Source organism: Leuciscus leuciscus (genome assembly GCF_965113295.1).
Source record: "Leuciscus leuciscus genome assembly, chromosome: 7".
Classification (NCBI taxonomy): domain Eukaryota; kingdom Metazoa; phylum Chordata; class Actinopteri; order Cypriniformes; family Leuciscidae; genus Leuciscus; species Leuciscus leuciscus.
This window is the reverse complement of record NC_138731.1, coordinates 4,563,905-4,632,947: the sequence shown is the minus strand read 5'-3', so window position 1 is coordinate 4,632,947 and position 69,043 is coordinate 4,563,905. Positions and strand designations below refer to the sequence as shown.

Sequence of the window (69,043 nt, the reverse complement as noted above, 5' to 3'; positions counted from 1 at the left end):
GAGGTAAAAAATCTGGTATTTTGTTGTGTTTGTGGGTAGGATTTTATTATTGACTACTCTTTTCAAAGAGGAAGTCAGAACCATTGAAGTGATGAGTAAACAAGATGGATGAAGTGTGCTTTATTAACTCCTGACAGAAACCACAAATTGATGACGAAGATTAGGCATTTTTTCGCTATCGTTGGTCATTAAGATGGCTGTTGCTAACGTGCCTTCCTGAGTTTTTTCCTGTCTTGCCATGGTTAACCTGCTATGCCGTTAAGCACCTAGCTGTTGATCATTGAAATTTACCCATGAGTGATTGAAAAGCGACTTCGTGACACAAGCTAACATAGCGTTTACAGAAGGCATGGCGTTCAGCTACTGTCAAGCGCCTCACGAGACAGAATTCTGGTAATGTGGGACACTTTCTGAAAATGTACCTTCTGCATATTTTTTTATTATGATCCAAATGTCTTAACCCTCATATGATACTATTCTAAATAGCTTTAGAGCTCTATTATACTATACAGAATAAAAAAGAAAGAAACATTAAACACTGGATGGATGACTCTTCCTCAAACACACATTGACCCCAAACGTGGGCTAATGCTTCCTTTTCCCTCGAAAATAATGGGCGGTGGGAGTGTTCTCTTTCGATGCAAAAAAGATTTTCTTCCACCTGGCTGAAAATGCTCCAAATGATGCGGACCATCTGGGGGTGGAGTCTCCATTCCCATCGAGGCGGTCCGTTCTGGGATAGAATATCTGCTCTCGTGTTCATGGAGCTCGGCAAACGTATTGCTCTTACTGAGTGGAGATTGTCCTGTTCCCACAGGAGGTGGCAACGCACCAGTATGTTTGTAGATGTCCAATCCTCAGTCTTCTTGGGATCATTTTCATAACCATATCTGGCTTTGCAAATGTCCCGCCATCCAATCTTGTACCCTCCATCTTTATTGTGTTTTTTTTTGGCAGGCTTTGTTTCTTTGAATGAAATGTATAAAAACTGTTAGCCGCATGAAGCTTGTCCCTCCTCACTCCAATGATGTCTCAGTGACTTGAAGAGGGACTTGTCCACTGGTTGCAGACAGTGGGTGGTGTGGGAAGAATATCCCACCACATGTACCCTGTGTGACTGCATTAGCCTCAGGAATTTGATGTTGAATACATGGCTGGTGTGGCCGTCCAGCAGCAGCACATGTGGTCTGAGGTCATCCTTAGGGAGCATGTCCACGACCTGCATCCCCCAATCCAAAAATAGCTTAGTTGTTATCTAGCCGTTATCAGACACCTTCACCACTGTTGTTGGGGGGTAATGTTATAAAGCCACTTGGATTTGAAAATGACTAAGTGCTATTGCTGTGGGGTTAATCCCTGCTGCTCTTGCAGCAGAGAGGGCCTCCGGTTACCTTTGGCCGAGAACCGGATTTCGGCGCATAACATTTTTGAACCAGTACTGCTCTGTGCTTTTTGGCACATTCCATGCACATGCAATCATGCAAAGTTGAGGAGCCTGCCCTGCCTCCACCTGCTCCCTATACTCCATTATCACACCCTTCATCCTATTCTCACTCCATTGGCTCAACTTCTGTCCTGGCCTATTCTTCTTTTTTTCCTCATCTCCTTCCTCCCTGTCCTCTTTTCTGCCATTGGATTCTGAAATAGGGCCTACATGATTATTATCATCACTGCAATTATTCTGTCGATCTGAAATTGGCAAATTAATTATGCTAACTAGCTTTTTAATTTTTTTTATGCGAACTAGCTAGCTAGCGATTAGCATTAACATTACAAGCTTGCTCAATATAAACAGTTTAAGTTTATCTTTATTAACATATCTACCTAGCTAACTAAATTTATGAGGGACACAAGGGAACGGTTGAATGGTTGTCCCAGTTTGCCAGAAAATACCCTGTCCCAGTTTAACAATACCCTATTAGCAAACTGGGACAGTGTCAAAATCGCATAAAAAAACACTTTTACACATCCTATAACAAAATATATAACAATCATAACTGATCCATGATTTTATTTTTATTTTTTATAACCTCAACATTATTCACCTCAGAATGCTATGTCATTTTACTTACAATCACGGTTCACTGCAAGGTTGAATATGGTGTGCCACACCCCCGGAAGTGATGTCATAGCCACAAAACCATTTATTTATTTATTATCACATACATGCTTATGATGAGCTCAGTGTTGATTTAGATATTTTAGTAATTAAAACATATTTAAAGATATAAATTGAGAATCTTAAAGGAGTCATGAACTGGATTGTTTTATTATTTTATAATGTTGCCTGGGGTGCCCTTATAATGTTAGTATGATTTTTACATCAAAAATTGTCATAATTTATAAATAAAAGCCATTTTTCCAAGCCTGATTTCAGCCTCAGATTTGAACGCTCTGTTTTAAGGGGCGTGTCTGCTGTGAGACTGCAGTGCAAACGCCCACTGCTGTGATTAGCTGACATGCTTGCATATGAAATAGCTAGTAGTATTACATGAACGCTCTCGAAAACTTTTACTACGTTTTTACTACTACAGCTATCGAGATTAACAAATCGTGAAAAGTATCGTTTAAAGCATTATATTTAAATCTATTCCATCACATGAAAGGTTGCAGCATGATGAGCACTGACTGAGCAGATGACAGACAGTCTGTTGATCGCGTGAATAAAGATCTTATCATTGCAACGCAATTTTTGTAAAATGTTTAGCACAGACACCTAAGCCAGTGGGAAGGGTTGTAGGAACCGCGTCATTAAAAATGAATTTAACCCACTGGTCCCTGATAGCTTGGTCCGTTCTTGGGAGAGAAAAAAACATTTCCATGTTGATTCTGGCAGTCAACAACAGAGCAATTCACGTGTGCACCACGTTTCTGCATCTTTCACGGTCGAGTGCGTACTTCGAATCTGATCGCGCTCGACTGAATATGAGGGGGGAGAGGGGCAGGGCGGGCTTCCTGCAGCATAGGTCTGCGGTGTCCATATATGGTATATCCTGCGCCGACTTGACGTCAAGTCGGCGCAGAAATTAAAATCTCGTATTTGAGTGCCCGTGCACGTGGGCTGGTTTACGAACCCAGGGGTAAACAAACGCTTCACTTTTAAATATCGGCTTCCCGGCCAGTGTATAATCGTTAGGCAATCATAACATACATTGATTCTCGTGGAAAAGTGAAAATTACAGGTCATGACTCCTTTAAATGTCTTTTACCCATCTTGGTAAAACCCATCTCTTACCCATTGTCCCACTTTACCAGTATTCAACCTACGAGAGCTTGTTGTAGTTACTAATTACCTATTCAACAGTGTAATTAGATCACTGTACTAATTACTCTCTCTAGAAAGTATTTAATTACTTATTACTTTCTAAATCAACCGAAACTGATCTTACACTGGACAGAGGTGTTACCATAGTGTAAGATTAGAGGTGTTACCATAGTGTAAGATTGAAAATAATCAAAGATATTTGAAGTCCCCTCTTTCTTACCCAAAGGACCATTGGGAATTTCTAAAGACAAAGAGGTGCTGATAGGGCTCGAGACCTGTAGGCCAAGATATCTGGACATTGGCCCTGCGTCTCAATGTCCATACTATCCATCCTAAACAGTATGTGAGATTAAAATAAGTGTGTCCCAAAGCATATAATGTTGAAAAGAGTATGCCAGAAGTTCCCGGATGGTTTACTATTTCTGGTGGATTTTCGAATTGTGGATCCGTGCTCACTAAAACAGCTAATATTGCCCACAACCCAGGAACTACAAACTAAAACTACAAAACAAAAAACTACAAAACGTCTCCGGTTACTTTCGTAACCTCGGTTCCCTGAAAGGCAAGGAACGAGACATTACGGATGTCGTATATGGGAACTCCTCTCCTCCTTCACTTCCGCTGAAATCTTATAGGCTAACGCCAGCAGAGCTGGCCAATTGACGCAAAATATGCAAATACTGAAACACCGTTGCAGTAATAATGCAAGTGCAGCGTCAATTCCCTTCAGAATCGAACAAACGCTAAATCAATAGCGAACACGGCGGCGAGCGTAATGTCTCGTTCCTTGCCTTTCAGGGAACCGAGGTTACGAAAGTAACCAGAGACGTTCCCTATCAAGGCTACGGAACTTCGACATTACGGATGTTGTATATGGGAACTGTATAGAATCCCGCCGTGGCAGCATAACAAACCACTGACAACAGAACCCAATACCAAGACCTCTGACAGAACCCAAAACAGCACTCTGAACATGAGTTGATGGCTCAGCGGACAGGGCAGGCAGAGAAACAATCTGTGCTCTAAACGGGGTATTGAGCGACTTAGGGACATAACCCGACCTCGGTCTGAGCATCACATTACAGTTTCCCGGTCCAAAGCGAATACAATCTTCACTTACAGAGTAAGCCTGTAAATCCCCAATCCGCTTCGCCGAAGCGAGAGCGAGAAGCAGAGCCGTTTTAATCGAAAGCCCCTTAATGGCAATCGAAGCCAAGGGCTCGAAAGGCGGTCGTGACAAAGCCTCCAAGACCAAAGTTAAATCCCACGGCGGCACCGAAGGCGGCCGTGCAGGGCATAATCTCCTGGCTCCCCTGAGGAACCGGGTCACCGACGCATGTCTACCGATAGACTGCCCGTCAACAGAGGGATGAAACGCAGCGATAGCGGCCTCATATTCCTTCAGAGTGGATGGTAGGCTCCCTTCGTCCATCCTGTACTGAAGGAAGCGCAGAATATCCGACACAGAACAACTCCCTGGGTCGATGCCGACATCCTGACACCATTTTGAGAAAACTACCCACTTCAGGGCATACAGACGCCTGGTGGACAGGGCTTGCGCTTCCGCGACGGTTCTCAAGGCTCGCAAGTGTAGCGTATCCAGCCCGCTCAGCAACCCTGCAACGGCCACACATGGAGGCTGCCAGATCGATCCGCTCGCCTGAGACAGTAGGTCCTTCCTGAGCGGAATCTCCCATGGCCGCCCTGCCAGTAACTCCACCAAGTCCGCAAACCATGGCTGGTTCGGCCAGTTCGGGGCTACCAGAGTCACCGCCGCCTTCTCCTCCCTGATTTTGCACAACACCATGGGCAAAATTTTCACCGGAGGAAAAGCATAGGGGCAAACTTTCGGCCATCGCGCGGTCAGCGCGTCCCCCTCCCGGGGGGAACGAGACAGCGAGAAGAACATCCGACAATGCGTGTTCTCGCACGTTGCAAAGAGGTCGACCTCCGCTCTGCCGAAACGCTTCCATATCAGCTGTACCGTCCCGGGGTGAAGCCTCCATTCCCCTCGAGGAATCCCGCTCCTCAAGAGCATGTCCGCCCCGCGGTTCAGAACACCTGGGATGTGAGCCGCTCTCACCGAGAGGAAAAACCGGTCCGCCCACAGCAGAAGGGATTCCACCTGCTTGAATAGGGCTCTGGAATGTACACCGCCTTGGCGATTTATGTATGAGACCACAGATGTGTTGTCGGTCCGAATCAATACATGCCGCTGCTCCAGCTGAGACCGGAAGGCTTCGAGAGCTAGAGAGACCGCTTTTAGTTCCAAGCGATTTATGTGCCACTCTGTCTGCTTCTCTGACCACCGACCCGAAGCGGGCTTGCCCAAGCATACCGCTCCCCATCCGGTGGACGAAGCGTCCGTCAGGACCTCCACGCGCCGTGTCACAATGCCCAGAGGGACACCTGAGCTGAAAAGCTCCGGGTTCTTCCACGGAGCCAGAGCGCGGACACAGCCGCGGGTGACCATAATGCGCTTATGGCCGGAATACCACGCACTCGGGGGGGACGCGCGCTTTCAGCCAGTGTTGAAGCAGTCTCATATGCAGCAGCCCCAGATGACACACTGAAGAAGCCGCTGCCATCCGTCCCAATAGCCTCTGAAACTCCTTCAGTGGGACGAGCCTGCCAGGTCTGAAGAGACCGAGAGAAGAACTCCCCGCTCGCTCGGGGGAGAGGCGCGCTCTCATTCCCACCGAATCCAAGTGTACTCCCAGGAATGTGGTAGTCTGGCTCGGTGTGAGCACACTTTTCTGAACGTTCACCCTCAAACCGAGCATCTCTAAGTGTCGAAGGAGGGCTTCCACATGGCTGACCAGCATTTCTTTCGACTGAGCGAGAACCAGCCAGTCGTCCAGATAGTTCAAGACGCGCATCCCGCTCGACCTGAGGGGTGAAAGTGCCGCGTCCACACATTTCGAAAACGTTCGGGGAGCGAGGGCTAGTCCAAACGGAAGCACCGTGTATTGGTACACCGAATTCTCGAACGCAAACCTCAGGAATCGCCTGTGACGCTTTACTATTTGGATATGAAAGTACGCGTCCTTTAAATCCACTGAAGCGAACCAATCCCCGGGGCGAATTTGCGGCAGGATTCGCTTGTGAAGCGCTCTGTTGACAGGTCTCAAATCCAGTATGGGGTGGAGACCTCCTCCCTTCTTCGGTACTACAAAGTAGCGGCTGTAGAAACCGCTCTCCCGCTCGCTCGGGGAAACCGATTCTATCGCTCCCTTCTCGAGCAAGTTGCACACTTCCTGCCTCAGCACATGAGCGTTTTGGGGCAAAGTTAATGACTGGATTACGCCGCGGAAGCGGGGTGGTCTGCATTTGAACTGAAGTGTGTACCCATGCCAAATTACATTTAACACCCACGGCCAAATGCCCGGAATAGCTTCCCACGCTACCTGAAAATGACTCAGCGTGGCCCGATCTAAACCTGCGGTCATCGCCACTGTGGTCATCACCGCTATTTGTGGGCTGGGAATGGACACCTCGCGCCCACGAGGTGCCTTTATAGCTATCGACCGTGACTCTGCGCTGCTCGAGGGCAGGGCGGGTAACACAGTGTGTGGTGCAAGAGGGGAAAAGAGCTCTGTTTGTGAAAAGGTAGTTTGCTTTATTGAACATAGTGCACATGAAACAACATTCACAACACAATTGCACATGTCGCTCGTGGAACGCTGAGGGACTAAGTGCTGTAAAGCGCGGCGCTTGGGAGCGGGGCCAGCCTGGTGCTCTCCTCCCCTCTTGCCCGGGCGGTCAGGATGACTGTTTAGGCCTCGCTGGGGACGCGCCGGCCTTTCTGCGCGGGCTCCTCTGGGCCGTTCTCTTCTTACCCGCTCCCTGCCACTGGCCGCTCCGGCCTCTACGAACATCCGGCTCCGGGCGGGGTGCTGTCTGTCGTCTGGCCGCAGCTTGAGGTTGGCGGCCCGAGGCGGAAGACGAGCGAGAGCGAGGCTGCGGTGGAGGCGGCGGCGCCCTGCGAGGAATGACATGGCTCATTGCCTTTTTCTGGGTCTCGGAGTAGCGCTCGGTGACCGTCTCGACGGCGTCTCTGAACAGGCCTGCTGGGGAGATCGGTGCATTCATCGGTGCTTCCTGTCAGCCTCCTGCACGTCCGACAGGGTGAGCCACAGGTGTCTGTGGAGGACCACCAAGAACCCCATCGAACGGCCTATCGCCTGGGCCGAGCGCTTCGTGGCCAGGAGCACGAGGTCCGTGGCTGAACGAAGATCCCGGATGGCGTCAGCGTCGATAGAGGCGGCGCCATCCAGAGACTTCAGCAGCTTAGCCTGCAGCACTTGAAGAATGGCCATGGCGTGCAGCGCAGATACCGCCTCCCCCGCTGCACCGTAGGCCTTGTTAGCTTGGTGGGCCGTGAATCTGCAGGCTCTGGACAGCAGGCTGCGGTCCGAGCCCAGGGCGGGAGCCGACGGGCAGAGGTGCGTGGCGACGGTCTCCCCCGCCTCGTCCATGGGGGCAAACATGGCCTGGGTGGAAGTGAGGGTGCGCGCCGATTGCGGGGCCGCCCACGACTTCACTACGTGCTCATGCCCGTCAGGAAAGAACGGGGTTCCTCTTTTCAAAGCGGCCTGACGGCGGCTCGATTGGAAGAACCACGCGTCGAGTTTGCTCTTGGACTGCTCATCCGGAGCTTTCCAAGAGAGGTCCAGTTCCTCGACGGCCTTAGAGAGGATTCGAAAGAGCTCGTCCTGCAGGTCCGCCGGGGTCTCTTGCTCCGCAGCCGCCAGCTCTGGTGCGGCCTGCTCCGCACCCCAATCGTTCTCGGAGGCAGACAGAGACATGGAGTCCTCTTCCTCACTCGCCCCAAAGGACACGAAGTCAGCGACTTCGCGAGGGGGCGAAAGGTGGCGTCGGGGAAACTCACCGGGGGTCGAACCTCGACTCCGTGGTTGGGGGGGGGGGCCCACCAGCGGCTCGGTGGCGGCAGTGGGCCCGATCCCCGCTGCTGCGCGAGCTTCATCCCGCCTGGCCTTGATAGCCCGTAGGGACATGTCCGCGCAGTGTTCGCAGGACCCGCCATCCTTGAGGGCTGACTCGGCATGGGCCAGCCCCATGCACGCGACGCAAAACAGGTGCGTGTCCGGTGGCACGATGGGGCCCGAGCACAAGTTGCAAATGGTCGCCATCGGATGCAGAAGACAGAGTAAGTATCTTCGGCGCACCTTCGACGACGGCGAATATCCTTAATAAGTTGAAGTGGAGTATCAGCTTTCTAGCACACGATTTGAGCGTGAAGAGAGAGAGATTCTGAAGGGAATTGACGCTGCACTTGCATTATTACTGCAACAGTGTTTCAGTATTTGCATATTTTGCGTCAATTGGCCAGCTCTGCTGGCGTTAGCCTATAAGATTTAAGCGGAAGTGAAGGAGGAGAGGAGTTCCCATATACGACATCCGTAATGTCGAAGTTCCGTAGCCTTGATAGGGAACATGGCGGATATGCGCGACCGACGGTGAGAGGTTTAGATAAAGGTTTGAGTGACTTATCAAAGTTTAACCTGATACAAAAAAATAATATTGTTACCCGTGTTATATTTCATCTGCAATAACAATGTGGACTTTTATAAAGATCCGTTTGGCCATTAACTTTTAAATGCATCGTTAATAATGCATTAATATGAGGAGAAATGAAATGAAATGAAATGAAATGTGGAGGATTTTAACTGTGACAAGATGACTGACAGGTCAGTTTACTGAGACAGAATGCAACAGAGAGCAACATTTAAAGACGCAATTGTATGACGTGATAGTATGTCCCAAAGCTTATCTACTTTTTACTACACACTCAAAAGGATCTACTTTTTCTTCACAAAAAGAGTACATACTTTTAGGGCGTAGTATAAGTACGCAAACTGAGACGCAGCATGGGTGTCTTCTTATCGTCACACCTTTAGTACGATGGGGGGAGTTGTAATTATCTGATTGGTCAGTTTGAACATCTCACATTTGGGTTTCGGTCACATGGTCAAGGAAGGGATAAAAGAAGATTGTAACAGTTGCTTTCTCTTTTCTTTGTCTCTTACTCTCTACACTCTTTGTCTCTTACTCTCTACACTCTTTCTCTCTCTCTCTCCCTACCTCTAAGGTAACATTTTACATATATGCTGGGTACAAGTAATGGTGTAAGTTTTTATCATCTCATACATCTATTTGTAACTATTTTAAGTGTAACCATAACCATATTGTCATTAAATCCTTTCAATAGCAAATTATGTGCTAACTAGTTTTGATTTGGTATTGACTGTGAAGTGCTACCAATAGCAATTCAATATTGTCACTCTATAGCAACGCTCTGCCACATTTTAAGCTATCGTAATATTAAGCGCTTATTTCCATCGTTGGTATAAGTAGTAGTGGGTGGTAATAGACAAGAAATGTACAGTTTTATACCATCTTGCTGATACCGTTTCTTCAGTCATTCGGCAGTCTTGCAGCCTGAACCCCTGCAGGAGATCCACCCTTACAATAGCAAGCCAGATTTAATCTACTGCCGAGCAGGCTCAGTTTACAGAAAACATCTTCTGATGCACAACCTTGGACACATCATCAGTGTTGTTTCCAGGAGTCACTGGGTGTTTCGGGTCTTACAACAGACAGGGTGTCAATGTCGTTATTCCTTTGTTCTGTGTCGTTGTCCTTGAGTCCGTCCTGTTGGGGTGCTCATCCTCCCCCCCTCTTGGGCAACCCTGGGGGTATCTTTCTATTGTGGGTTTTGTAGCTTGCTATTGGGTTCTTCCTTACGGAAGAAGTGGTTTGGGCTGCCAACACTCTGCACCCCGGGTTGCCGTCTCTCCGGCCGTCATCTGTCTCTCCAGATGTCACCACACTCTTCGTGGTTGTCACTCAGTCTGTTCCTGGTTGTCACTGGTGCTCCCAGAGTATTTCAGTTTACAGAAAACATCTTCTGATGCACAACCTTGGACACATCATCAGTGTTGTTTCCAGGAGTCACTGGGTGTTACTGTTTCGGGTCTTACAACAGACACCCTCGTCCAGGCGACCCGACCAAGGCTGATCAGACCCCGGCCTGTGTCCAAGTGGCATTCTACTGCCCCCACTGCTCTCCCCTCTTTAACCAGAGCCATCTGGATGCTTTTTCTGCTGCCTCCACGTTGTTGCCTATGGCTCTTCTTCGGTTAGCACCTGTTATGCCCAGCGTACCGTAGGCCTTGCTCAGGGAGTAACTGGCAAATCCCCTACTGCCCACCTCTACTGGCATACACCTGGTCCTCCATCCGTTCCTCCGATAATCCTCCACCAGTTCTTGGTATTTCTCCCTCTTTCTCTCTTGAGCTTCCTCCATCCTCTCCTCCCAGGACACTGTCAGCTCTAACAAGATCAGATGTTTTGTGGCCTCAGAGACCAAGATGATGTCAGGTCTCACTTTGGACTGGGTGATGTGTGTTGGGATTTTCAGCTGCCTTTCCAGGTCGACTGTCATCACCCAGTCTCGGGCCGTGGAGAGCAAACCTACAGAACAGTTTTTCAATGTTTTCTCTGGCTTTTGTCCTTCCTTGATGAAGTGAATGGCATTGGCTGTAGCTTGGGTGTATCGGCTGTCCTTGATCCCCTTGCTGATCGCCTCAGCGATGGATTTGAGGACCTGGTCGTTACCGGCCCTCACCCAGTGCCTTGGAGCAGCTGCTCAGGATGTGTTCCAATGTCCCTGTTTTGGAACAAAGAGGGCATGCAGGTGTTTGAATTTTGCCCCATGTGCACAGGTTAGATGGACTTGGGAGGACATCATAGACCCCCTAAATCCATTTTAAATTCCCACCAAGTTACCTCCCCTTACAAGCAATGCAGCACACAGTAAAACACAGAACAACAGAGAAACCGTCACGTTCCTCTTAATTAACCCAGGCTTAACACTCACTCATAAACATAATTTTAAACTTATATCTGTGAACTAAGATTTTTAAGTAAATATTTCAAACTCTCTGTCAGAACATACAACAGTCAGAATTCAAATCCAGATTATTCCAGTTCATAGTTTATCATCTACATTATGAAAACATGCTTTGTCTTTATTAATCAAATATATGGACAACACAACACAAAAATGCACTTAGGTACAAATAAAAAAAAATTTACTGAAAAGATTTCTGCAATGAAAACAGAACTTTTGCTGTCTTTCCTTATTTGAGACCACATGACACATGACTGAATTTAAATGGCAACTAGAAGCGATATCGCAATAATATAAATTATTTTTATTTCTCTCTCTCTCTCTCTATCTCTCTCTCTCTCTCTCTATATATATATATATATATATTAGGGCTGTCAATCGATTACAATTTTTAATCGCGATTAATCGCATGATTGTCATGAGTTAACTCGCGATTAATCACATTTAATCGCACATTTTTTATTTGTTCTAAATGTACCTTAAATTAATACTTTTCAAGTTTGTAATACTCTAATCAACGTGGGCATGGATAAATATAGATGCTTTATGCAAATGTATGTTTATTATTGAAACCATAGTCAATATAGAGCATAAGGACGAGACATGTTTCAAAGGTCATAGATGTTTTTCAAAGAACTTGTTCATGTCTATTAGACACATGTAGAAAGAACAAAAAAAATGCCAGGTTACCATTACTTCTCTTTCTTTGCACTGAGCAATTTACTAACACAAACATGTTTAGATTTTGCATGACAGGGCAGCTCTTCTGAAAATGCTAAATGTACATTTATTATTTATTATTACATTGTAGTTTGTCTCTCTCTGTGCCCATTTTGATTAAGCTAAATTCTCAATAAAACTGTTTTCATTGGTATATTTTACTGTTTCTGTTGTCAAACAACGGAATGAATTTGAAATGGTGACTGAAACACGACCCATTAAGACATAACCAGCTCTCCCTTCCAAGATGTTAAGTTAATCTGCACAACAATTCTGATAATCGAGCCGTCGTCTGGTGAAATCAAATTCACATAAGATAAAGACAATATCTGTGCTCTGATTTCGGCTATAATTGTAAAATTAGTGAAGCAACATAATATCTGTGCTTAACTGAATTAAAGCGCTGCTCCTCCGCGCGAGACGCAGAGAGAGAGAGAGAGAGAGAGAGAGAGAGAGAGAGAGAGAGAGAGAGAGAGAGAGAGCGAGCGAGCGAGCTAGAGAGAGCTAGAGAGAGCGAGAGGTGCGCGCGCGTGCTGAGAGAGCAGTACCGGTAGATTCTCAGAAACTAAATAAGGTTTGGGCGCTTTGTTGAAGGGAAAAAATCGCTAAAGGGGTCTGCAATGTCGCTAAGTTGGCAACACTGTGTATCTCCATTTCTCCAACTAGAGGTTGGGCCACGGGTCAAACAGAAAATACGCGCTGCGTTAATCGCGCGTTAAAAAAATTTGTACCGTTAATATGATTTTGCGTTAACGCATTATTAACGCGTTAACTTTGACAGCCCTAATATATATATATATATACACTCACCTAAAGGATTATTAGGAACACCATACTAATACTGTGTTTGACCCCCTTTCGCCTTCAGAACTGCCTTAATTATACGTGGCATTGATTCAACAAGGTGCTGAAATCATTCTTTAGAAATGTTGGCCCATATTGATAGGATAGCATCTTGTAGTTGATGGAGATTTGTGGGATGCACATCCAGGGCATGAAGCTCCCGTTCCACCACATCCCAAAGATGCTCTATTGGGTTGAGATCTGGTGACTGTGGGGGCCATTTTAGTACAGTGAACTCATTGTCATGTTCAAGAAACCAATTTGAAATGATTCGAGCTTTGTGACATGGTGCATTATCCTGCTGGAAGTAGCCATCAGAGGATGGGTACATGGTGGTCATAAAGGGATGGACATGGTCAGAAACAATGCTCAGGTAGGCCGTGGCATTTAAATGATGCCCAATTGGCACTAAGGGGCCTAAAGTGTGCCAAGAAAACATCCCCCACACCATTACACCACCACCACCAGCCTGCACAGTGGTAACAAGGCATGATGGATCCATGTTCTCATTCTGTTTACGCCAAATTCTGACTCTACCATCTGAATGTCTCAACAGAAATCGAGACTCATCAGACCAGGCAACATTTTTCCAGTCTTCAGCTGTCCAATTTTGGTGAGCTCGTGCAAATTGTAGCCTCTTTTTCCTATTTGTAGTGGAGATGAGTGGTACCCGGTGGGGTCTTCTGCTGTTGTAGCCCATCCGCCTCAAGGTTGTGCGTGTTGTGGCTTCACAAATGCTTTGCTGCATACCTCGGTTGTAACGAGTGGTTATTTCAGTCAAAGTTGCTCTTCTATCAGCTTGAATCAGTCGGCCCATTCTCCTCTGACCTCTAGCATCAACAAGGCATTTTCGCCCACAGGACTGCCGCATACTGGATGTTTTTCCCTTTTCACACCATTCTTTGTTAACCCTAGAAATGGTTGTGCGTGAAAATCCCAGTAACTGAGCAGATTGTGAAATACTCAGACCGGCCCGTCTGGCACCAACAACCATGCCACGCTCAAAATTGCTTAAATCACCTTTCTTTCCCATTCTGACATTCAGTTTGGAGTTCAGGAGATTGTCTTGACCAGGACCACACCCCTAAATGCATTGAAGCAACTGCCATGTGATTGGTTGATTAGATAATTGCATTAATGAGAAATTGAACAGGTGTTCCTAATAATCCTTTAGGTGAGTGTGTGTAAATATATATATATATATATATATATATAGTGTTTTCTATTTTTCAAAAAAAAAAAAAATTTCCCCCAATTTTTCAAAGAATGAAAGGCTTATTACAACTGATATTATCAGCCTAAAAGTGTAAATGAACTACATAATTTTGTGAGCTTTAGAGAAGTCAACTCAGCAACAACGTTTTATACTGTGTTGATACAATAAGCATTTACATGTTGAACAGACCTAAAGAAGCTACTGTACATTAAGCTACTGATATGACTGGAGTCTTCATCTCATGAGAGATCACATCATTTATTTTAATCATTTAACTTTTTTTGCTTTAGTAAACAAGTTCACTTTTAATAAGAACTTTTGGTAACACTTTATATTACGACCCGCAAACAACTGCGTAAGTAAACCGAAATTACGGTGTACGTTTCTGTAATTATAGTGTACTTCCGTGTAGGTACAAGGGAACAATATGTTAAGTTTTGAGTAATAAAGGGATAACAAGCAGATATACAACCTGCAAAGAACTTCGTAAGTAAACCGAAATTACGGTGTATGTTTCTGTAATTATAGTGTACCTCCGTGTAGGTATAAGGGAACAATATGTTACGTTTTGAGTAATAAAGGGATAACAAGCAGATATACAACCTGCAAAGAACTTCGTAAGTAAACCGAAATTACGGTGTATGTTTCTGTAATTATAGTGTACTTCCGTGTAGGTATAGGAACAATATGTTACGTTTTGGGTGATAAAGGGGTACAACCAGATATACAAGAAAATTATTTATAATGTAATTATTTTAAAAATGGTACCTATATTCTGTTAATATATTCCAGGCAAAAATTGTACGTCTGTTGTATATAAAAGTTTTTTATCACATTTCTGGCAAAAAAAAATTTCTTGTGCAATGTAGTTACAGGGTAATTTTGACATCTGTGGGTTGTAAATTAAACTTTGTTGTTTGAGTATACTGTAGAAAAGACAATGTTTTATTAAGATGAAAAAGTGTTTTGAATTTTTTTTGTAAAATAAAAGTCAGAAATTAAATGGGATCCTTTATTGTATATTTACTGCACTTACCCTGTAACTACACAGAACAAGGGGGTAACAAGCACCACTTTAATTTACAGCCCGCAGGAGTTACACTTACCCTGTAACTACACAGAACAAGGGGGTAACAAGCACTACTTTAATTTACAGCCCCCAGGAGTTACACTTATCCTGTAAATACACAGTTGAAACGGGTAACAAACACTACTTACTATGTAACAATACGAAACAACACTATTTGCACAGTAATTACAGAGAAAGGTACTTTTATTAAAAACAAAAAAACAAACAAAAAAAACTTTTAATTACACAGTATATTTGCCCTGACATTTAAGTGTCATTGCAATACTTACTTGGCTTAACGTCAAGTAGTTTAGTAAAAAAAAAAGCCAATAAATACCATTGCCAATGTTTTTCGAAATCAGCTGTTTATAAAATTGTTTCAGATTAAATTTTTATCATACTGTGCTTACATACAGCCATATATATACAGCAGGGGCGTAGAATTTAGTAGGGACGCTAGGGACGTGTCCCTACCAATATCCAGTGACACTGATATATCCTTAGCAATAATTTCGATCAAAACTTAAAATATATTTATATTGATGTCCCCGTCCCTACCAATTTCAAAATCAAACCTACGCCACTGATATACAGTATATATATAAGTTTAATTTAAAACCCACAGATGTCAAAATTACCCTGTAACTACATTGCATAAGAACATATTTTGCCAGAAATGTGATAAAAACTTTTATATACAACAGACGTACAATTTTTGCCTGGAATATATTAACAGAATAGGTACCTGTTAGTTTTCAAATAATTACATTATAAATAATTTGCTTGTATATCTGGTTGTACCCCTTTATTACCCAAAACTTAACATATTGTTCCCTTATACCTACACGGAAGTACACTATAATTACAGAAACGTACACCGTAATTTCGGTTTACTTACGCAGTTGTTTGCGGGTCGTAATATAAAGTGTTACCGAACTTTTTAGGGGCGAAATGGTTAATCTGGGGTAAGTTATGAAACTGAGGGGTGGTTTATTTAATGCAAAAAAACTAAATAAAATAATTCAAAAATCTTTGCATACAATAAAGTTTAAAATTGTAAATATTTTAAATAAAATGTTTGTTTACTGTATTTCACTCAGTTTAAAAAGATGTAATAACATTTATGATGTTTGTTCATATTTTCAGATTAAAAAAAATCAATACTGTAAAGGCTGAAGATCATTAAAGGGCATTTCAAAAAGTTGCCATGTTTTAATGTGACCTTCATATAACAAAAAGACTTAATAAAATAGTTTCAATTTAAAAAAGTGGATGAAGTTGAAGAAACACCCATGTTCCACATTTCTTTCATCATCAGTTGAATGGACTGACATACTGAATTAGGAAACACCTTTATGTATTTTTTTACCTAAACCTGCAGTTTATGGATTGACTTATTTTTAAATGGCGTCCTCACAGATCCACTGAAAAACACGATTACATGGATAATCAGCCAATCCTGGCTCATGATTTACAGCACAATCTTCATCCATTCTGCCGTAATTTCCGCTATTTGGCTCTCCAGACGCCCAGAGCCTGAAATTAGAGATCAGCATTTGCTTTCTGTGTGATATGATACTGACTATGAGGATCATTTATTCGACAATAATCAGTTGAATTCGGTGATTTCTCACCCAGAGTTCGGTGTGCTGCCATCAATCCATTTCCATCTGCCCTCCACATCACGGTCAGTCAGACCAGTCCAGACGATAACATTAGCAGATATTTTCTTAACAAAACCCTGAGAAAGTGAAACAATAACACATTTAGTTATTAAAGAGAATTAACAATTTTCTTCCTATAAACTGTCATCCAGTCAGAAAATGAGTTTACTCACTTGTTCTTCTCTGTTGTTTATGGTGATCAGATCGGCTCCTCTCTCTGTACAGTATCTTCTGCTCTCAGTCCAGCTCTTCTTCTCAGAGGAAATGAAGTAAAGACTGGATTTATAGTAAATCCATCCATCTGTAAACACAACCAGTTTAGGTTTAAGCACTTTATTCCCATCACACTGATCAAAAAAAAAATTAAATCAAATCACAAGAATTTATACAAAAAAAAAATTAAATCAATTTCTTGTGATTTGATTTAATATTGACTCATTTGGATAAATATTAGGTACACAAGATAGGCGTTAATTTTTCTCCCAAAAAAAAAAAAAAAAAAAAATTTAATTAATTAATTCTCACCTACTGCTGTAAACATACAGAGAGCCCTATCAGCTGGTAGTATTATTTAAGGTTAAAAATAACTCAAATGAAATATAATGCATTTTTTTATTACAATTTTACTAAAAGTAAAATAAAATATGTCAAGTAAAAATATAATAAATATGTAATATAGTACACATGTTTAGCAAAATACTCTCTATAGCTCTTTTTTTCTAGCCAACTAACGTGCTATAGCCACTGATCTATATATAATGATCATTGGCTATAGCCTATAGTATGGTCATTAAATGGCTTTCCTGAGGTAAATGTAATGTGACATAATTGTTCTCCAGCTGTTTTATTGACCCCTTTCCGTGGATGAAAAACACTGATTGATCTATATCATGTATTAGGAATATACATTTCGATAAGTTGTACTGTATCTTTCGACAGTGTTCGTGTTTATTTACTATAAAAAATCTCTGAAGTCATTCCCCTGAAAAGAATTGAACTACAACACTATTAGCTAGTAGAGATGACCGGGTCACGTGCACTAGGGATCTGTCACGTCACATTTACAAGCGGCAAAACGGTATTTGTTGTTTGAATTTCGTAATAAAATTGACAGAATCTGAGAGCTGAGATTTTTAAAAAAATATCATAAGTAACTGCTCTGTCTAGTCTGTCGGTCTCCGTGTCCTCTTTGCTTCGCGATTTTTCTGTGCGTGAGAAAATGGATGTGTGGCGTGAGAACGTGTGAGAAGTGTCAATCGCGCGAGTCTCGCGGTGAATGCGTGAGAGTTGGCTGCTCTGAATGCATCCTGTAAAAACGAAACAACCAAGTTTAGTTTTTAATATACTTTGTTTACCCTTTACACGAACTGACAGTTCATTTTTCTCCTTATTTAACTGGTCTCTGTGTTTAATCAGGTCAAGGTTACTTGATGATAATCCATCTCTCTCTTTTGTCAATTGCGTGTTCCTGGTAAGTAGCTCATCTCTCTCTTCAGTGAGGTTGGAGATCTTGGTTAGGAGCAGGTGTGTCTCTTCAGTGTAGTTAGTGCTCTTTGTCTTGATGTGGACACACAGCACTATGACCACAGTCAGCAGAAGAACACACAGCAGAGCCAAACACACGAGAACTGCTCTGGAGCTTCTGTTCCTCACAGTATCACTTCCTGAACACCACAGATATGAAGATCAACGCTAATTGCTCGTATTACTCAAATGTGTGTGTTATAATGAAATGAATCTCAGTACCTGTGTCTTGAGGTGTTTGGGAGTTCTTTGTTTCTGTCCTGACATCAGAACCGTTTATAGGATCCACATTGGCATAAATATTCATCTCTTCTTCATCCTCTCTGTCCATGCCATCTTTCCTGGGAATGTTCATATTGCCGTAAGACATATTCAGTCTGCTGAAGTAAATGTGAGATTATTAGAAGTTGTTTCTTCAAGTGGATTGCACTGATCTGAACTTCTGCTTTTGAGCTTTACTTTCAGCAGACACAACCACTGTGGTCAAGGTCATGTGATATCCAGATGGGGGGCTAAAAAAAAAATCTTTGCTAACTATTGACAAAAATGTTAGTTTTTTTCTCTCTCTCTAAAAACTATTTATTTGTACTTGTGCATTTATGTCTTGTGTTTAGATGTATGTATATGACATTGTCCATATACTTCATTAACATGGACAAAGCCTGTTATCATACTGATGTTAATAGACCTACACGACAACTAGAACTCGTTTCACCATATAATTAGAGATCAACTGAAATCATTTGAATCTTGACTGTTTTACGTTCATTTTGATATATTTACTTTAACAAGTACTTATAAATATATCTACAACATTCTGTTTATGGGTGTGATTTTAAAGGAACACGCCGACTTTTTGGGACTTTAGCTTATTCACCGTATCGCCCAGAGTTAGATAAGTCCATACATACCCTTCTCATCTCCGTGCGTGCCGTAACTCTGTCTGACGCACCCACCGCTAGCCTAGCTTAGCACAAAGACTGGAGGTAAATGGCTCCAGCTAGCATACTGCTCCCAATAAGTGACAAAATAACGCCAACATTTGTCACGGGGTGACTAAGCTCAAGGGGGTGGAACCATAACGTAGACAGCGAGTGTCCCTTGGGGGAATGGTTTTTGGGGATGAACACAGTCAGCAACAAGATGGCCGATCTTCCGGGTTTTAGAAAACAAACCAGTTACGAGTAATTTGTAACGAGAAAATGGGAACAGGTGTACGGGTTAATTGACGTGGGCTTGTGATTGGTGACTAGACTGGTTGGAGTACTTTAAATACCCCAGGAAACAGCAGTATGAAAAGAATGGTGATACGGAGGATTGAGGATCAGCTGGAGTGAGGACGTCGGAGAGCGGGCAAGTTGCGAAACTACGTGTTTGGACCACCTTGAGTTGAGAGATGAAGGCGTAAGGACATATGGCTAAAAGTGGAGCTTAGGAATTGGATCGGTAGCGACCGACTCTGTGGACGTGAGGAGACTGAAGATACGCACCCTCGACAGATAAGTGCTTTCTGTGTTTATTGAGGAGACTGTTTAGCTACGCTGGGAAACTAATAGTTCTGTGAACGCGACTCTACACATGGCTGGTCCTCTTCGCCTTGTTTGCTGACTCCCTCGACTGGTAAATAAGTTATCCTTGTGTGACGGCGGACTGGCATCTCTTATGCGAGCTGGTTATTTCATGACACGATAAGGTAGCTGTATGACCCCCCCACTGTGTGAGGAATTGCTTCATACTTTGTTTACACTGTGTGTTGTTGCATGGCGCTTGTTTGTAGTGGTCATATGCTGTGCACGTTTGGTTGGAGTATCCACCTCGTATGAACACTTTGAGTGCAGTTTCATTCACGAATATACTTAACTTGGGTAATTTCTCTCACGGTACAGGAGCGTGAGACACGTTGGCTCAGACTTTTATTGAAGTCAGCATTGCCTAATAGCTGTTCTTGCTATTCCTCCGTCAGCGGATTTATACCAGAAAAGGGAGTATTGCTGTTGCACCAAATTAACATATAACCTGTCCACTGCTGCCTTGTACCAACAGAGCCTAGAGAACTGCTGCTGTATCCAGCTGACTTTTCCCCTCATCACTGTGATGCTTTAATCTGTCTGTCATGTTAAATTGACCTGCAACTTGTGCATTGCTGTCCTGTATCAGTGGAGCCCAGATAACTTCTGTTGCATTAAGCCAACCTTCCTCATTGATAGTGCACCCCAGCCGTCTGGTGAGTCTGTCTGATATACTAAAGTGATTCGCACCCTGTACATTGCTGCCTTGTATCAACAGGACCTAGAGAGGTGCTGCTGCATCCCGCTGACCTCTGTGATGCTCCAACTGTTCAGTGAATCCACCTGACACACTAAATTGACCTGTAATTTGTGCATTGCTGCCCTGTATCAGTGAAGCCCGGAGAACTCCTGTTGCATTAAGCCAACCTTCCTCATTGATAGTGCACCCCAGCCGTCTAGTGAGTCTGTCTGATATACTAAAGTGATTCGCACCCTGTACATTGCTGCCTTGTATCAACAGTACCTAGAGAGCTGCTGCTGCATCCCGCTGACCTCCTTCTACACTGTGATGCTCCAACTGTTCAGTGAATCCGCCTGACACACTAAATTGACCTGCAAGTTGTGCATTGCTGCCCTGTATCAGTGAAGCTCGGAGAACTCCTGTTGCATTAAGCCAACCTTTCTCATTGCTATTACACCCCAGCCGTCTGGTGAGTCTGTCTGTTGTACCAAAGTGATTCGCACTCTGTGCATTGTTGCCTTGTACTAACAGAGCTTGGAGAGCCATTGTTGTATCAAGCTAAGCTGCCCCATCGCTGTTACGCTCCAACCGCCTGAGCCTGGAGAGCCGTCGTTGTATCAAGCTAACTAAACTGCTCCGTCGCTGTTACGCTCCAACCGCCTGGTGAGTCCGTCGCTGCACCAAATTGACATATATCCTGTGCAGTGTTGTCCTGTGCTCGCAGAGCCTGGAGAGCCGTTGTTGTATTAAAGGAGAACTCCGGTGAATTTTTAAGTTAATCTTGATCGTTTTACCTTTGTGAGTACTGTCTATAGAAAAAAAACCGAACCGGATCGGTGCTTGCAACGCGGAGCTGTTACAGTTAATGCCCAGAGCTCCCATTCAGCTAAAACGGCAGTTTTGGGGGCATCGACCTAAAGAGTGTCTTTGTGCCTCTTAACAGACACAAAATGCAATTAAAATGTCTGTCCAACATGAACAGGGCCCTTACATGACAACAAGATGCGTTTAGCAACTTAGCCATTGTTTAAACTCACCTAAATAGTGTTTTAGACGGCTAGCTGTAGTCTCGCGCTGAAGTCCCGCCTTTTTACAACCCTTTTAGACTTTTCTTGCAAAGTGATTTAATAAAGGAAATCCCATTGTTTTAAACGATCTCCTTCTTTTCCTGGTCTTTGTCGGGTGGGATACGTGGTGCTCCCTTGGGGGGAGAGAAGAGTCAGTGGCGGAAATATATATATTCAGAGCCGTTCCTGACCTCCCTGGGGCCCTAAGCAAAGTTCTGTTAAGGGGCCCTCCTACCTGACCCGTGAGCCATGGAAACCATTTGCCATTGCCACACAGTCACACCTGACACCCCAGTGCTCCCACTCCTTTAACTAGTACTAATGAAAATGTAATTCCTGATATCAGAAATAGACATTGTTACTAGAAAAAGTACATTCTTAATATCAAGAATTCACATTTTAAATAGTACTAATCAATGGCATTCAAAGACCTCCTCAGGGGCGGAAGGACCAAAAAGGGCAGTTTTTTTATAAAAACATTTATTTATTAAGTAAATCACCTGTATTTAAAGCAGTTACCCGTCTGTCTGTTGTGTTTTTAAATATTTTAATGACTTCCTCACAATTAATTGGAATATCTCGCTCGATGGAGAGCAGCAGTAGGTCAGAGAGCCTCTCTTCATTACCAATGAAAAGACGTTGATACAATTAGAATGCATAACACATCAAACAAAAATAGGGAAATGATGATAATATTACTAAATATCATTTACTTTACCAAACAAAACAGTGAGAATCAAGGAGGTAATTATGAGGAATTCATGTTTAGTTATGTTGATGTTATACATTTTATGTATGTATTCATGAAAGTGTTCCCTATCATGAAATCATTAACACTTTACAATAAGGTTTCATTAGTTAAATTTGTTAACATGAACTGCACTCTACAGCATTTATTAATCTTAGTTAATATTAATTTCAGCATTTACTAAAACATTATTCAAATCAAAAGTTGTATTTGTTAACATTAGTTAATGCACTGACTGTGACATAACATGAACAAACATAACAGGTGTATTATTATTAACTAAGATTAAAAAATAGGCCTACAGTAGCCTAACAAATGTTTTGCTCATGGTTAGTTCATGTTAGTTAATATGAATAATAAACAAATTAACCTTACTGTAAAGTGTACTATGGAATCAAAGATATAAATTCCTTACAATTTAGAGTTGGACGTGGACTTAAAATTTCCTTTCACTAGATGTATTTCCCCAAGCTAATAACACTTGCTATGGCCTTGGATAAAAACAAATGACATTGTCTGTCAGAAAGAGAGTCGTAAATCCAAATGCAAGCAAGCAGTTTATTGAAGACAGGTTGAAACAGGGATTATACTCTAAACACCACGTATAGCAGGCGGGCGATCAGGATACAAATTCACAGGAGAGGGTGAGTGATATGAATAAATCCAGCGCAGATGCCAAACTGGAACTGGATGAAGAGAACTCCAAACAATCTCCAGAAGTCTGGAAACACAGACGAGATTGAGGAAATAACTCCGTAAGGAAACTCAGGCACCGGAACTGGGTAAGAGAGCACAAACAAGAGTGACGAACCAACACCAAGCAATAATCACTCCCGCTAGATATAGGCAGCTAACAACAGAAGTAACTAGCTGCAGCTGCAGGCTGATTAAGTGATCAGCTGGTTACTAAGCAACAAACAAGCACTACACACTCAGACCCCACACCCACAACAACCAACACATACACAAAATGAACACACGGATCGATGAACCGTGACATTGTCAGACTCAGAATGCGGCTGAAATTGAGTTATACTTTTATAATTGTTAAGCATAACTCACATGCTGCCGCAACTTTTACAGTAGCATGGTAGGATAAATGTAACTTTACCTGCTGCTCGTGTAGTTTGAAGACTCTCCGCCTACCACTTCACCTCTGCCAAATGCTTCCGGCAAAAAAAAAATTGTTATATAATATTTTTTGCATTATTATTGCATATAATACAATATTTATTGTATTATTAGTGGCAATGGTGTATAAGTGTATTGTTATTTATTATAATATTTATAATAATTATTATTATTATTTACATTTATCAGAGAGGAGCACAATACATTTTGAGACAAAAAGGGCAGGGGCTTGAGCCCTCATTCACATCCTGTGAATGAATAAAAGCTAAAATGGCTTGCCATAGCATGTCACTGTGTTTTAAATGAAAAAAGCAATACTTGATGGTTATTATTTACTGAGGGATTTTCATCCATATTGACCAGTATGTCCAGCCAATCAACATTTTACATGCAATAGCCTATAAATCAATAGTCATGTCAGTACATTGCTTTCCATCTTGCTTTACTGCAGAGTTGTAACTAAACTGACTTGGGGACTCGATAATCATTGTCTTGTTTTAAAAGTGTATAATGAGGAGTGCTAGCCTGGCAAGCCAGAACTACATCAAGGGGCATGTTCAAGTTCAAAACGGTGCGCAACGTTTTGCTACGGTTTCCGGGTTGAACGTCATGTTTCCTGGAAACGGCGTGCACCGGTGTGCAACGGGGTTTGAGATGCGTTTTCTCTTGTTTGGTGGGTGTGTCAGAACTGCAGTCCAATCAGCAGCAACATGTATTTAAAGCACGCGGTATTAAAGTGAACTCGCACAATGGCTTCAAGGAAAATAATGTACAAATGTGTTCGTTGCAGCGCGGTATACGCAACAACTGAGGACATTAGAAGACATGTTTGTCGTAAGTTTTATTGTAAAAATATAGGATATCAACATAATGATGTAGTTTTTTATATTTTTAGCTTCATTGCAAGTGTATGACATTTGGTATAGAAATAAACAATGGTAATTATAAAGTGCTTTTCCTAAAAATGAGAAAGAAAATACAGGGTATTAAAACAGTATGAACTACAAATAAAGTCAGTATGTGAGGCTAAATAGATGTGTTTTAGTCTGAATTAGGTAAGATGTGTGCTTCCATTTCAGCTTCAGCAATCCCTTTGGGACAGGCTAGTGCATCAAATGGGTCTAGTCAACTTCCACCGGGCCCACACATTCCCGCTGCACCACAGAAGTTAGCTCCTGCACCACAGAAGTTAGCTCCTGCACCACAGAAGTTAGCTCCTGCACCACAGAAGATGGCTCCTGCACTACAGATGATGGCTCCTGCACCACAGAAGTTAGCTCCTGCACCACAGATGATAGCTCCTGCACCACAGAAGATGGCTCCTGCACCACAGATGATAGCTCCTGCACCACAGATGATAGCTCCTGCACCACAGATGATGGCTCCTGCACCACTGCATTTGCCTCCAGATCCTACACCACTTAATTTGTCTGTTGCTGGACCATCACCTTCCTGTGCTCCAAAGTGGGCATCAGTGTCAGACCACCAACATGTGCCAAAAGGTACATAAAGTTCATTACTTGCACAACTTTTCCAATGATATATTGTCTGTGACTTATCTATTTAAATGTGTGCTTTAGATTCAAAGCCATGGACACACAATGCAACATTGCTTTTAATTTCTCTGGCAAAGCAAATGGCTGAAGATTTTCAATCTCCTGTATTAAAGAAAGTAGAAGTGTGGAAAAAGGTAGCTGCACAAATGCAGGCAAAAGGCTATGACTTTGGAGCAGAGGCATGTGACAATAAGTTCAGGCAGTTAAAACACAGGTTTGTTTTGATACTGGCATTTGCATTATTTTGGGAGTTTGGCCACTTGAAGACATTTGCTATGTCTGGGTTTCTCTTAATAGATACAAAACAATAGTGGACAGTAAGAAGAAGACTGGGAGTGGTGCCAGCAGCTGGGTCTTTTTCTCATCAATGGAGGACCTTCTGGCTGATGATCCCAGTGTGGAGCCGGTCCTGGTCATGTCATCTTTTGCGGGTGATTATCTTTTCCATGTTAATTTTTTTTGTGCCACATTAACCAGAATTAGCACACCAGATTCAAAGAAAATCTTATTCATTATTTACTAAAAATAGTATTATGTAAACATTATTGGATGTTAATTGTAGGTTTTTAATTAAATCACTCTGTGATGGTCTCACATTAGCATCCATTTTGGATACATAGTAGCTCCAATGTTCTTGTACTTTTGTTAATGTACTTTTACTCCATAACTTGGTAGGGTTGCTAACAACTTTATTTAAAGGATGTCTATTGTGTGGCTCAGGTAATTAGAAGCTGGGTTAACTGGATGTTTAAAGAAGCTTTGTTGGTACACTGTTAGACTTTGCCGTAATTTTACAGTAACTTACCGCAAAAAAGCCCAGTAAAATACCATTTATATTATTTACGGTAAACTATTGTAATATGCACTGCATTGTGGGTATTTTGTATGAATTTTACAGTAACTTACTGTATATGGTCATTTACAGTACTTTACTGTTTACGCAAAAGCAGTAGTGCTACTGTAAATGAAGAAGACAGATTTCTAAACATACAATTAAGTTGTAATCATTGCCTTTGTCATTGTGTCCACAACTTGTAATACTCATAGAGCTATATGCATATTGTATTAATGTTTTAGGCCTATTAAAATGGCATATGATAATGTTTTTTCCCGTCTTGTTCTGCAGATGAAAATCATGAAATCATTCTCATTTCACACACTGGATGTTAATTTTAATAGTAGCACTTTCTCCAATAAAAAAAAAAATAAAAAAAAAATAAAAATAATAATAATCCACAACTGCCCATACAGGCAAATGAGGCAATTTTTGTTTTATTTTTATGCCAGGTAAAAGAGCACAGGTGTGGTGATATTTAAATAATAATAATAATAATAATAATAATAATAACTTTGCTTAGACCTCACACATTTTAAATTGTTGCTCACGTGCAAAGCCCGCGCAACAACCTGGCAGAATGTAAACTGATGTTTGTGTGACGTGTCGAGTGCGCGCAAAACTGACGTCTCTCAGAGTGGATCGCTATACCTAGACGCCAGCTGTGAGTTTTTCTGAGGTAAGTAGCTGCTACTTTTTACTTAACAAATTTATTTTATAAGTTACTTTTACAACGTAAACCATTACCAATATCAATTAAATATAGCTTAATGTATGACGAAAGTAAATTATACAATCTAATAGGCTATACTAACAGGACAGTCTGAAGGAACTTAGTTTTCCTCAAAAACTGCCGCTTTCATATCCCATTATGTCATACAGTTGACTGACTGCCTTTTCCAGATGTAGCAGCTACCCAATCTAGTATTTACACAAACAATGGTTTTCCGTATTTTTTACGACCAGTTATGGCATATTTTACTCGTCATTTAAATGAATGCCGTTAAATGTGTGTGACGTTAGGCTATTTAAAGTAACGTTGGCGCGTATTCTCAAACGCACTCTCTCGCGGTCTCTCTCCCCCAGTCCACCGCAAGCAAGAGCACCCTCTGAAATAATGTATTGGCGTAACAGATTTGGCAAACGCTCCAGTGCATATTAGTGCTTATTTGTGTTCACTCTCTGGAGAATGGCAAATTAATCTTACAACGCGTTTTGCAGCGGTGAGCATCAATGTAGCCATTCACAGACATAACGTTAGTTGTCTGGTCTCTTGAACACAATGAGTCAATGACCTATCAAAGGTGTTCAAGTTAGTCAGAATCTACTCACCGCTCATAAAATAGTAACTCTTTTAAAGCAATGTAAAGGCAGACCAATAGATTAATTGAAAAAAAATATTAATTGAAAAACATTTTAGATATTCTATGCTAATTATTGGTAAAACTGATTCTCTTCTCCCTTTTTTCAGTGTTGATTGTCATCTGATTGTGTAAGTGATCCCAGATCTGTGATTTAACATGTTCATATAGCCTAGTCATTAGCCAATAATCATTGATGACAAATAATGTTTCTTCTTTTTCTTTTCCCTGTGTCAACAGAAGCTAACTACAGCCCAAAGGCTCTTTTAAGAGCCACAGCACTGAGGATCTTTGGCTTTGTAAGTATATGTTTTGACTAACTATCAGAGGCATTACGTGATTTACATATTGTAATGCATAACTTGCAGGGCTCTACACTTACATTTCTTTTTAGGAGCACTTAGGTAATTAAAAAAAAAAAAATAATTTAACCTTAATAAAATTTTTATAAAAAATAAAGTAAAACCCTGCCCTCTATTTAATATTCCGTTTCACATGGAAATACTTCACGAAAAGTCGTTTGCAACTTCCGGTTCACTGGGACTTTAATGAGGCTCAGAAGGGGCATGAATGCATTTAAATTCATGATAACAATGTTTTAAATTGTTTTAATGTTTTAAATAGAAGGTTTTGAATATAGAAATATTAAATGATTTAAATAACTGAAAAAATACTTTAAAAATTAAACTAAAACCGCCAGTAGGGGACGGTAAGTCACTGTCTTTGTCACTGAATCATTCATTCAGTCAGTTCGTTCAAACGGCGGATTTATTCAGGAACAAAGCAAGCGAATGTCTTTTTGAATGGGCCATTGAATCATTGACTCACTAGATTCGTTTGAAAACGCAGATTCATTCATAAACGAAACACCGCTGTGTAGTAGTGGGAAGTTTGGATAATTTTACTGACTCGGATCTTTGAGTCTCGTTCAGCAAAATGAACGAATCTTTTTTCGAGTCATTTCGTTAATTTCAGAATAATATAAATAAAATGGCATGTAAAATATCCCAACACATCTAGAACTTACGAAAATGTTGATTACATTTGTAAAAAGAATAAAAATAAACTATAGGGTATTATAGCCAAAGCCAAATTATAAGAAACCAAAATGTTTTATTAATTGATTAGTTGTTTGGGCTTAAGTTCAGGCTATTGCAGTGTGACTCTGTTAGTTCACCTCACCTCCTGATCCAAGACGTTCTTTCCTTTGCAACTTCATATTTATCACGTTTGTTCTCCTCCTCTCGTGTCTCGAGACGTTAGTTGTCTGCTCGTCAGTGTCTGACTCTGATCTGTCTGCTGGGCTGTGCCGTGTGTGATTCAGCAGTGACGGAAACAGAAACGATTAGTTCATCTTTCGAGTCTCGAGTCTCGGGTTCGGGTTCGGGTCTGAGTCTTTCGTTCTTCCTGTCAGTCCCAAATTAGAGGCTATGCTGTCAGTACCGGAAAGAGAAATGATTCGTTCATCTCTCGAGTCTTCGGGTTCGAGTCGTTCGTTCTTCAAGCCACAAACCAATAGCACTATGCAGAAACAGAAATTATTAGTTCATTTTTTTTCGAGTCTTCGGGTTTGAGTCCTTCGTTCTTTTGTCACGTGACCGCTGGTATCTCGCATCAAATACAACATTATATTCGTATTATTGACTGCGTCTGAATGTATATTGTTTTATATTTAGGAATTAAAATACAAAATATACAATAAACATTATCTGAAAAATAAAAGTTCCATCTATATATATTATAGAAAATAATCTTCATGACAGAAATTCACAAATATAGCGTATATACATTTGAGAACAGAAACGCATCACTCTACGCGCTTGTTTGTAAAAAGGTTGTGAATTAGTATTCAATACGGTGACAAGTCACGTGACAAAAGAACGAAGGACTCAAACCCGAAGACTCGAGAGATGAACTAATCATTTCTCTTTCCTATACAGACAGCATAGCCTCTATGGGACTGACAGGAGGAACGAAAGACTCGACCCGAACCCGAAGACTCGAGAGATGAACTAATCATTTCTGTTGTTTCCAGTACAGATTCAGATCCCATATGTTGCGTAATGCGCATGCGCGGTCAACACAAAATGTTACATTGTGTCTGTACTTTGTTATAATGAGAGGATTTACGAGCTTGCATAACTCAGCACTGAACAAACCCCAGCGTTTTTAGCGGTGGATTTGAACTTAAACGCCTCTGATTGGCCATTGTGCTCAAGAAATCAACAGATTAGTCTGATTTGCTACATTGCTCACCGCTGCAAAAACACGTTCCCTCTCCACAAAAATAAGCAATTTGGTTTGTTTGCAAAATCTGTTTGGCCAATATGCTGTTATTAGTTATACTAACTAGAACCAGGCCTGATCGGGTCAGCCGACTGGTGCTCCTAAATACTTTTTCACAGTCGCACACAGTAATTTTCAGTCGCAGATGTTTTAAAAGTGAAACAATATAAGACTGAAATGGTTGCACTGTAGAGCCCTGACTTGGCATCTAATTGTTATCTTGTTGTGATTGTTTTATAGTCTCATGTGGGATATGCCACTGCATAACATGACAAAGTAATTATAAATGATTAATTGCATGCACTTAAAAATATGTATTCATTATTTTTTATACAGATCATATGCAGCCAGAAAGAGAGAGAGAGAGAGAGAGAGAGAGAGAGAGAGAGAGAGAGAGAGAGAGAGAGAGAGAGAGAGAGAGAGAGAGAGAGAGAGAGAGAGAGACCTGAACAAGTATGTACAAGTGCAAGTTTTGCAGTTTGTGTTTTTCACATTTAAGAACATTCTGCAGTCATGTAAAAATACACCAACACACATCAAACCATAGGTTTGCTTGTGGAGATGAGCAATGTCCTGCTTCCTTTAAAACATTTGTGACATTTAGATCCCACATGCACAGGAAGCACAGGCGTTGTAAGCCATATAATAAAAAAACTCAGTTCAGAGGTACTCTTGATTGCAAAGTTGATGGATGTCCATTTGTGGCAGATAATTTCTCATCTTTGTGTACTCATTTGAGAATGCACATCAAAGATGGAAAGAAAGTGTACTGCCCCTACGATAACTGCTGCAAATATTTCAGAGTCAGATCATCCTTTTCTGCACATATTTCAAGGAAACATACACAGGTTGCCACTGCTCAGATGTCAAGTCCCTCAGAAGTGATCCGTGGTACTCCTGAGTTCAACCTTTGTCTTTCAACAATAGCTGATTATGAAGAGGAGGAATGTGTTGTGCATGAATCATTTTTACATGATTTGGCACAGTTCTATCTGAAAATGCATGCAAAAATGCAGTTGCCAGCTAGCACTACACAGTGCATTATTGAAGGGTTTCAGCATATTCATACCTCTAGTTTTGCAAACTTCTTTGACAAGTTGAAAGAGAAACTTTTAGAACTGAATATTCCACAAACTAAGATAGATCAAATTCGTCATAGTCTCAGTAAAGAGGATCTCTTCACTCTATACAATGAAGGACCACTGAGATCAGACAAAACAAGAAAAACATTCTACAAGCAGCATTTTGATTACACTGAGCCAATACCAATTTATCTGGGAACTGATACTGCTGGCAAGGAGCGCTTTTGCCAGTATGTGCCTATCAAGGAGACATTGCAAACCCTCTTCAGACAATCCAGTGTTAAAGTACAGTGCAGCCAAGCAAGATGTCACAACAGAGATGACATGGTTTTGGAGGATGTATTGGATGGAAAACATGTAAAAGAAAATTCTCTCTTAAAAAGCACTTCTTCATTGTCTCTCATTCTTTACCAGGATGCATTTGAAGTTGCAAATCCACTTGGCTCAGGAAAAAAAAAACACAAGATCTTAGCAGTGTACATGAGTCTTGGTGAGTTAGAGCCACAAAACCGCTCCCTAGTAGATCCGATGCAGTTGGTCCTGCTCTGCAGAGAGAATGACTTGAAGACTTTTGGAATTGAAAAGGTGTTTTCAAGTATTATCACAGACCTTAAAGATTTGGAAGATGCAGGAATTGATACAGATGATGGCAATAGAAAAGCATCTGTAATTTCCATTTGTGGTGATAATCTTGGCTCCCACTGTATTGGAGGCTTCTGTGAAAACTTTAGTAGCAGTATACATTTTTGCAGATACTGCTTGATTAACAGAAGTGATTTTCAGAAGACCCCTCTGAAGTTAGGCCCCAAAAGAACAGTTGAAGTGCACAAAGAGATTGTGAAACAGCTTTCCACCACTGGTCAAGATGTAGTACAGGGAGTCAAGTTTAACTCGCCTTTCAATTCATTGAAACATTTTCATGTTTGTACTGGGCTACCTCCATGTTTGGGCCATGATCTTTTTGAAGGAGTCGTTTCCTATGACTTGGCATTGTATATTGATCATCTGGTGAAACAAGAAAAACAGTTCACATATGCTCAACTAAATAGATGCATCACACAATTTAAATACTTAGGAAGTGATGGTCTCAACAAACCTTGTGAGGTTAAGGCTGATGGCAAAAGGCTTTGTGGCTCTGCAGCACAGAACTGGTGTCTGTTGCGAATGTTGCCATTGTTAGTTGGCAATAGGATACATAATCCAATGGATAGTCAAGTCTGGCAGTTGTGTCTTCAACTAAAGGAGATGGTCGAACTCATTTGTGCTCCCAAAATTCACCATAATCAGATTGCTTACCTGAAGACAATCACAGAAGATTATGTCCAATTGAGATGCAGCCTCTTTCCTAACCATCCACTGAAGCCAAAACATCACTATTTACTCCATTACAGTGACCTAATTCTGCACTTTGGCCCTCTTATTCGTTTGTGGACCCTCAGATTTGAGAGTAAACATTCATATTTTAAGGAATGTGCTAGAAAACTCCACAACTTTATTCATCTATGCAAAACTCTGGCAGAAAGGCATCAGTTACTTCAAGCCTACCTTTGCAGTGGCTCAGTGTTTCCCCCTACAGTTCAAGCTGTTGGTGAAATCAATGAATATGATGAGCAGCTTTATTGTGGTCGTATTCAAGAGGCTGTAAGGGCAGCTGGCTTTTCAAAAGAAACCATGTCTGAAGTGTCAGCAGTGGTGTACAAAGGCACAAAGTACAGAAAAGGGTTTGTTGTTGCGTTGAACGCCAAAGATCAGGACTTCATTTTTGGAAAAATATCAATGATTTTCATCAGTCATACACAAGTGCACTTTGTGGTTGACATGCTTCAGTCAGTGCTTTTGATTGATCTTGGACTTCATTGCCTTGGAAATTCAGAAGAAAGATTCATGTGTGTCCATGCTGACAGTTTGTGCGATTACTACCCTCTTCCAGTATATCAAGCTTCAGGACTAAATGTTGTCTCCCTGCATCATGCAATATGCTTTGTCTAAATCACTACAGATATGGATACTGAAAGCTTTCGATGTGAAATTAAAAAGACATTACCTGAACTGGAGGATGAGACGTTGAGGACACTTGTTGCACACCTGATAGAGGTTATTGGTGTCAGAAAAAGAGAAGACCTTATATTTGTTGGATCCGATGACATTACTCTTTTTCTGACTCCAATACAGAGCCGAAAACTCATCCAAGCTTTCAAAAATGGTGAGTGCATATTATCAATCCTATTCACAGCAGAATGTCTTTAAATAGATAGTAAACACCCCCCCCCCAAAAAAGTCTGTCATCATTTAAGTCACGTCACTTACTCACCCTGAAGTTGTTCAAAACATATATCAATGTTTTTTTGTTAGTTTTTTTCATCCTCTGGAAGCAAACTGTTTGGTTGCCCACATTTTTCAAAATATAATAATTTTATGTTCAACAGAAAAAAAAAATCATATACATTTGGAATAACTTGAGGGCGATGGCAGAATTATTTTTTTGGGGGGGGGTTTTGTGGGTGTACTACTGTCTTTTTAAGTAGTTCACCCCAAAATTAAAAATTGTGTCCACACCATCAGCACCAGGACCTTCAGCTCCACCCACTCATACCCAGTCACCAGAATATTAATGCCCCTCACCTGTCACACCCTCAACAAGCATGGATGACATGGATGACCCACCTTCCTATGCCTACCTTCATTGTCCTCTTCCAGAGATTAATTTCCTCGGACCAGTTTTCTTCATTGTGCTTGTCCTCAACTCTGCAAGCAGAAAGACTCATCAGTCAAGTGTGACTTTCATTTGAACGGCTTATGTTCATCACTCATCTGTCTGAAGATCTTCCAGATCACCACCAACCTTTTAATAAAGAACTGTTACGTTTACCTCTGTGTCTCCTGAAAATTCTTCATCTGGCTTCTCACTTGGAAACATACTACTTACCCACAAAATCCCGATCCTTTGACTAAAACAGTCCATATTCCCCAACATTCACTTCTTCCTCCTTCCACTCCTTCGGCGGTAGTGCAGCATTCAGTCCCATGGCCCAATCATCAACCTTTTCTGGAGCGGCAGAGGATTGCAGAAGATTTCTCCTAGAATGTTTGCTTTGTTGTTTTCTAACCTCCATCGCCAAACTCCTGAGTCCTCCATCGTCAAACTCCTGCGACCTCCATCGCCAAACTCATGAGTCCTCCATCGTCAAACTCCTGCAACCTCCATCGCCAAACTCCTGCGACCTCCATCGTCAAACTCCTGCGACCTCCATCGTCAAACTCCTGCGACCTCCATCGCCAAACTCCTGCGACCTCCATCGCCAAACTCCTGCGACCTCCATCTCCAAACTCCTGAGTCCTCCATCGTCAAACTCCTGCGACCTCCATCGCCAAACTCCTGAGTCCTCCATCGTCAAACTCCTGCGACCTCCATCGCCAAACTCCTGAGTCCTCCATCGTCAAACTCCTGCGACCTCCATCGTCAAACTCCTGAGTCCTCCATCGTCAAACCCCTGCGACCTCCATCGCCAAACTCCTGAGTCCTCCATCGCCAAACTCCTGCGACCTCCATCGCCAAATTCCTGCGACCTCCATCGCCAAACTCCTGCGACCTCCATCGCCAAATTCCGGAGTCCTCCATCTCCAAACTCCTGATTCCTCCATCGGCAAACTCCTGCGACCTCCATCGCCAAACTCCTGAGTCCTCCATCGTCAAACTCCTGAGCCCTCCATCGCCAAACTCCTGCGACCTCCATCGTCAAACTCCTGAGTCCTCCATCGTCAAACTCCAGCAACCTCCATCGCCAAACTCCAGCAACCTCCATCGCCAAACTCCTGCGACCTCCATCGCCAAACTCCTGCGACCTCCATCGCCAAACTCCTGAGTCCTCCATCGTCAAACTCCTGCGACCTCCATCGCCAAACTCCTGAGTCCTCCATCGTCAAACTCCTGCGACCTCCATCGCCAAACTCCTGAGTCCTCCATCGCCAAACTCCTGCGACCTCCATCGCCAAACTCCAGAGTCCTCCATCGTCAAACCCCTGCGACCTCCATCGCCAAACTCCTGAGTCCTCCATCGCCAAACTCCTGAGTCCTCCATCGCCAAACTCCTGCGACCTCCATCGCCAAACTCCAGAGTCCTCCATCGTCAAGCCCCTGCGACCTCCATCGCCAAACTCCTGAGTCCTCCATCGCCAAACTCCTGAGTCCTCCATCGCCAAATTCCTGCGACCTCCATCGCCAAATTCCTGAGTCCTCCATCTCCAAACTCCTAATTCCTCCATCGGCAAACTCCTGCGACCTCCATCGCCAAACTCCTGAGTCCTCCATCGTCAAACTCCTGAGCCCTCCATCGCCAAACTCCTGCGACCTCCATCGTCAAACTCCTGAGTCCTCCATCGTCAAACTCCAGCAACCTCCATCGCCAAACTCCAGCAACCTCCATCGCCAAACTCCTGCGACCTCCATCGCCAAACTCCTGCGACCTCCATCGCCAAACTCCTGAGTCCTCCATCGTCAAACTCCTGCGACCTCCATCGCCAAACTCCTGAGTCCTCCATCGTCAAACTCCTGCGACCTCCATCGCCAAACTCCTGAGTCCTCCATCGCCAAACTCCTGCGACCTCCATCGCCAAACTCCAGAGTCCTCCATCGTCAAACCCCTGCGACCTCCATCGCCAAACTCCTGAGTCCTCCATCGCCAAACTCCTGAGTCCTCCATCGCCAAACTCCTGCGACCTCCATCGCCAAACTCCAGAGTCCTCCATCGTCAAGCCCCTGCGACCTCCATCGCCAAACTCCTGAGTCCTCCATCGCCAAACTCCTGAGTCCTCCATCGCCAAATTCCTGCGACCTCCATCGCCAAATTCCTGAGTCCTCCATCTCCAAACTCCTAATTCCTCCATCGGCAAACTCCTGCGACCTCCATCGGCAAACTCCTGAGTCCTCCATCGTCAAACTCCTGAGCCCTCCATCGCCAAACTCCTGCGACCTCCATCGTCAAACTCCTGAGTCCTCCATCGCCAAACTCCTGAGTCCTCCATCGCCAAACTCCTGCGACCTCCATCGCCAAACTCCTGAGTCCTCCATCGTCAAACTCCTGCGACCTCCATCGCCAAACTCCTGAGTCCTCCATCGCCAAACTCCTGCGACCTCCATCGCCAAACTCCTGCGACCTCCATCGCCAAACTCCTGCGACCTCCATCGTCAAACTCCAGCGACCCCCATCGCCAAACTCCTGAGTCGTCCATCGCCAAACTCCTGCGACCTCCATCGCCAAACTCCTGAGTCCTCCATCGTCAAACTCCTGAGTCCTCCATCGTCAAACTCCTGAGTCCTCCATCGCCAAACTCCAGCGACCTCCATCGCCAAACTCCTGCGACCTCCATCGCCAAACTCCTGCGACCTCCATCGCCAAACTCCTGAGTCCTCCATCGTCAAACTCCTGCGACCTCCATCGCCAAACTCCTGAGTCCTCCATCGTCAAACTCCTGCGACCTCCATCGCCAAACTCCTGAGTCCTCCATCGTCAAACTCCTGCGACCTCCATCGCCAAACTCCTGAGTCCTCCATCGTCAAACTCCTGCGACCTCCATCGCCAAACTCCTGAGTCCTCCATCGCCAAACTCCTGCGACCTCCATCGCCAAACTCCTGCGACCTCCATCGTCAAACTCCTGCGACCTCCATCGCCGAACTCCTGCGATCTCCATCGCCAAACTCCTGCAACCTCCATCGCCAAACTCCTGAGTCCTCCATCGCCAAACTCCTGCGACCTCCATCGTCGAACTCCTGCAACCTCCATCGCCAAACTCCTGCGACCTCCATCGCCAAACTCCTGCGACCTCCATCGCCAAACTCCTGAGTCCTCCATCGTCAAACTCCTGCGACCTCCATCGCCAAACTCCTGCGACCTCCATCGCCAAACTCCTGAGTCCTCCATCGTCAAACTCCTGCGACCTCCATCGCCAAACTCCTGCGACCTCCATCGCCAAACTCCTGCGACCTCCATCGCCAAACTCCTGAGTCCTCCATCGCCAAACTCCTGAGTCCTCCATCGTCAAACTCCTGAGTCCTCCATCGCCAAACTCCTGCGACCTCCATCGCCAAACTCCTGAGTCCTCCATCGCCAAACTCCTGAGTCCTCCATCATCAAACTCCTGTGACCTCCATCTCCAAACTCCTGAGTCCTCCATCGCCAAACTCCTGCAACCTCCATCGCCAAACTCCTGAGTCCTCCATCGCCAAACTCCTGCGACCTCCATCGTCGAACTCCTGCGACCTCCATCGCCGAACTCCTGCGATCTCCTTTGTCGAACTCCCTCTCATGTTAACAAAACCCTATATATTTACCTGAATATTACTTGTGTCTTCCAACATATATTCAGTGTGGAATCCTCCCATTCATCTGCAACAGAGAAAACCAGCCACATCATCTCATCACTTGAAGTATCAGTAATCTCTCAATACTCAATACTCAATCTCTCAATACTACTTGCATAGAGTTTACATTTTGGGGTGAACTAATCCTTTAATTAAAGCCTATTTGAATTGACTTCATTTTAAGGGGTATGATTACCACAAGCATTGTGTACTTTATAAAGTAATCAAATAAGGACTGCCTGATGCCAGTGGGAAAGACACTAGGTCCAGTTGATGGAACTGGCAGTGTTAGTGTTGAGCCCTGCTGCAATTTATTAATGTGTGAATATTGTATCTGTGTATGTGAAATTCATGTGGAACTCTTTCATACTCTTTGTAGAAGCAAATGGGCAAGTGGCCTCAACTTCTTCAGAGGGTCAGGAACCTCATGTTTCACTCCCTGTACTTATACTGCCAGATGGATTTTCACCCAGTGCCACACAAATTTCCCCACTCCCTTCTGAACGACAAACTTCCTCAAACTAAAACAAGTCCTGGATCAGCAGCTTCCAAGTTCCATGGGACAAAATGCCAGCACGACTGTTACAGGCAATGGAAAAAGGTTGCTTGGCTCACCCAGAGGACAGAAGGGTACTGATTAGAGTTGTTGTTGAAGCAATGCAAGCACACTGCAAAAACCCCAGTAAAGCAATCTGTACAGAAGTGGCCAGATTAATTGTATGCAAGTACCCTGGGACTTTTGCTGATAAGACTGGAGAAGGTGAGCTGCTGGGGTGTGGTTATTATTCACTGTTCAGACAGCTTAAAACCAGAGTTGAGCACATAAATAGAGACAATGTCAGTAATCGAATCCGACAGCCTAGGAAAAGGTCCAGTGATGGCAGCAGTGGTAATGATGCTGCCATAAAAAGAAGCAGAACAGATGTGGATAGTTATGGGTGTACAAAATGGCAACCCACTAATCTTCCACAAGGAGAACCAGCAGAATCATTGGAAGACAAGAGAAAGATCTTGGTAACCATCTTCAAGTCAGAAGGACCTACAGCTGTTGAGACAATGGACGTAGAGAGGAATATGGAAGTGACCTATATTTATCAGAGGCACATGATAAATACTTGGCCCCCTCCCAGTCTGTGTGAAGTTGAGGAGCAATGGCCGTTTCTCTTCACTAAAAGAGGTCTCTGCAGTCATTTTCATATGCTCACTGATATTGATATTGACACACGCCTCCATGAAGCTTTCCTCACCAAGGGCAGGAGGATTGTGAACTTTTTCCTAAATCAAAGACTAAAATGGAGCCAGGACATCCAGGCTTTGCTACGAGAGATGGAGCATGAAAGCATGAACAACCATCATGTCTCTATCGCTGCCATTCTTCTTTTAATGAAATACTTTCAAGAGAAAGAGGACCACATCTTCATCTTGACAGATGTAAAAGTTCTTTCTTTACATTTTTTACACCATCACTCTAAGTTGAAATCTTTTATTTTTCTTAAATAGAAATTATTTGCAATATCTGAGAATCTTTTCTTTTTTTTCTTTCAGCCAACCTCGACCAAGATGTCGATTGAGCAGGAGATGACATTGCCTACCACACCGCGGGTGATCATGCTAGGTATGAGACATAATTGTTGAGAATTCTATTACAAGAAACAATTTAGCTGAAGATGCCTTTGTTTTAGGGAGTAGTCTGCTGTTTGCAACCCACTGGATGGTCAGCATTGAGGGGAAGGTCTTCTATGAAGCTAACCAACTTCATAACTTTGCCAGTGCTTTCGCTGTCTTTTTCGGCTCCTTTTATGTGTTCAATCTGGAGTATCAGGAGTCAGCATGCACTACGCTGGAGATGATACAGAGGTGAGTAATTCACCACAAAAAACTTAAAGGATTAGTTAACCCAAAATGTCACACCCCATGTCATTCCAAACCTGTATGACTTTCTTTTGTGTAATACAAAAAGAAGATATTTTGAAGAATGTTGTTATATATATGTTGATATATATATATATATATATATATATATATATATATATATATATATATATATTAGGGGTGTAACGGTTCACAAAATTCACGGTTCGGTTCAATACGATACACTTGTGTCACGGTTCGGTACGGTTCGGTTCGGTACGTTTTCCATAGGCTACAGCAAAAATAAATAAATGCCAGAGAAAGTTCCTTGAATTATTTTATTTATTTTTTATTATTTTATTTAATGAAACTATAACATCATAAAGTATGATTTTTTTTTTTTTTTTTTTTTTGCTTTTTTTACTGAGCAATAATGGAGCTATACTTGACTCTTCTTATGAGTATATAAAACAAAACAGCTCCTAGGACAAAATGAAATGTAATATTGTAGTAGTAGGCTAGTTAAACAAAGGTTTATTTTAGTTCAGATTAACATTTGAGGGCAGCAATTGTATTCATAATGTCAAAATAAAACAGACGTAATGTTACTTGAAAGCATTATAGCCCACTATTCCTGACAAACTTCCATACCTTGCAGTTAGTGTTACTACAGCAAATCCATTCCACGGTGAATGTTGCTGATCTGTGGACACCGGCCAGTTCATTCATGGCACGATGTTTCTTCCTGGTTTCCACGTCAGCGCTGTTTGATCCGTTAATAACAGAGAAATGTGCATGTTTCTCACTAGATCTCGCAGCGATGTTATTACTTCAGTGGCGAATTCAAAAAGCATTTGAAATTCAAATGCTTTCTTTACTGGTCTGGATCTCTTAGCGCTGTGTGGTGTTGCTTGATCAGGCTCGCGCATAGGGCTCGCGAGTCCCGCTTCACAGGTCAAAACTGATAAACGGTCCACACAAACACAATAAGAGTAGCTCAGTTTCGTTCCTTACATTGCATTTGCCAGTTGATGTTGTGGTCGCGCCAGCCTCTATGAGCGCGCTTGCCATCCGCGACGCGCCTTCATTTGAAATAACGAAATTTTGGTCGGCAGAAAAAATGGTCCAACGAACCGTTCGGTACGTAATGCGTACCGAAAACCGAACCGAAAGCCTCGTACCGAACGGTTCGATATGAATACGCGTATCGTTACACCCCTAATATATATATATATATATATATATAAATAAAATACCATGGTCTGTCTTAGGGCTGGGCAAAATTTTCAGTTTCTGTGGTAGTGTGAGCATATCAGTGAACACCCCTGACCACTCGGTGAGTTTCACGTCTTTGTAAACGAAAGTTTAATGCATTTTAGGAAGGACTGTTCCAGTGCACCTATGCAGCCATTGTGGAGGTGGGGGGGTGCTACCACAGAAGCCGAAAAATTCTCGGGACAGCAGCATGTGTCCAAATTTCAATCTTAACCGTTCTATTTCATCAGAAACGATCTGAAAACAGGGCTTTAAGTGTAAAATACCGAACTTGTCCTTTAATGACTGTTTGCTTGTTTTTAAATATCTTTGAAATTTATATTAGTTAGTAGTTTTAGTTGTGGTATCGAAATTGTAATCGAGAATTTCACTGGTATCTAAAATTTTGGTGTCATAACCTTGTTAATTACAATACAAACTTTTTTGTTATCAAAAACAATAACTATTCCATTAATGTATTACCTGAATAAAATGTTACGCACTACTTTATCTCTGTGTATGATTTAAAGTGGGCAGAATGCTGGATCTAACGTAACTGGCGAAAGTAACCGTCAATTTGTCCCTTCCGGTCAAATATTGTGAACTTACTGCAGCAACAACAGTTTTAAGTTGTCAGTGCTGGCAAATGACCATGGTATAAGCGGGATTATCCATGGCTAGCTGTGCATTAAATGATTTCGGGTCATTTCGTTTTGGGTGGTTCTTTGCCTCCATGTCATGCTTTAAAATCGATTAATGCAAAAGGCCGCTTTTAAAGATGACTACTGTATGTGTTAATATGAACATTTAAGACCTGTGTTTGTTTTTAGATTCTTTGTCAGGATCAATCCTGAAGAGGGCACAAAGTGCACTGCAAAATTCGGTACAAGCCGAAAGACAGGTGGAACTGTGCAGAGAAAAGTTGCAGCCATCAATTCCCGGGTAGCAACATTCCTGCAGAGGCTCACGGAATTTGAATGGAAGACTGCAAATTAGGTAAGTTTCTAATGCAGGGCTGGACTGGGACAAAAATTTGGCCCAGACAGGCCACCACAATCAGTCAAACACCAGTACACAATCTTTGCAGTTCCATTAAATATTTGTCCCTACTGTACTCAGGGTGTCCGTGGATCCTTTAAAAGTCTTAATGTCTTAAAGGGTTAGTTCACCCAAAAATGAAAATTCTGTGATCATTTACTCTCCCTCAAGTTGTTCCAAACCTGTATGACTTTCTTTCTTCTGCCGAACACAAAAGAAGATATTTTGAAGAAAGTCGGTAACCAAATGTCTGATGGACCCCATTGACTTCCATAGTAGGAAAAAAAAAATACTATGGAAGTCAATGGGGACCAGCAACTGTTTAATTACCAACCTTCTTTAAAATATCTTCTTTTGTGTTCAGCAGAAGAAAGAAAGTCATACAGGTTTGGAACAACTTGAGGGAGAGTAAATGATCACAGAATTTTCATTTTTGGGTGAACTATCCCTTTAAATTTGTTAATGAAAAGATAAGGCCTTAATCAGCGTTAAAATGTCTTAAATCCAGGTTTCAAAGGTCTTAAAATGCAACCACAGAGAAGATTAACATTTTATTTGCACTTGTTGCTTTCTGAAATGTTAAATCCATGTCAATGCATTGCATGTTATGACTGCTTAAAGTTACTGATGCATTTGAGCGATAAAGAAATGTGGGTAAATGAGAAAAAGGCAAAATGCCAAAATGTGTGTAACTTATTAAAATTGCAATAAACCATGCAAGATATCTGAATTTAGCACTCGCATACTGACAGGCAGCACTTTGTGCACACTCACTCGAAGAGTGAGCACACAGTCTGTCAGCACTCGAGCACCCATTTCAGTTCTGTGCTTTTACCAATCAAATACACACACTTATGTGTCAAAATGCATGACTTGACTAGTATTCACGTAAGCCCAGAAATTGAATAGTCCACAGTAGGTCATGTCTTAAGTGAACATAAATAATAGGGAAAAAATTGGATGCATGTCAGTAATTATATTGGATCTGTGCATTCAGTCTTAAAGTGACAGTAGCCTATATACAGTATACTGATGCTGTTTGCCATTGCAATCAAACAACAAAAGACAAAGAGAATCACTCACTGCTCTTGACCCGATAGCTTTACTATTCCCCCAAACCTCTACAAAGCTGAGTAGTAAGTGCTCTGGACAAGTGGACTTGTTGATTCGACTGGCACTCTTGGGATAATAGGTGGCAGTGGACTACTAAATCTCCATAAGTAGAAGTACAAGTAATATTTAAAGAAAAAGCTCTGTTAAGAAATTAAATCGAGGTAAAAAGATAACTGTGAACTACACACCAATAGAAAAGCAAATAATATAACCTTTTAAATAGAAAGGTGGAGACAGAGGGAGAAAGGTGAGAATGATAATTAGGTGAAAGGATCACAGTTCTGCTATTTTTAATATAGGAAAATGTAAAGCGATAGTTGTATAGTGTACACTTACTTATTGTCTATTATGTGCATTTAAAAAACTCGACAATCTTCTCAAATTTTTATGAGAATCGTGTAATTCCTTTGCCAAAAAGAAGAGAAAGGTTTAAAGAGATTCGCCCAGAAATAAAAATTCTGTAATTTACTCACTCTTATGTTGTTCCAAACCTGAATGAATTTATTTATTCTGTTGAACATAAAAGATGATATTTTGAACAATGTTGGAAACCAAATAGTCATTTGACTTCCATAGTATGAAAAAATTAAATTCTATGGAAGTCAATGGGGACCTGTGCATTTCTTAGAGACAAAACATGTACAATTCATATCACATGTGCAGTGCTACCAAATCTGGGGCTGGTGCTACAATCTGTAGAAATTGCTGTGTGAGTGTGTTACTCCAAGGATGTAATTGTTTTGTTTTGTTTTCTCTATTTATTTATTTTCCCCTTTCTCCCTGTTTCTCTCTCTACTTCCCATATGCAGAAAGGAATTGATGCCACCTGACACCAGTGATCTGCTGTGATTGGAGGAGAGGGAGCTTTGAACTGTTTTGAAGTGTATTTTTATTGTGAATTTTTATTTATTTAATTTTTTTTGTTTTGTTTTGTAACTTAGTTTCGTTTTACTTATTAGAGGATTTGTTTAAAATAAAATATTTTGTTTGACACAAAGCACAAAAGCATAATAAACAATATGCTGATGTACATGGACTCAAGTCACTTTTTTGGGGAATTTGTTAAATTCAATACCATTAATGTAAAATATAAATATTAAAATATTGTAAAATAAATTGTTATAAATATTGTAATAAATAAATAAAATGACTGTAATATACTGTAAAATGAAATTGCAGTAAGGGAATCATACTGTAAAATTAAATCGCGGTAAGGGCATCTTACTGTAAAATGAAATTGCGGTAAGGGCATCTTACTGTAAAATTAAATTGCGGTAAGGGCATCTTACTGTAAAATGAAATTGCGGTAAGGGCATCTTACTGTAAAATTAAATTGCGGTAAGGGCATCTTACCGTAAAACACATTTACAGGTAAGCTACTGTAAAGGGGAACTTACAGTAACTTACTGGCAATAGTGCTGCCAGTAAGTTACCGCAAAAATACGATAAAAAGTCTAACAGTGTACATGACTCAAATTTAGAGGAGATGTCCATGTGAAAAGCAAAAAATTAATTTGTTAGAGGCAAGTGATGTTTGCTGCCTTCATCACCATTTTAAGCCCACGAAATGAATTTTTTTTTTTTTTTTTTTCACATAGAGGCTTCTTCAGGATCATCAACTTCACAATCATCAACTTCGCAATCATCAAATTCACAACCCAAGGCATCAGCAGAATGTAGCAAAAGGAGAAGGCGCAAGTCTGAAGCACCTGAGTGGTTTGAACAGTATGTCAGTGAGCAAAGACGGCAGATGTCAGAAGTCATTAGCCTGCAAAAACAAGCAGTGGAAGTGGCAAGTGAACGTAACAACATCTTAAAAGATTTTGTTTCTGCTTTGACGAAGAAATAGCAATTTATGTTTTCTCCTTTTGCTACATTCTGCTGATGGTTAGGTTCTATTTTGTTTAATTACATGATGTACAGTATACTGTATATGCTGAGAGAAATAAATGCAATATTGATCACCTCACCTTTGTGCCTTTTTATTAATTATTTGACTTCCATTCTGTTATGAAACAAAAACTTTGGAAAACTTAGGTGTACACAATAAGAATGAGTTTAACAGAAACTTTAATCATCCCCCACCAAAAATAAAGCAAGTTCATCCCTTTTTCTTTGACCTGAAGTATTTTCAGGGTATCCTGCTTCACAATCATTGTCATTGTTGCCATCCACTTCTTCACAATCCTCCATTTGGTGGCCTTCCTCCCCCAAGAGGAAATTGTGTAAAACACACGCAGCTGTGATGACCACTGGGACTTTTTTAAGGTCTCCCATGGGCAAGTATTTTAGTCGTCTCCATTTCCCCTTTAGAAGGCCAAATGCCCTTTCTATCACAACTCTGGTGGAGCTGTGAACCGTGTTAAAGTTTTTTTGTCTTTGGGACAAGTGCCCATTATCTCTGTATGGTGTAATGAGAGATGTGCTGAGTGGGTATGCAGAGTCTACAGGTGGTAGTCACTTCTCATCACATCCTGGAGATAGTTATTTAATGGGCAGTTTCGAAACACTCTAGCATCGTGCACAGACCCTGGCCAACCAGTGTACACATCCAGGAACCTCATCTGTGATGTACACACTGCTTGGAGTTGAATACTTGCATGTCCTTTCCTGTTTATGTAACTGTTTCTATGGAATGTGGGTGCTAGGATGGGAATGTGTGTGCCATCGATTGCTCCAATGACTCCAGGAAAGCCAGTTTTGTTCTGAAAGCCATTTGCCAGGTTTGCAAACTCATCCTCTCTGGGCCATTGAATGTATTGGTTACTCAGTGTACAAAGGACCTTGCAAATATCTGAAAAAATATAATGAAGGGTTCCCTTTGACATATCAAACCGGTCTGCAACACCCCTGAAGCTCTCTTGGTTTGCCAACAACCAAATAGAGCACAGCAATTTTTTCGGGATGTCCAAGGTTCTGTTTACAAGGAAAGGACCAACTTTCTCACAGAGAGCCTGTAGAAAATTATATGCAACATTTATATTAGAAGTTTCTACATCCCTGATGCTGTAAATAAGCTGAGACCAATCTTGCTATGGCTGTTGTATACACACTGATGCACATATTGCTTTATACAGTGGAATTTGTAAGTAAATGTAATTAACATCAAAATAAATTCACTAAGAGCAAGTATATTGTTTGCACATGTTTACTTACATTACAGGCAAAATAACAGAAATAATGAAATCACAGGTATAGATCTGGAACTTTAAGTCTGTCACAATATTATGTAGTAATTGCAATGTCTTCTGGTCCTTTCCTTAGGAAGGTTTGCTAAACTGATGAAACGCTACACATCTCTATATATTTTGCTATTGAATTGTGAAGTGACAATTTCATATACTTTTCTATACTCCTCTGATTATATAATGGTAAATATTACAATAATATAGCAAAACAACAGTGATCAACAATAATGATAAGAAATAAGAAAATAGGGTCATACATATCATAACACAGTCTCGGAGGTAAGAAGTGGATTATCATTCACCTGAAATGTTTGTCTTTTCATCCTAAAATGCGAGGCAAATGTTGCATCACAATAATTAGGAACCACAGTTTCCACAAATCCCTTCACTCGATCGAGATGTTCTCTTTTGTTCTGGGCGGCAAGTGCAGTAACTGTAACATCGGGCATATTTTGTAGCATTGAACACATATTTAGACCGACTTCATCAGGCTCCGAAAATTCTTCCCAAAGAACACAAAGAATAGCCTTCTCGGCTGCCATAGTTGCAACTCTTGCGTCATCACAACAGTGTGTTCAACGCATCACCGTTTCTGTTTAAAAAACGTTGTGCAACGTTTTGTCGGGGCTGAACGCAGCCAAGATGTTAGGTCTGGCAACTCACCATTGGCACGGCTCAATCCGAGGGGCGGGATAAACGGTTGTCTCTCAAAATCCCTCTGCACGCAATAGGATAGCGCTACAACCAATCAGAGCAACTAAGAAGGCTAGTTGGTATATTAAACTTTTGCCGTATCCAGTCGGCAAAACTCCGAACACATCTTCCTTTTTTAAAAATGACTTAAGTGCCGTTCTTTGCTCTTTTCTCAAAGAAAAGGTTAACTCCAAGTCCTCCAGAGTCGCGGCCAAAGCCGATTCGAAAGACTGTTCGCCAGCAGCAGCCAACCGTCGCAACTCTGTCGTCATTATGTTAAACCCGCCCCGCCTACTCTATACACGATGTGATTGGCCTGACCTGAGTTTGGTTTTTCCAGCTCGAAAGTCAATGGAGAGTTGCTAGACCACACTGGCTGCAAAATAAATGTTGCTGCCGCTAGGGTGCGTCTAGATTTCTAGGCTAAAGGAGTGCCATCACGCCCATATTGTACTGGTCCCCACAGATGTGTTGCTGGAAAGTGCGCGTTTCATGTCGTGCACGCGCATATGAACGCGTGTTAACGCGTGATGCGGTTATCTTTTCCGAGCTGCAGTTATCATGGTGTGCGCCCCGTGCCAAATTTAAACATTCGACCGACCGACCGATCGAGCGTCTATCCGAACGTCTTGTACTTTTGAGCGTCTTACTGAATGGGTGATCCACGTGACGACCTGACGTGAAGACTTGACGTGACGACCTCAGCTCTTGAAATTAGCTGGGGGTTTTTTTTATTACTATGTAAGTATCCAAGCTGATGTGTAAAGACTCTAAATGGATAATACAGGCACTAAATACAGATATGTTATATCTAAAATAACTCTCAACCATTTCCTGCATCCTGCTGCACTTCCGTGAGTTAATGAAGAAGTAAGGTGTTGTTGGCTATTCTAAGTCCTTCTGAATGATGAACTGAAAAAGCTACCACCAGTATATCATGACTTTCTCTGTAGCCGTTATTTCATGACAGAAGGATCTAATGTTTCAAACACCAGACTCACCAATTTTAACTGTACTTACATACAGTTGTAGGCTACTGTTAATTAATGTCTTTGTATTTTTCCATATCAGTTTATTTATATTTAGGCTAGGCCTATATAATTTTTATGCCGTTTGCTGTTTTGTTTTTTTTCTGTCAAACTGATTAATTATATATTGTCTGATATATTGTTTTACAAGTAAGAGTTAAAATTTATAAGATAAAGGCCCGGTTTCACAGACATGGCTTAGCATAAGCCAGGAGTAGGCCTTAATGTGTACTAGTTAAACTGGGGCATTTAAGTACCTTTCATGAACGTGGCTTAAAATAAGCTTAGTTAGTCTGAGACTACAGAGTCCTGGAGTAAATTAAGTAAGCTTAAATGAAAACACCTGGGATAGGCCTGATTAAGTTGAGTATAAGCACATGCCGTTGGGCTGATGGTGCTCATAAAAACCTGGAATGGACCAGAAAACATTATTATCGGTGTACATTTTGACACAAAGCAATGGCAGATGCAAAAAGAATTCGTTCCAAAAACTTCAGTGAGTATGAAAAAACACTACTGAAACAAATTTTGACCAACCATCCAGTTATTGAAAGTAAAATCCACACTACTGCTTGTGAGCAAAAGAAAAGGAGTGCTTGGAATGCAATTTGCAATGAATTTAATGCAAATGAAAATGCAACCACAAGAACAATACAACAACTTCAGGTGAGATTTCTTCATTATTATTATTGCTCATTTCTCATATTCATATTTTTGGGACAATTTATAATGAATGATTTTTGCCTGTATAGACTCTGTGGAAGAACCTTAAACTGGCTTTAAAACGACAGAATGCAGAGATCAGAAGACAGCGATTTACTACTGGTGGTGGACCACCAAATAAAGACAAAACTGATGAATTGAGTGACTTGCTGTCTGGAATAATACAGCACCAGCAACCTCTGGATGGTATACCAGATGATGATCACTTGAACAGTTCAGATGAAGATCTGAGCACAAATGGTATGTTAGAAAGAAATTGATTTCTTCCTTTGGTACATATATTCCACTCTGTCAATTTTTATTCTTCTTTCATTGTAAGGATCATGTGAATTTATTTGTGCCTCTGTTTTTCACCACAGAAGAAAGGAATCTGAACGGGTTGGAAAAGCCAGAGCACAGTGAGTGTGTGCCTTCCACATCTGCTCCTGCATCCCTGAGAAAAGATGCTGCCACCACCTTTCAGCAGAGAACAAGCAAGATGACCATCCATGAAAAGTTAGCTAGAGAATTTCATGAGGAAAAAATGAAATATCTGAAGGAAGAACATGAAATGAAAATGAGAATTCTACAGGTTGAATTGGATATGAAGTTGGAAGAAAGAGGTATGATCCAAAAACGATACAGTAAGGAGGCAATTGTGATTACCAGCCATGGTGAACAATATGATGTATAAACAATAAAAACTAAAATAAACCTTTTGTCATTTAGATATTCATGACTGAGTGTATTTAAACAACCACAAACTACATTTTCAACCAGTATTGGTTTAGTAATTTTTTTTAAATTTTGCTGCACACTATTTTAATTTTGTACTGAGCAAAAATTATCAAGGCAAAATAAGGCATAATGAATACATTCCATATTGAAATACATCTCATCTAGCTGAAGTGCTGCAATGTGAAAGCAACTCTGTGTGCAAGTCCTCGTTGGTCACTGGCTGCCTCAGTCATGGGCACATCTGCTTCATCGTCATCTTCCATTGGAGGATCAGGACAGCAGCGCTGCTTCAGGTAGTTGTGCAGCACCGCTGTAGCAATGATGACCTTGCAGCATCTCCTTGGCCTGAAGCGAAGTGTATTACGTAAACACTGGAATCGATTTTTCCATATTCCATACATGCGTTCAACCATGCCTCTTGTTCGGATATGAGCTCTGTTGTATCTTTGCTGCTCAGCTGTTGTGGGATTTTATGTATGGAGTGAATAAAAAGTTACTCTGACCATATCCACTGTCACCAAGTAGAAGTCCACTATACTGTCCACTCTGAAACTGAGCACATAATGAAGAGTTGACAAAAATCCTTGAATCGTGAGTTGAACCTTTCCAGCGCGCAACAATGTTTGAAAACTCTAAATTAGGTGTGCATACACCCTGAACGTTGATAGAAAACCAGTTCTTACGGTTCCTGTACTCCTCAGCATCAGGGGTTGATGGACACTTGACAGGAACATGACATCCATCTATACAGCCAATGACACCTGGGAAGTGCCCATATTCATAGAATTGCACTTTATATTTGGCTTGGTCAGCAGCATCAGGAAACTTTATGTAAAGACTCCTCAGTTCACAAATGGCTCTGCTGACTTTGTGAACTATTCTACACACAGTTGCTTCACTGGCACCACACAAATCACCAGTTTCACGGTGAAAGGTCCCGGACGCAAAAAACCTCAGTGTGAGCAGAACTTGGAGAGAAATGGGTAAAGGCCTTCCTCTCAGAGACAGACAGGAAAGTCTAGGCTCAAGCAAAGATATTATCTCCACTGCATTTTCCTTGGACATACGAAAGCGGTCTTGAAAAGCTGTGTCATCAAAGTAATGTAATGGATCACTCCTATCCACAAGTACTCTGGCTGGCCTCTGTTGTGCATGTTGGTTTTCATTTAGATATTCCAAATATTCCATGCTCCCTCACAAACAGTACTAAGCAGGAGTTAAACCTGCCTCTTTGAAGGATTAATTTCACCCTCTGAGGTCGGAAAACGCGCCCCCGCGTTTTGCTGGATTTTCTTCACATTGTAGTACAATAAACTTAAATTACTCCGTCATTTATGGTTATACAGAAAAAAGAAATACAAAAAAAGAATCTGTGATATTTCTACTTTTGTATGTGTCCACTTACAATCAAATCAAAACATTGTGCTTTTGTAAAATAAAGAAAATAAACAGGGTGTGCGTTCTGCCTCTCCGTCGCGGTGAACTTTTTTTTCTTGAGCACGTCTATAAACTGAAACATAACTCAGCGAATACTTCTCACACATTTATGAGCCATACACCTTTATACACATTTAAGTGTGTACTTTTAAATGATCGGATTCAAACTGAAAACAAATATTCTGTGTTTAAGTAATTTGTATAAAACCAACAGGATGTCCAGTATCTCAAACGCTTGCTAATTACTTTTTAATTCGACACGCCCACTCGCGCAAAAGTGATTCACATGCAAATCTCCACATGGAACGCGAACGCCCTCGTTACCTCAAACACAAAACACCAAAACACTTCACAAGTCTCTGCTTTTCGTCGAGTTTGGAAGACGCGCTGTGAGCTTACATTGGATTTACATCAGAAGAAGAAGAACGCGATTTGAAGACAAGAAAGATGTAAGGTAAGAAATTCTTACTTATTAGTTTATGGTATTGTTGCATAAACTTCACATTGCAGTTGAACTGTTGCTAGATATATGGTGAATATTATACTATTTAGACCCGTGTTTACTGTTAAATACTGTTTGTGGATATCTGCTCAAACATAGATATGTATAACCATAATGTTTAATATTTTGGAGCGCGATGGCGTTTGAATGTATCATATTTTGGAGCGCGCTGTGGGTTTGAATGTATCATATTTTGGAGCGCGATTGCGTTTGAAAGGAAAAATGCACCAAACATTAGGCTTTATGTTTTTACTATTATCTCATTTCATATCATCATAACGAATGGAAACATTTGAAGTAACATAAGATAATCAATATATTTTTCTCTAGCATTGTTACTGAAATATTTTGGAAGATTTATAGGCTGCTTTGTAAAATAAAATTATTTTATGCAGTACTGCACATAGCTTATGCCTACAAGGCACAACAAATATGGTGTTCTTTATATTATATATTGTTGGAAACATTTGTGTGTGTGTGTGTGTGTGTGTGTGTGTGTGTATTCTGTGAATTTTAAAAAGCAATTTTAACCAGAAAAATCTAAAATGTATTCCCAAAATCGTGCAGGCCTAGTTTCTCTTGATACCAGTATGTTCACTTTTTTCTTTTCTTTCAGGGACCAGATGCAACTGAGTCCTGCTGACTTCAACATTCACATGAGTCTCTGTACATGAACATGGTAAAGTGAAAATCAAACACCTTGGAAATGGTATGTACAATGTTTTTAGGAATGGCACAAAGGTCTCTGTCTTTGGATCATTGTTTTCAATGTGCTCTTTTGTCATTTGTTGTGTATTTGTGGATTATGTTGTGTTGTAAATAAATCCAAACAATCTAAAAGCCATTCTTTTTTAAATCTCCTCATTCTTTGTGCAAGGTTGCTCTGAATGACAGGGCCTGATCGCTCCTAATAGGGCAGTTAGGGGAGTGTCTTTGTCTTTCTCAGGTGTTAAAAGCTTACATATTCATGAGATGATCACGCCTCTTCAAATATGGCTTTGTCACACAAAACACGTCTTAGAAATTTTAAATCAATATATTGTCTTATCTGAATGAGCAGTCAGGGTGATTTTCACATAGTTTTGGAGCAAATATTCTAGGCTACGTCATACAATTTTCAAAAGTCTTGTGAAGAAATAATCAGTATGGGTTTCATGGCCTTATTTCAGTGAGAATTTTTTTTTGTATTTTCATAAACCACGCATAAATGTCATTATCTCAAAACTACAAACTTTTACATACATGCTGCTGATATATTATTGTAGCAGAGTTTGTGCTAAATACAGTGTAATTAGACTTTAGCCATGAAAATGTCACTAGTAACAGAAAAAAACACAAATGTCAGAGCATGTCAGAACACCTCCAGGCCCAGAAAACGTACTCGGTTACTAACGTAACCTCGGTTCTCTCTAGAAGAGGGAACGAGTACTGCGTAAGATATCTTACGCTAGGGGAAAATCCTTTTCCGCGAGATATTGAAGCCAAAAATTATCCTTAATTTTGTAATAATGCAAAACGCGTTGCAGCAGCAATGCAGACATAGGCGAGACAGCTCGCGCGCCTATTGGCTGCTCTGCGGCAACTGCAGCAGCCTATCGAGCGAGGCCTGGCGTGACGTCAGACCCAATCAGGGCACTTCGCGCCCGCTGCGTCACGTCCCGCCGAAATGGGCGTGGTCTAGGCCTATAAATATCGCTCGCAGGCAGCTATTATCTGGTTTTTCATCATCGAAGCAACCAGAGCGTGTGCATGCACGGCAAGATACGCAGTACTCGTTCCCTCTTCTAGAGAGAACCGAGGTTACGTTAGTAACCGAGTACGTTCTCTTACGAGAGGTCTCTCGTACTGCGTAAGATATCTTACGCTAGGGGACCCAGTGTAAAACGCCGTGCATGCTGAGATCTGACACCAAAGACCCAAGGGCGAAAGCCCGGGGTACATATAGTGCACAATCACTCAGTGAACTCACAGAGAGTCCGGGAAGAAGGAGGGGTGCAGCCTCACTTTTCCACATAAAGTAGCGTCGAAGGGACGCAAATTTCATCATACAGACAGGGCGGGGTACGGCCTGAACTGATGGGAAAAAATGTGGGTCTTACACAGTTTGCCCAGCTTTAAACTGTCGAAAATTGAGCTGTGCTCAGTAAACGCAGCATTCTGAGCTGAACGCATCAGGTCAGATAATACTGGTAGTTTAGACCGACAGCAGCCTGGCCTGCAGGGCGGGAACCTCTAGGTTATAAAACCTTATAAATGTAGACGGGGAGGCCCAGCCTGCCGCCATACAAATATCTTGCAAGGCAATCCCACTTGACCAGGCCCACGAAGAGGCCATGCCTCTCGTGGAATGCGCTCTGACACCCAAAGGGCACTGCATGCCCTTGGAGGCGTATGCCAGCGCTATAGCATCAACTATCCATCTGGATAGGCTCTGTTTCGACGCGGCTAGTCCCTTAGAACGTCCGCTAAACGAAACAAAGAGCTGTTCCGTCTGTCTGAAAACAGACGAGCGAGACACATAAGCTCGTAATGCCCTGACTGGGCAAAGGAGGCTCGCGTCTCTTTCCTCATCAGGGACCGGTAGGGCTGACAGAGAGATAATCTGCGCCCTAAACGGTGTGTTGAGGGATTTTGGAACATAACCGTGCTTAGGTTTGAGTATAACTTTTGAGTCATTGGGCCCAAACTCCATGCACGCCGCGCTCACAGAGAGCGCGTGCAGATCCCCTATGCGCTTCACTGAAGCGAGAGCCAGCAAAAACACCGTTTTGAAAGACAGGTGTTTCAAATCGATTGACTGTAAAGGCTCAAATGGCGCACCTTTCATGGCTTCCAGAACCGTAGAAAGGTCCCATATGGGGACTGAGGGAGGTCTGGGAGGATTCAGTCTCTTAGCTCCTCTAAGGAAGCGGATGACTAAATCGTTCCTTCCTATTGACTGACCAAGCGTTGTTTCTGAGAACGCTGCTATAGCCGCCACATAAACTTTGAGCGTGGAGGGGGCCCTGCCCCCATCCAACAGCTCTTGTAGGAAGGAAAGCACCTCCGTCACATCACAGTTTGTGGGTGACACACCACGGGCTGTGCACCAGCCCGAAAACACTGACCATTTCGAAGAATAGAGTCGTCTTGTAGACGGAGCTCTAGCCTGCGTGATCGTGTTTAATACTCCTTTAGGGAGTCCAACATGTACCCGTTGATGGCCCAGACATGAAGGGACCATAGTTCCGGGTGAGGATGCCAGATCGAGCCGCGGGCCTGTGAGAGGAGATCTCTCCTCACTGGTACTGGCCACGGGGCAGTACTTGCTAACTGCATCACGGCTGGGAACCAAGGTTGGTTTTTCCAGAACGGTGCTACCAGCAGTACTGAGCATCCTTCTTCCCTGATCCGTTCTATCACCTGAGGCAGGAGAGAGACGGGGGGAAAAGCATAGAGCGGGCGGCGGGGCCACACATGGGCCAGCGCGCTCCTGCTCTTGGAGAAAAATTCTTGACAGTGAGCGTTTTCTTGAGACGCAAACAGGTCCACTTCCGCTCTGCCGAATTTCTTCCACAGCAGTTGGACTGTCTGTGGGTGTAGAGACCATTCGCCTGCCGGAACATTGTTCCTGGACAGTCTGTCTGGTCCTATATTCATGATCCCTGGCACGTGCGCTGCTCTGAGCGAGCGCAGGTTGCACTGAGCCCATACCAGGAGGCGTTCTGCCAGCCTGTACAGTTTCTCGGATCTGATGCCGCCCTGGCGATTTATGTAGGACACCACAGACATGTTGTCCGAACGGACCAAGACGTGGTGACCTTTTATTTGGGGACAAAAACGCGTCAGTGCGTTGTCTACTGCCAGCATTTCGAGGCAGTTTATGTGCAGGAGCTTCTCCCGTTCTGACCACTGGCCGAAGAACGGTCTGCCCTCGAGCAGCGCTCCCCATCCCGAGGTGGACGCGTCCGTGGACACCACTTTCACCCTCGAGGAAGTCCCCAGGCTTACACCTGATTGGTACCAGTCGTTCGCTTTCCAGGGTTTCAGAGCTGTAACGCATTTCTGATTGACCCTGAGGCGAAGCAAACCGGGTGCCCACGCTTCGCGTGGGACTCGCGCTTTCAGCCAAAACTGCAGCGGGCGCATGCGGAGCAGACCCAGCTGGAGCACTGACGATGCTGAGGCCATGAGACCTAGCATCTTCTGAAATCTCTTGAGCGGGACAGACGCGCCGCAGCGAAAAGAGTTCGCTGTGCGTCGAATGTCTACCGCGCGCTGTTGTGATAGTCGCGCTATCATGGATAGTGAGTCCAGTTCTGTGCCCAGGAAAGATATTTTCTGACTGGGAGACAGGGAGCTCTTCGCCCAATTGACACTCAGACCCAAATCCTCGAGGTGATCGAGTAAAATGGTCGTGTGTTCTATGAGCACTGCGCGAGATTGCGCTAGAATCAGCCAATCGTCCAAATAGTTCAGCACTCGCATGCCTCTCATTCTGAGGGGTGCGAGCGCCGCATCCATGCACTTCGTAAATGTACGGGGTGCTAGGGACAAACCGAACGGCAGGACTGTGTACTGATATGCCTGGCCCTCGAAGGCGAATCTCAAATATCGCCTGTGACGTGACGCTATCTGTATTTGAAAACACGCGTCTTTCAGATCTATTGACACAAACCAATCTCCTTGGCGAATCTGCACAAGGATTTGCCTGGTCGTGAGCATCCTGAACTGTCGCTTCACAAGCACTTTGTTCAGTTGCCTTAGATCTAGTATGGGTCTGAGACCCCCGTCTTTTTTCGGTACCAGGAAGTATCTGCTGTATAGCCCTCCCTCGCTCTGATCTTGAGAGAGAGGTTCTATGGCCCCTTTGCTCAATAGTTTCGTCACCTCGGCTCGAAGTAGATGTGCTACTTCTGCTTTTACCGTGGTCTCGACGCGCGCCACATAGCGGCGAGGGCGTCGGCGAAACTGCAGCGAATAGCCTCTTTCTATAATGTTCAGCACCCACTTCGAAACCCCGGGTAGCTTTGCCCATGCGTCTGCATGGATAGCTAGGGGTCGAATACGAAGCGCGCTCCGCTCGCTCAGCGATGGAGAAGCTTCGGTGTGCTGTAACACAAGCGTGTCGCTCGTGACATTTGAGGCATGGGGCGCGCTGATGACAGCGGGCAGATTGCCCGCGCTCGACTCCTCTGCGGTGGTTAACCGCGAGGGGGAGGGCTGGGCGGTTCCCGTGGGAACTGTCATGTCTATGTGTGGATGTGGGCACGGGACAGCGGGCACATTTATCACACCGAAAGCATCGTTCGCTTGCGTGAAGCGAGTGCACGTTGGTTTCGTTTTTACAGAAACCGTGAGACATGCATAACGTGGTGTTAGTGGGCACATTCACCATGTTTGAAGCGCAATCGGTCTGAGCCGATTCATGTGCGCGAGCCCTGTGTGACGGGCTGTGCTTGTGTGTAGAGATGGGCACTGGGCAGTGGGCATTCTTCTTACACATAAAGCACCATCGGCCGTGGCCGGGACACCAGAAAAAATTCACACTTATGGGATTTATCTGGGTAGCCGTAAAAACGGCGTTTGTGTGCAGGCAAGCGGGTGACAGAACCGACTTGTTTACTGCAGGATACACTGGAACAGTCACATTTACTGGAACTGAACGAGCGAGAAGTTGCCATAGAAACAGAGAGCGTCAACATGCTGGCGTTTATTGCAGGCCTGCGTGCATTACAACAGGCTTGTTCACTGCAATATTGACATTTCCAGTCGCCTGAATTCCAGAGGGGAATGGGAAATGTATAGGAAAAAGGAGGTTGGTCCGTCCGCAGCGGGACCAGAAAAACTCCCTTTTTTCCTTACGCCAGTGACGCACGGAACACCATAGAAACGGTGTTTGGGTGCAGGCGAGCGGGTTGTACAACGCGCTCGTTGGCTGCAAAATACACATCTGCAGTCGCCTTTTCAGGGAACTGACAGAGCGAGCATTGACGGCGTAATTTTATCTGCCGGTAGACCCGGGGATCGAACGCGGGTCTCTCGCGTGCAAAAACCTGAGAGTCTGCCACTGGGCCACAGGGGGAGACACATTGTAACTCAGTTAGCGCGAGTATTATAAGACAGCGTCAACGTGCTGGCGTTTGTTTGCAGGCATGCGTGTATTACAACAGGCTTGCTCACTGCAATACAGACATTTCCAGTCGCCCGAACTTCAGAGGGGAATGAGAAATGTACGAGAAAGAGGAGGTCGGTCCATCCGCGGGGGGACCAGAAAACGCTCTTTTCTCCTTTCGCCAGTGACGCACGGAAACCATAGAAACGGTGTTTGGGTGCAGGCGAGCGGGTTGTGCAACGCGCTCGTTGGCTGCAAAATGCACGTCTGCAGTCGCTTTTCAGGGAACTGACAGAGCGAAGCATTGGCGGCATAATTTTAACTGCCGCTAGACCGGGATTCGAACTCCGGTCTCTCGTGGGAAAAACCAATGATTCCGCCACTGAGCCACAGGGGGGGAACGCAAAGGTTTTCGGATGCACGAGCATATAAGAGCGTCACATGCTTTCTTCGGCGTATGCTTGCAGGCGCGCTTGTATTAAAACAGGCTCGCCTGCTGCAATATTGATATTTCCAGTCGCATGATCAGGGAACTGGGAATATGTATGAGAAATTGAAGGTCAGTCCATCCTCGGAGGGACTAAAAAACACATCTTTCTCCTTTCGCCGGTGAGTGACGCATGAATGGGGCGCAGAAGGCAGGGTAGCTTTCTTATAACGTAAAGAAAAACTAACCCCGACCGTCCGCTTCCAGCCTCCCTTGTGAGCGGCGCAGTTTGCGCGGCTTGAACAGAGGGAGAGAGAAAGCTAGCCCCGTGACCGCCCGCTCCTGACATCCTCTGTGAGCGGCGCGGTGTGCGCGGCTCGAACAGAGGGAGAACAGGTATCGTCCCCCAAGCAGGCAAGGCAAGCGGGCGAACCGGCAAGCTTTGCGGGTTGGGGGGGGGGGCGGAGGAGCAGTCTCGGAGAAGGATGCCAGGTGAGTCCTCAGAGTCACCATAGGCAGTACCTAACTCGCAGTGAGGGCAGTCGCCGTCAGCGAGTGCGAGAGCTGCGTGATCAGGAAAAGGGGCGGGGAATTTGAAAGAATTTTTCAAATTCTTGAAAAAGACGCCCAGCTCTTTTAGTGCAATGGGAGTGTGTGTCGCGGCGGCGAGCACACACACATACATAAACACAGTAGCAGAGAAAGGATATATAATGCCGGAAAGCGCAGCAGGAAGGCAAGGAAGGCGGCGCGGCCAGCGACTTCAGTGACTCGTCCCGCTGAAGGTGCTCTCTCTCGACGGCGCGGCTTCTAATCCAGCTCCAGCGATGCGTGTGCTTCGCTTGAAGGATGAAAAATCAGATAATAGCTGCCTGCGAGCGATATTTATAGGCCTAGACCACGCCCATTTCGGCGGGACGTGACGCAGCGGGCGCGAAGTGCCCTGATTGGGTCTGACGTCACGCCAGGCCTCGCTCGATAGGCTGCTGCAGTTGCCGCAGAGCAGCCAATAGGCGCGCGAGCTGTCTCGCCTATGTCTGCATTGCTGCTGCAACGCGTTTTGCATTATTACAAAATTAAGGATAATTTTTGGCTTCAATATCTCGCGGAAAAGGATTTTCCCCTAGCGTAAGATATCTTACGCAGTACGAGAGACCTCTCGTAAGAGAACAGCTCAGACCTCAGAGGGTTAAGATGTAAAAATAATGATAACACTGGTTAGTTTTACAATCAACATTTGAATTTATTCGATTTATTCGTATATTTGTTTTACCTTTGTAATTTAATTTTGATTTTACATTTCATACACATTCTTAAAAACAGTACACAGTACAGAGTACACACATCTATAACTCATAACTCATCTATAACTTCATTACTTCCCATAATGGCTGGTATGCAAACACCTCAGTATTAGTCTGCCTTTTCTTACACACCAGGTGCTCTACAGATCTCCTCCTTGCTACCCACTTTCTAACAAATTTAGTGGGGTCCCAGGATGCTAATGGTGAGCCGACAATGTTAACAAACATTAGAGAGGACACATTTTCAATTCTCAGCAGGGAACGTAAAGGTGTAACAACTACATTCATTTCAGAAAATCCTCTCTCACATTCTGCACTGCTTACAGCAACTGTTTCAACAGCATGTATGAGTGTTAGAAGTGGTGTAGTCATGGGTTGACTTTTGAAATCCCTAAAGCTTGCCTTCATGCCAGTAAAGCCAATACTAAAAAGATTGCAAACCTCCCTTAGTCCATGTTCCCCATACATTTGAGGTAAAGGAGAGGGCCAAGTTATTTTGTTAAGAATGTTCACCTTTTGAAACGAGGACTCTTCTTCCTCTGTCACCATTCTTGCCTCCATGTTGGTTTTCAAAGCTTCATAAAACTTTTCTGGCTCGATGACTTTCTGGCTTCTGTCACTGTGCAATTATATGCCATTGAACAACCCTTCCATCACTGCGTCACGTGCTTTCTTATAGAAATGACCACTCTCAGGTTCTCTACTCATTGAACTAAAAACCTCGATCTGCCTCTTGATGAGAGTCACTGACTGAGACAGTCTAATGTCTCTGTTCTGCAGAGCCTCAGAGAGATTTTTGAGTTCTTCAAGTGCATCCATCATAAGTCCAAGGTTCTTAACAAAACCAACAGAATTTAACTTTGTTGCTAAGCCCTAATACATACTCCTCTCATTGGAGTTCCTCTTACAGTTTTTCTCAATTGTTTACACACAAATTCTGGTACTTGAGACACAATGACCACAACATGTAACTCATTCACCAACCCCCTGAACCAGTTCTGCTAAACTACAAGCACAATTCCTGCTTTACACTCAAATTGCAGTTATAAAACACACCTTTTTCAAAACACTACACACAATTCTCTGCTTTTGGCACAATTTTCATGCAGAAAATCTCTTGTTTTCACAAGGAACACACTGCCATTCAAATATGCACACTGACTCATCACATGGGCAAACACCTGTCACACAGTTTTACAATTAGCAATCAGAGCTTTAGCATAAAAGGGCAACAGGTCAGCTCTTCAATGGAGCAATGGATGCCAACATTGGATTTTTTTTTTTTTTTTACTGTAACTGTATACATTCAATTCTACTGTTGTTTTGTATGTAGACCACTGTATGTACAACTTTGTGTTGGTTGGGATGTACACTGTGTACATTGTTTTTGTGGGAAAAATAAAATATATTTTTTACCATGTATTTGTGTGTTCTGAGTATAAAAACAATATTCTCAAATATTTTACAACACACTTATGTATGTACTGTCTGTAGTAAGTGTAACACTGAACAAAAAAAGGCCTAAGTCATTATGATGAATGGAGAAGAAGTGTTTTCCATTCATCATAGTGTTTTACATTGAGCACATCAGTGTTCAACTGGTTCTTATAAATGTCTATTCATATGATGGTTTGTGTGTGTCATTTGAAAACAAAATACCATTTTGAGAAGAAATAACATTGTTTTGAATGTAAAGTTTCATTTTGCAGGAGAATTAAGGGGTTTTGCCCATTGTGTGTGTTTTTTGGGGGATTTGTGTGTAGAGTTCTGAGAATATGAGGCATGCTTTCAGAAAATGTGTGTAAACAATCGAGAAAAACTGTAAGATCTTTACTTGAAGCTATGAGATGATTGTATAGCGCTGCATACATTGTCCAAACAGCATTACAGTTTTTTTCGATTGCTAAACGACAGTGAGCACAACTGGAGCTACATGTGCAAAACTCTAACTACAGTCTGCACTACCAACAGTCACCTGAGCTAAACAGTTCACATCACCTGCAAAACTCACTCCAAGCAACACAACTCTTAACACATGGCTCAAAACAGGCTCAGTGCAGCCAAACACTACACACAACCCTCACTGAGATAACACACACTGTCACTCAGAACACACTGAGAGGAAAAACACTACACACACCCCTCACTGAGATAACACACACTGTCACTCAGAACAAACTGAGAGGAAAAACACTAGCATCAAACACCAATACAGAAAATACAAACTTTTCATCTTTACAGTTTGAACAATTTCAGTGACTTCATACAAAGTAATATTTTCTTCAAAGAGAAGAGTGACATTCTTTCACATGATTTATTTAAATTTTTAGAACATAACAATTCTTTAACCCTCTGGGGTCTGAGCTGTTTTCTGGCCCTGGAGGTGTTCTGACATGCTCTGACATTTGTGCTTATTTCTGTTACTTGTGACATTGTCATGGCTAAAGTCTTATTACACTGTATTTAGCACCAACTCTGCTACAATAATATATCAGCAGCATGTGTGTAAAAGTTTGTAGTTTTGAGATAATGACATTTATGCGTGGTTTGTGAAAATACAAAAAAAAATTGTCACTGAAATAAGGCCATGAAACCCATACTGATTATTTCTTCACAAGACTTTTGAAAATTGTATCACGTAGCCTAGAATATTTGCTCCAAAACTATGTGAAAATCACCCTGACTGCTCATTCAGATAAGACAATATATTGATTTAAAATTTCTAAGACGTGTTTTGTGTGAAAAAGCCTTATGCGAAGAGGTGTGATCATCTCATGAATATGTAAGCCTTTAACACCTGAGAAAGACAAAGACACTCCCCTAACTGCCCTATTAGGAGCGATCAGGCCCTGTCATTCAGAGCAACCTTGCACAAAGAATGAGGAGATTTAAAATGGCTTTTAGATTGTTTGGATTTATTTACAACACAACATAATCCAAAGATACACAACAAATGACAAAAGAGCACATTGAAAACAATGATCCAAAGACAGAGACCTTTGTGCCATTCCTAAAAACATTGTACATACCTTTCATTTCCAAGGTGTTTGATTTTCACTTTACCATGTTCATGTACAGAGACTCATGTGAATGTTGAAGTCAGCAGGACTCAGTGGCATCTGGTCCCTGAAAGAAAAGAAAAAAAGTGAACATACTGGTATCAAGAGAAACTTGGCCTGCACGATTTTGGGAATAAATTTTAGATTTTTCTGGTTAAAATTGCTTTTTAAAATTCACAGAATACACACACACACACACAAATGTTTCCAACAATATATAATATAATGAACACCATGTTTGTTGTGCCTTGTAGGCACAAGCTATATGCAGTACTGCATAAAATAATAATAACAATAACCTATAGCAGCCTATAAATCTTCCAAAAGATTTCAGTAACAATGCTAGAGAAAAATATATTGATTATCTTATGTTACTTCAAATGTTTCCATTCGTTATGATGATATGAAATGAGATAATAGTAAAAACATAAAGCCTAATGTTTGGTGCATTTTTCCTTTCAAACGCGATCGCGCTCCAAAATATGATACATTCAAACGCGCAAACGCGATCGCGCTCCAAAATATGATACATTCAAACAGGATCGCGCTCCAAAATATGATGCATTCAAACGCGATCGCGCTCCAAAATATGATACATTCAAACGTGATCGCGCTCCAAAATATTAAACATTATGGTTATACATATCTATGTTTGAGCAGATATCCACAAACAGTATTTAACAGTAAACACGGGTCTAAATAGTATAATATTCACCATATATCTAGCAACAGTTCAACTGCAATGTGAAGTTTATGCAACAATACCATAAACTAATAAGTAAGAATTTCTTACCTTACATCTTTCTTGTCTTCAAATCGCATTCTTCTTCTTCTGAGGTAAATCCAATGTAAGCTCAGACGTGTCTTCCAAACTCGACGAAAAGCAGAGACTTGTGAAGTGTTTTGGTGTTTTGTGTTTGAGGTAACGAGGGCGTTCGCGTTCCAGTTTATAGACGTGCTCAAGAAAAAAAAGTTCACCGCGATGGAGAGGCAGAACGCACACCCTGTTTATTTTCTTTATTTTACAAAAGTACAATGTTTTGATTTGATTGTAAGTGGACACATACAAAAGTAGAAATATCACAGATTCTTTTTTTATATTTCTTTTTTCTGTATGACCATAAATGACGGAGTAATTTAAGTTTATTGTGCTACAATGTGAAGAAAATCCAGCAAAACGCGGGGGCGCGTTTGCCGACCTCAGAGGGTTAAGGTAAATGAAAATGAGCAGTTTGCTTCAATAGTCATGCCACTGTGGATCTTTGCAGATTGGGTTGCACCCTCAACCCTGCCTCTCTCAATGAGAGATCATGGTTCACAACATGGTCTAAATCCACAGTGTTTTGCAGGTTGTGGTTAAATTCATGCGATAAGTGTGTAGAGTTTTGAAAACTGTGTTCAAGCAATGAAAAACGAACTAGAGTTTGGTCCACATGAACTGCTGCTGTGCAGACTGTAGTTAGAGTTTTGCACATGTGACTCCAGTTGTGCCCACTGTTGTTTAGCAATCGAAAAAAACTGTAACTGTACGGAATGATGACGCCACCCACCTTATCCCCAAGACTCTACCTATCCTTCTCAGACAAGTGCCTACTTCAGTTACAGCAGTCTCAAGTTCTCTTACAGCAGTCTCAAGTTCTCTTACATTCTTTGGTGATTGATTATACAAGCAGTAAAGCTTGTCTAGAAATGATGAGAAGTGATTGGTTTCGGTACAATGTTTTACTGCGTCTGAGACTGACAACTCTAATCTATGGTTTAAGCAGTGCCAACCAATGAGGCCAGGGAACTGACTTTTGAGTTTTGCGAACACGCCATTCTTTCTGCCCAACATAATGGCAGCTCCATCTGAGCAGAAACCCACCATGCATTCTTTTAGAAATGCTTCATCAAGACCATGTTTCTGAAGACAGTTAAGTAGGTCGGCTGTAATCCCATCTGAAGTGGTGCTCTCTAGCTCAAGCAAATCTAAAAGAAGGTCATTGGATCAGAATTATGGACAGACTGATGTTCTGAGGTACACAATCAGACAGGACCTCTTGCTTAACGAGGTACTCTCATCTACAATCACTGTTAGCTTTGGTCGACTTTGTTTGATGCTTGCCAACAATGCCTGTCTCATCTCACAGGATATGAAATGAATGATCTCAGTACATGTGACATTTGAATGAAGAACACGGCCAACATTCACACCGTTAAGCATCTGCAAGTCAATGAGTTTTGGATGGTCGGTGTAAGGCCGGTTGCTCTTTGCTACATAGTAGGCTGTTCTAAACACACTGAAAGTAGACTCGAGAATTTCAGACTCGGCTCTGAGAAAACTTGTTTCTAATGTTTTATCTTGTTGCTTTTTAAGTATACTTTCAGCTATTTTATGACTTTGGGAAACACTATGTTCATTAATAAAAATTCTCAAAAATGTCATTTGTTTTGCAGTCGTGTTACCATAATAGCCAACCAGACAATTTTGCCATTCACTTGATTAAGTGTACCTGAGTTTACCACTATGCTCTGCTCCGAGTGATCTTACAGCACTACATGTTTTGCATCCCAACTTTTTCTGTAGGCCTATATAGCCTATGGGTCGTGTAAATTTAAAAAAAGAAAAAAAGGGTCGCGCTTAAAAATGTTTGAAAACCACTGAGCAACAGAGCCGTCAGCAGGAGTTGCAGATGCCGCCTAACGTTATTATTACACAAACGACGCAGCAGATTCAAGATATGTCAAGCAGCGTGTACAACGCTGAAACAAATAATCCCTTCCCTTACCCTAACTTAAACTTAAATGCATTTATATCACATCCTTATAGAGATTGCAGCTCTTTATTAGATAGGCTACAATTGAAATGAAACGAGTTTTTTTCATTGATGAAATATAATCTATTTTATTTTTGTTGACAACATGATAACACTTTGAAACACAATGTACTAAAACGTTCTGTCCTGTGTTTTTGAATATTGTATGTTGTGTTGCCATACCCCTTTGACTTTGGTCAAAATAACACATATGGGAATTGAAACTAGACAGATGACTACATTTGAACCTTGTGATTAACAATGAAGTTATCATTAAATCAAAGTTTGCTTTACTTAGTAACAGAAGGGTTTGCATATGAAGAACCAATCAAATTCATATAATTTTGCCATACCTCCCTATTCTATAAAAACTGTTGTATTCGTGTTAGCTGGTGGGATTCTCAATGGAATTTGTCTGAGATCCTCCGGCCTTGCTTCTTCTTGGGGGAGATTCTCTGAGAATTGCTCGAGTACTCTCCCGGCCGTGATTAATGCATTTAAAGGACATCTACTGAAGTTTGTCTGTCATTTATGCTGAGCAGCAAGTAAGTTCGACTATATGATTAGTGTAATGATTCCTGTCTTGTGTTTCCCTCGTCTTGTGTGGACTTTAGTTATTTCCTGTTCTGTGTCATGTTTTGTAGTCCTTTGTAGTTTTTCTAGTTTATTAGTATCCCCAGGTGTTTCTAATTAGCCACACCCCCTTGTTATCTTGTTTAGCTTGTTGGTCCCTGTGTATTTATAGCCCTTGTGTTTCACTTGTTACTTTGTCAGTTGTTGTACATGTAAGGGTTGCTTATAGTCTTGTCATGCTCGTGGTTTTGTTTCTTTATCCCTGAAGTTCTTTATTATTTGTTCTATGTCTATTTCATTAAAACCTTGCGTTTAGATCCTCGCTTCCGCCTGCTTTCTCCGGCACGTTACAGAACAACTGACCGACTATGGATCTAGCAAGTACTAGCTGGGACCCACTGAGCAAAATTTGTTCTATATTTCAAGATGATCGCAGCATCGAAAGTTATGTGGAGGAGTTCCTTTTATATAGTCATCTCGTTCCTGGGAACGAGGCTAGGCTGAAGGACTGTTTTTGGAGTGGACTAGAACAGGACATTAGCTTAAATTTACCAGAGGAAGACCCCAGCTGGACCCTGGTACAGTACATTGACTTTGTCCTGCAGTTTTGTGGTTCCCCCTTCACTGTAGGGGAGGTGGAGAAACTTCACGCCAGTCCAGCCGAGCCTGCACATCATGCCAGTCCAGCCGAGCCTGCACTTCAAGTCACGTCTGCCGAGCCTGTGTCTTCAGACAAGATGGCCGCCACAGAGACTGTTCACCTCACGTCTGCCGAGCCTGTGTCTTCAGACAAGATGGCCGACGCCAAGCCTGTTCACGTCACGTCTGCCGAGCCTGTGTCTTCGGACAAGATGGCCGCCACAGAGACTGTTCACGTCACGTCTGCCGAGCCTGTGTCTTCAGACAAGATGGCCGACGCCGAGCCTGTTCACGTCACGTCTGCCGAGCCTGTGTCTTCGGACAAGATGGCCGCCACAGAGACTGTTCACGTCGCTTCTGCTGATCCAGAGACTGTTCACGTCGCTTCTGCTGATCCAGAGACTGTTCACGTCGCTTCTGCTGATCCAGAGACTGTTCACGTCGCTTCTGCTGATCCAGAGACTGTTCACGTCGCTTCTGCCGATCCAGAGACTGTTCATGTCGCTTCTGCCGATACAGAGCCTTCACCGCTGGTCCTGCCCAGCTCAGAGTCCTCTTCGCCCTCCATCCCGCCCCCGGATCCGCCTCCGATCCACCACCCTCCTGGACTATTGTTTTTCTGAGGAGTGTCTGGAATCCACTCCTTAAGTGGGGGGCTATGTAATGATTCCTGTCTTGTTTTTCCCTCGTCTTGTGTGGACTTTAGTTATTTCCTGTTCTGTATCATGTTTTGTAGTCCTTTGTAGTTTTTCTAGTTTATTAGTATCCCCAGGTATTTCTAATTAGCCACACCCCCTTGTTATCTTGTTTAGCTTGTTGGTCCCTGTGTATTTATAGCCCTTGTGTTTCACTTGTTACTTTGTCAGTTGTTGTACATGTAAGGGTTGCTTATAGTCTTGTCATGCTCGTGGTTTTGTTTCTTTATCCCTGAAGTTCTTTATTATTTGTTCTATGTCTATTTCATTAAAACCTTGCGTTTAGATCCTCGCTTCCGCCTGCTTTCTCCGGCACGTTACAATTAGACTCAGCCGCCGTCGACTGTAGACGCGCTAGAGAATAGGGTTAGACTCAGCCGCCGTCGACTGTAGACGCGCTAGAGTATAGGATTAGCACTCAGCCGCCGTCGATGTGTAGACGCGCTAGAGTATAGGATTAGACTCGGCCGACGTCGGCTGTAGACGTGCTAGAGTATAGGATTAGCACTCAGCCGCCGTCGACTGTAGACGCGCTAGAGTATAGGGTTAGACTCGGCCGACGTCGACTGTAGACGCGCTAGAGTATAGGGTTAGACTCGGCCGACGTCGACTGTAGACGTGCTAGAGTATAGGATTAGCACTCAGCCGCCGTCGACTGTAGACGCGCTAGAGTATAGGGTTAGACTCAGCCGCCGTCGACTGTAGACGCGCTAGAGTATAGGGTTAGACTCAGCCGCCGTCGATGTGTAGACGTGCTAGAGTATAGGGTTAGACTCGGCCGACGTCGACTGTAGACGCGCTAGAGTATAAGTATAAGGACATAGTTAGGTTTAGGGAAAAATCTACGACAATTTGGCGGGCCATCCAGGAGTCCTCGGAATCTCCCTCTGTCAGATGGATGGGACGAGGAACCATGTTGTCTTCACTCTGCCAGATTGCAGAACCCTGTTCGACAGAGGGACCATTCCAGACGGACTAAAAGGACTTAAAGTATTAAGGTAGGTAGGATGACAGACTTCACATTTTTCCTTTAAAATGCTTCTAAATTAATTAAAAGGTTTAACTGGTAATCAGATTTGAAAGATTTAAGGATTCAATTTTTTTTTTTTTTTTTTTACCTTTGCTAATAAGGGCAATGATTATGGTTAAATTCAATCAAATTAGTATATGTTAAGTATTTTATTTGTTGTGTTTGAGAGTGCGCCCAGAAAGCTGTTAATGAAACTATTTGTTCTTGCAATAAATAGCAACTAGTCATGCTGGAAACCAGATTCGGGAGGGAAAATATCCCGAGATGCTGTAGTAATGAAACTTGCTTTTTGTTTGAATAAGACTTTAATTCTGATTGAATATAAAGAAAGATAAAGAGAGAAATGTTGAAATGTTGAAACAAGATCAATAGATAATTAAAAAAAAATCTGACATTTTTAAATTAGAAATCATAATAATAGGAATATGCATTCTGAGATAATTAGGAAATTTTGAGTCAGGAAGAAACTAGACTTTGATTTATTTATGTATATGAGATGTATAAAACCGAGCAATAGGTGCTCTTAAAGATGAATAAATGGTATATTATATTACATATACTGCACGTGTTTAAATATTATACTTTCTATCTGAAGGTGTCTAGAATTTGTATCCCTTTATCCCTTGTGGGAGACAGTGTGAAGAAAAAAAAACTGATCCATTGCAGAGATTCTAAGAGTCAATGGTTTATGTTAACTAAGATAATTTTTGTGCATTGTGTATTGTTTGAGATTGGGTGACCAAATTTAAATAGAAATTGTGATTTGAACAGGCACATAACAGACATCTTAGAGTCATTTTATTTTGGTTTCTTTAAGAGAAAAGACAAAGAATTATTTTTGTTTACATTATACACTGAGTTTTCTTGCTTTTTCCTGCGTTTTGCAACGAAGAATGCTTGCTTTTTTCCGCAATGAAGTACTAAGCTTTTTAATAAAATGAAGAACTGCTGTGTTGACAACCAGAAGAGACTTCAGATTTTTGCGGTTCTCTGAGTGTTCAAGATTTCAGACAGCTGCCTTGATAAGTGGAATGACTGCAGAGAGAGAAAGAGGAAGTGGGGCCTGCAGCCGCCCTCCTGAAAGAGGAAGTTGGCACTTCTGAGAGGGGTCAACATGGGGAGACTGAGAGAGTGTAAAGGTGACATTTCACTTGAGACTTTTTCTAAAGACAATTTTACCATGCATTATGACATTTTGTGGCAGGGTGGATCAAAAGCCAGACCGAGGAGAGTGCCACCACAGCCTGATGATCCAATGTATCAGCCTGAAGTTCAACTGAATGACAATCCACACAGAAAGACAATCAGCCTTGTGGGCTAGGTGCTGCGTTTTCAATGATCACTACAGAGACCGTTTCAAATTTAGTTATTATTTAACTTGATTGTTTTTGATTATCCACTGGTTTCAGCAATTCTTCATATTTCTTCAACTAACACTTTGAACCTGCTTTCAGTAGATACCAGTAACAGCCCTACTGCAGGACGTTCAATAGCGGAAGTGAGAGAATGATTATGAATAGAAATGCAACAATATTGGTCACTCCATTTCATTTAAAGGTAATTTTCTAGATTCAATAAAAACAATGTTTCTAATTATAAACTTTTGAAATCACATGCTGTCATCACCAGGGGTACGAGATGGAAATGTTATTTTTTCTTTTTGTCCATGGATCCAAGATTGTGTGAAGATCTTCAAGTCTTCTTTTCAATAGCTTATGAGCAGCAACAAAAAGTTAGAAAATTGAAATTGTGCAAAGAATGACAAATTTCTTTTGAGAAATTAAAACGGACTCTCTCAACTGCAACTGAAGGTGTATACGATTATTATTTTAAAGTGTTTAAATCTGTTTGATTTTGAAAAGTTAGGTTTACGTCCACTGTGTAAACTCAAACACATGGCGACTGCATCGGAAAATTGAAAATTGATATCCTAACATTTAGACACTGTCGCAAGGGGAATGCTACAGTGTG

General features: G+C 42.3%; 2 protein-coding genes, 1 long non-coding RNA gene and 1 pseudogene across 4 annotated transcripts; 2 read left to right on the top strand and 2 right to left on the bottom strand.

Moving 5' to 3' along the window:
* Window positions 1–16,192: 16,192 nt before the first annotated feature.
* LOC309503455 (uncharacterized protein) lies at window positions 16,193–18,648 on the bottom strand. The gene is made up of 5 exons (XM_082176288.1): window positions 18,460–18,648; window positions 18,069–18,377; window positions 16,887–17,014; window positions 16,684–16,790; window positions 16,193–16,585 (listed from the first exon to the last, which is right to left on the bottom strand). Exons 1-5 carry the CDS (start codon window positions 18,605–18,607, stop codon window positions 16,450–16,452), a joined length of 828 nt encoding a protein of 275 aa, XP_082032414.1. The 5' UTR covers window positions 18,608–18,648; the 3' UTR covers window positions 16,193–16,449.
* A 5,338-nt stretch (window positions 18,649–23,986) lies between these two features.
* LOC309503437 (uncharacterized protein) lies at window positions 23,987–44,126 on the top strand. Its single transcript, XM_082176268.1, has 4 exons — window positions 23,987–24,935; window positions 25,014–25,203; window positions 25,287–25,420; window positions 43,767–44,126. The coding sequence occupies exons 1-4, from the start codon at window positions 24,494–24,496 to the stop codon at window positions 44,015–44,017; spliced, it is 1,017 nt and encodes a 338-aa protein (XP_082032394.1). The 5' UTR covers window positions 23,987–24,493; the 3' UTR covers window positions 44,018–44,126.
* A 3,547-nt stretch (window positions 44,127–47,673) lies between these two features.
* Window positions 47,674–48,284, top strand: LOC309503560. Its single transcript, XR_014207729.1, has 3 exons — window positions 47,674–47,743; window positions 47,830–48,040; window positions 48,160–48,284. It is a non-coding gene; the product is annotated as an uncharacterized lncRNA (long non-coding RNA).
* Window positions 48,285–48,668: 384 nt separating this feature from the next.
* LOC309503436 (putative nuclease HARBI1) lies at window positions 48,669–49,735 on the bottom strand (annotated as a pseudogene). The gene has a single exon. The product of its transcript is annotated as a putative nuclease HARBI1 (transcript).
* Between the last annotated feature and the right edge of the window lie 19,308 nt (window positions 49,736–69,043).

Excerpts from the sequence above, each read along its gene's own strand:
- LOC309503455 (XM_082176288.1), bottom strand. The coding sequence starts at position 18,607 with ATGTCTTACGGCAATATGAACATTCCCAGGAAAGATGGCATGGACAGA. Across the intron at positions 17,015-18,068 it reads ACTGTCAGTTCGTGTAAAGG|ATGGATGGATTTACTATAAA; the intron begins GTAAACAAAGTA and ends TTGTGTTTACAG. Across the intron at positions 16,791-16,886 it reads TAAACAACAGAGAAGAACAA|GGTTTTGTTAAGAAAATATC; the intron begins GTGAGTAAACTC and ends TCACTTTCTCAG.
- LOC309503437 (XM_082176268.1), top strand. The coding sequence starts at position 24,494 with ATGTGTGCTTCCATTTCAGCTTCAGCAATCCCTTTGGGACAGGCTAGT. Across the intron at positions 25,204-25,286 it reads TTCAGGCAGTTAAAACACAG|ATACAAAACAATAGTGGACA; the intron begins GTTTGTTTTGAT and ends TTCTCTTAATAG. Across the intron at positions 25,421-43,766 it reads GGTCATGTCATCTTTTGCGG|AGGCTTCTTCAGGATCATCA; the intron begins GTGATTATCTTT and ends TTTTTCACATAG.